This window comes from Moschus berezovskii, chromosome 16 (genome assembly GCF_049115385.1).
Source record: "Moschus berezovskii isolate FMDL1 chromosome 16, NW_MosBer_1.0, whole genome shotgun sequence".
In the NCBI taxonomy this organism is placed as follows: domain Eukaryota; kingdom Metazoa; phylum Chordata; class Mammalia; order Artiodactyla; family Moschidae; genus Moschus; species Moschus berezovskii.
Genome location: NC_142475.1, coordinates 82364944 through 82435656, shown reverse-complemented (window position 1 = coordinate 82435656; position 70713 = coordinate 82364944). Strand labels below are relative to the sequence as shown.

The 70713-nt window shown below is 50.8% G+C and overlaps 2 protein-coding genes across 6 annotated transcripts; both read right to left on the bottom strand.

Moving 5' to 3' along the window:
* Positions 1 to 18193: 18193 nt before the first annotated feature.
* Positions 18194 to 22529, bottom strand: LY6L (lymphocyte antigen 6 family member L). 2 transcript variants are annotated; one of them, XM_088844488.1, is made up of 4 exons: positions 20587 to 22529; positions 20143 to 20232; positions 19907 to 20023; positions 18194 to 18854 (listed from the first exon to the last, which is right to left on the bottom strand). In XM_088844488.1, exons 2-4 carry the CDS (start codon positions 20213 to 20215, stop codon positions 18628 to 18630), a joined length of 417 nt encoding a protein of 138 aa, XP_088700614.1. In that variant the 5' UTR covers positions 20216 to 20232; positions 20587 to 22529; the 3' UTR covers positions 18194 to 18627. The 2 variants fall into 2 exon arrangements, with proteins under 2 accessions (XP_088700614.1, XP_088700615.1); XM_088844489.1 differs by having other exon boundaries at positions 20786 to 22529.
* A 20639-nt stretch (positions 22530 to 43168) lies between these two features.
* LY6E (lymphocyte antigen 6 family member E) lies at positions 43169 to 47816 on the bottom strand. 4 transcript variants are annotated; one of them, XM_055432338.2, is made up of 4 exons: positions 46952 to 47107; positions 44531 to 44699; positions 44085 to 44204; positions 43169 to 44000 (listed from the first exon to the last, which is right to left on the bottom strand). In XM_055432338.2, the coding sequence occupies exons 2-4, from the start codon at positions 44580 to 44582 to the stop codon at positions 43780 to 43782; spliced, it is 393 nt and encodes a 130-aa protein (XP_055288313.1). In that variant the 5' UTR covers positions 44583 to 44699; positions 46952 to 47107; the 3' UTR covers positions 43169 to 43779. The 4 variants fall into 4 exon arrangements, with proteins under 4 accessions (XP_055288313.1, XP_088700613.1, XP_088700612.1 ...); XM_088844487.1 differs by lacking the exon at positions 46952 to 47107 and adding an exon at positions 45215 to 45380; XM_088844486.1 differs by lacking the exons at positions 43169 to 44000; positions 44085 to 44204; positions 44531 to 44699 and adding an exon at positions 45215 to 45380 and having other exon boundaries at positions 46952 to 47816.
* Positions 47817 to 70713: the final 22897 nt, after the last annotated feature.

Below are 70713 nucleotides of genomic sequence, written 5' to 3'. Positions count from 1 at the left end.
TCCTGCCTCCGATCTTTCCCAGCATCAGGGGCTTTTCCAGTGAGTCAGTTCTTCGCATGAGGTGGCCAGAGTATTGGAGTTTCAGCTTCAGCATCAGTTATTCCAATGACTTTAGCCTTTTGTTAGATTTTGGTTATTCCAAACAGCAATTCTCTTAGCTCCTTTGGTGACTGGTGGTTGGTGTTCATGAAAAGCACTTTGGGTACCAAGAGACCACCGTTTGTGCCCATTGAGATTTCCTTACAGTTGGTCCTCTTACTCAGACTCTGTGTCTGTGAATCTGCCTGCTCGCTAATGTCTGTTTGTAACGCAAATCAACAGCCACCATGCATCCTCAGATGTGTGAAGGTGTATGGAGAGCAGCAAAAGACTGGAATCACCAAAATGCCTGTCCCTAAGTCTGAAAAGAGGAGGCTCTGCTTTCTTGTTTCCTGGTCTGTCTGGTGGTAGGTTGTTTTGGGTTTTTTGTGCTTTTTGTCGGTGATCATGCTGTTTAAAGTGGTCCCCAGGGATGGAGCTGAAGCACTGTCTAGTGTCCTAAGCATAAGAAGGCAGGGATATGCCACACAGAGAAAACACGTGTGTTGTACACGCGTGAGCCCCAGTGCTGATGACCATGAGTTCAGGACTCATGAATCAACATTATATATTAAATATGGTGTCCTTAAACAGGAACACACATAAATCAAGGCTGTTTCCTTCCCAGTTTCACTGAGATATAATTGAGAGACAGATAGCATGAATTTACTGTGTGTAACACAAATATTTGATAGGTCTATACATTGTGAACTGGTGACCGTGGTATGTTTAGTTAATATCCATCACCTCACATAATTGCAAATTATTTTTTCCTAATGTCGAAAAATTTTAAGCTCTATTTTCTTAGCAACTTTCAAGTACATGATGCAGTGTTAACTCCAGTCACTGTGCTATGCCTTGTAACCCAGGACTTACTTATCTTACAACCGGAATCTTCTACCTTTGGGCTACCTTCACCCATTCCTCCACCTTCCATGACCTGCCTCTGGCAACCACCAGTCTGTTCCCTGTATCTATGAGTTGGGTGTTTTGGGTTCCACATGTAAGTGAGATCATACAGTATTTGTCTTTCTCTGCCTGACATTTCACTTTGCACAAAGCCCTCAGGGTCCATCCATGTTGTCATAGCTTTTCTATTTGTCTGTTTACAGATGCTAGGTTGCTTCCATGACTTGCCTATTGTAAATCTCACTGCTATGGATGTGGGATGCAGATATCCCTTTGACATAGAGATATTTGTTTCCTTTGGAATTTCTGTATCATACGGTAGTTCCATTTTTAATTTTTTGAGGAAACTTCATACTGTTTTACACAGTGGCTGCACCAAGTTATTTCCCACCAAGAGTGCACAAGCGTTCCATTTTCTCTGCATCTTGGTCAACACTTGTTATTTGCTCTTTTTGACGATGGCTGTTTTGCTTATTTAACTTATATGCAGAGTACATCATGAGGAACGCTGGGCTGGATGAAGCACGGGCTGGATGAAGCACAACCTGGAATCAAGATTGCCGGGAGAAATATCAATAACCTCAGATATGCAGATGAACCACCCTTACGGCAGAAAGCGAAGAACTGAAGAGCCTCTTGATGAAAGTGAAAGAGGAGAGTGAAAAAGTTGGCTTAAAGCTCAACATTCAGAAAACTAAGATCATGGCATCCAGTCCCATCACTTCAAGGCACATAGATGGGGAAACAGTGACAGACTTTATTTTCTTGGGCTCCAAAATCACTGCAGATGGTGACTGCAGTCATAAAATTAAAAGATGCTTACTCCTTGGAAGGAATGTTATGCCCAACCTAGACAGCATGTTAAGAAGCAGAGACATTACTTTGCCAACAAAGGTCTGAAGAGTCAAGGCTAGGGTTTTTCTAGTAGTTATGTATGGATGTGAGAGTTGGACTATAAAGAAAGCTGAGCGCCCAAGAATTGATGCTCTTGAACTGTGGTGTTGGAGAAGACTCTTGAGAGTCCCTTGGACAGCAAGGAGATCCAACCAGTCCATCCTAAAGGAGATTAGTCCTGAGTGTTCATTGGAAGGACTGATGTTGAAGCTGAAACTCCAATCCTTTGGCCACCTGCTGCGAAGAACTTGACTCATTGGAAAAGACCCTGATGCTGGGAAAGATTGAAGGTGGGAGGAGAAGGGGACAACAGAGGATGAGATGGTTGGATGGCATCACCAACTCAATGGAGATGAGTTTGAGTGAACTCCAGGAGTTGGTGATGGACAGGGAGGCCTGGAGTGCTGCAGTTCCTGGGGTCGCAAAGAGTCAGACACGACTGAGTGACTGAACTGAACTGAACTGATTCTGACAGGTGAGAGGAGATATCTCATTGTGGTTTTGATTTTCATTTCCCTGATGGTTAGTAATGCTGAGCATCTTTTTACGGATCTAGTAGTCATCTGTCCTCTGCCCATTTTAAAACTGGATTACTTGTTTTTTGTCTTTGAGCTTTATGAGTTCTGTATCTATTTTGGAAATTAACCGCTAATCAGATATGTAGTTTGTAGATATTTATGTATTGATACGCTGGTGGAAAGGTGGCCCTGTGTTTCCCTGGAAACGGTGGTTGTGTACTTGCCAACTCTGTGTTCTCACTGACTCCATAGAACAGAACCTCTGTGATTAATGAGAATCGCCATGCTTGGAGCCTAGGAGGGTCCCTTGAAATATTTGCTTCAAATGTTGAGTTTAAGAACTGGGGCGGAGGGTTCTGTTAGTCCTTGGGGCCTCCCCTGGGTTGGGGCATCGAGCAGCTGAATGATGGTTTCTTCCCGACTGCTTGGTTTTCTTGTTAGTTGCCAACTCTGAGACCCCATGGACTGTAGACCGCCAGGCTCCTCTGTCCATGGGATTTTTTCCAGGCAAGAATACTGAGCAGGTTGCCATTTCCTCCACCGGGGATCTTCCTGACCCAGGGATTGAACCTGTCACCTGTGTCTCCTGCATTGCAGGAGGATTCTTTAGTACAGAGCAGTGGGGAAGCCCTAAGAGTTGCCCAAAGATGATCAAGACGTCCAAACAGAAACAGTGTGTTTAGTGGAGAAGAGCCCCAGCTCCGCACTGACGCTGTGTGTGCACAGGGGCCCAGGTTCACAATGAGGCTGTGTGTGTGCACAGGGTCCCAGGTTCACACCGATGCTCTGTGCACAGGGTCCCAGCTCCACACTGATGCTCTGTGCACAGGGTCCCAGCTCCGCACTGATGCTGTGTGTGCACAGGGTCCCAGCTCCGCACTGGTGCTCTGTGCACAGGGTCCCAGCTCCGCACTGATGCTGTGTGTGCACAGGGTCCCAGCTCCGCACTGATGCTCTGTGCACAGGGTCCCAGCTCCATACTGGTGCTGTGTGTGCACAGGGTCCCAGCTCCGCACTGGTGCTCTGTGCACAGGGTCCCAGCTCCACACTGGTGCTGTGTGTGCACAGGGTCCCAGCTCCGCACTGATGCTCTGTGCACAGGGTCCCAGCTCCACACTGGTGCTGTGTGTGCACAGGGTCCCAGCTCCGCACTGGTGCTCTGTGCACAGGGTCCCAGCTCCACACTGGTGCTCAGTGTGTGCACAGGGTCCCAGCTCCGCACTGGTGCTCTGTGCACAGGGTCCAAGCTCCGCACTGATGCTGTGTGTGCACAGGGTCCCAGCTCCGCACTGATGCTCTGTGCACAGGGTCCCAGCTCCGCACTGATGCTCTGTGCACAGGGTCCCAGCTCCGCACTGATGCTGTGTGTGCACAGGGTCCCAGCTCCGCAGTGATGCTGTGTGTGCACAGGGTCCCAGCTCCGCACTGGTGCTCTGTGCACAGGGTCCCAGCTCCACACTGGTGCTCTGTGCACAGGGTCCCAGCTCCACACTGGTGCTCAGTGTGTGCACAGGGTCCCAGCTCCGCACTGATGCTCTGTGCACAGGGTCCCAGCTCCACACTGATGCTCTGTGCACAGGGTCCCAGCTCCGCAGTGATGCTGTGTGTGCACAGGGTCCCAGCTCCGCACTGATGCTCTGTGCACAGGGTCCCAGCTCCACACTGGTGCTGTGTGTGCACAGGGTCCCAGCTCCGCACTGGTGCTCTGTGCACAGGGTCCCAGCTCCACACTGGTGCTCAGTGTGTGCACAGGGTCCCAGCTCCGCACTGGTGCTCTGTGCACAGGGTCCCAGCTCCGCACTGATGCTGTGTGTGCACAGGGTCCCAGCTCCGCACTGATGCTCTGTGCACAGGGTCCCAGCTCTGCACTGATGCTGTGTGTGCACAGGGTCCCAGCTCCGCACTGATGCTCTGTGCACAGGGTCCCAGCTCCGCACTGATGCTCTGTGCACAGGGTCCCAGCTCCGCACTGATGCTGTGTGTGCACAGGGTCCCAGCTCCGCAGTGATGCTGTGTGTGCACAGGGTCCCAGCTCCGCACTGGTGCTCTGTGCACAGGGTCCCAGCTCCACACTGGTGCTCTGTGCACAGGGTCCCAGCTCCACACTGGTGCTCAGTGTGTGCACAGGGTCCCAGCTCCGCACTGATGCTCTGTGCACAGGGTCCCAGCTCCGCACTGATGCTCTGTGCACAGGGTCCCAGCTCCGCACTGATGCTCTGTGCACAGGGTCCCAGCTCCGCACTGACGCTGTGTGTGCACAGGGTCCCAGGTTCACACCGATGCTCTGTGCACAGGGTCCCAGGTTCACACCGATGCTCTGTGCACAGGGTCCCAGGTTCACACCGATGCTCTGTGCACAGGGTCCCAGGTTCACACCGATGCTCTGTGCACAGGGTCCCAGCTCCGCACCGATGCTCTGTGCACAGGGTCCCAGGTTCACACCGATGCTCTGTGCACAGGGTCCCAGGTTCACACCGATGCTCTGTGCACAGGGTCCCAGGTTCACACCGATGCTCTGTGCACAGGGTCCCAGCTCCGCACTGACGCTGTGTGCACAGGGTCCCAGCTCCGCACTGATGCTCTGTGCACAGGGTCCCAGCTCCGCACTGATGCTCTGTGTACACAGTGTCCTTCTAGCCTGGGCCCTGCACTGATTCCCCACGGCAGGCAGGAATGTTCAGCCCAGCTGGTTCAGCAATGGTAGTCGTGTAGGCTTTCCTTTATATATTCTTCTCAGGTCATCAGAGAATAACAGCACCCACACTGACCAGTGATGTCCAGTAAATACCCCTACCCAACCCTGCTTGGCCACTGACATTTTACATTTTTTAATTTATTTTTAATTGAAAGATAATTGCTTTAAAATATTGGTTTGATTTTTGCCATACATCAACATGAGTTAGCCATAGGTGTACATGTGTCCCCTTCATCTTGAGCCTCCCTCCCACCTGCCACCCTTTCCCACCCCTCTAAGTTGTTAAGGACCCCCAGTTCGGGTTCCCTGAGTCACACAGCAAGTCCCTATGGCTGTCTCTCTTGCACACGGTAGGGTCTATGCTTCCATTCTGCTCTCTGCATTCATCCCCTCCTCTCCTTCCTCCCCCCACCCTTGTCCAGAAGCCTGTTCTCCATGTCGGCATCTCCATTGCTGCTCGCCTTTGCCCCTAAAGGCACCAGGCGCCACAGTGATACAGTGATGGGGATGCATAGAGCCCTCCTGGGTGGGGGAAGGTGCCCCCGCCCCCCGGCTGTTGGGAGCGTGACCTCTTGATTGTTGGCAGCATGACCTCTTGACTAGCTCATTCCCTGGCCCTTACTGGTCTCCCAAGCCAGTTTCCAGCACAGGCCAGTCTCCTGGAAGGGCTCTCCCTCTGGTGTCCCTACTGTGGACAGCAGGTCCTTTTCTTCATGATGCTGAGCTTCCAGGAACATTACTTCTGCCTGACTCAGTAACCCAAGACCGAATCCTAACCGTCCCGAACTTCTGGCAGGGAGGGCCAGTCCCATCCAGGCTAGTGCACATGCTCCCATCGCTGAGTGTGGGAGTCCATGCAGTGTGCCCCTGAGGGTGGACTCCCAGGGCACTTTTTGCAGACTCCCGTGCAGCCTGGCTATGTCGGAGGCTGCAGTGGACCTCCCAGAGCACCTGAGGTGGTGCGGATGGGGCCTTGTCCAGGCTTCGAGTGCCCTCCCATCCACACTGGGCATGTCCAGGGGAGAAACCAAGCTCTGACTCTGCAGGGGGGCAGCCACTGCCCCCCACAGCAGGCAGGGGCTCAGCATTCCCGGCCCCCAGCGTCGCTGGCGCTATCTCCGCAGGTAACCAGGGGGAAAGCAGATGGCAGCCGCAGTCGTGGATGGTGCGCTGAACAGCTCCAGCTGGTCTAGGAGTCCAGGGACCAAGGCACGCTGCTTCCCTTTCACACTCAGATTGTCCAGGTGATGCTGTGAGGCAGAGCATGTAAGTCAGCAGGAATCTGAGTTGGATTCCTGTCCCAGTGACCCAATTGAGCACTGGGCTCCATGCCCTGAAGGGATCTGCAGACATGGCGCCGACCCCAAGGAGCACAGGTGTGCGGGAGCCCATTGAACCTCACGTGCCCTGCAGGAGGGGTGTCAGGGAGACAGATGCACCCAAAAGGAATGGGTCTCAGGAGGCCCCCAACAAGGGAAGGGGAGCCTAAGCCCCACAAGATAAAGAGTTCTGTCACCAACCTGATGAGGCCCCTGGGCATCGGAGAATAGCCCAGCTTGGCCCACACCTTGATTTCAGTCCCTGAGGACTGAGCGGAGCACCCAGTCCAATCCACCCAGCCTCTGATGCAGGAGACCCTGGGGCATGGACTGCGAGGTGACTGAGCGGTGGCTGCTGGCAAAGTAGTGAGGGATGATGGCAGGGCCCCCAGGCCCAGTGGAGGGCTCTCTGGGGGGTCCAGCTCAAGGGTTCTGCTGGGGGGAGGAATCTAGCTGGAGGGCTTTCCCGGGGGCTCCAGAGGAGTGTGTCAGGCAGCCTTGGAGTCCCAGTCCCAGTTTTGGTTTCAGCAAAGGCCGTGCCTCTTCCCCCTTAGACGCAGCCGCTCTAATATCGCCTGAGCGTGGTGTGGTCTGTTGAGAACACTGCTGGACCATGTCCCCTGAGAGTCCTGAGGTTTGGTTCTGCTCAGGGCCCATTTTACATTCAGATTTTTTCCCCAGCTGCTTTGTAACCAGAAATCACGGGATTCCTGGGTGAGGAAAGTGATTTTCCCACCAAATTCAAACACCTCAACGAGTCATCTGTTTAGTGGCTGGGCCGGTGCCAGTGGGGAGACAGAAATCACCCAGGTTATCTCAACAGGGGGAGTTTAATGTCAGGGAACTCTAACAAAGCAAGGTATTTGACCACTCAGAGGGTAGAAGTGGACCCAGAAGGCTCCAGAAGTGGCATAAAAAGGCAGCTGCTGCTTTGGGCTGAGGCGAGTGGATGGCAGGGAGCTGGGGACTGACAGAGCCCCTCCACCCTCCCGCTGTTAAAGTGGTAAGGGGTCTTCTTCTGCTGTCACTTCTCCCCAAAGCAGCCTGCTCTTACATAACACAGCTGTGGGACTCCATGTTTACCTGGCAAGGCCATCGACCACACCATGGGTTTTTGAGTAATCAGTTCTTAATTGAGTTACCAGAGAGTGGCATCTGTTTAATGGGTCACAAGAGAAAAGACTTTCTGTTGAGTAGAAAACTGGTCGGACCTCTTTCTCATTGGCCCAGCTACTCTAAAGCGCTAACTTTTACCTACTAACAGCAGCCAGAGAATAAACTCCTCTTCCTAAGGTCCCTCTGTCTGTCCCCTGGCAGCTCTGTGGGTCCAGGTCTGTCTCCCACTCTGGTAGGACCTGGTCCTCATGGCTACCTCAGGTCACCGCTTTTCTCTATCAAGGGTGTGTGTTCAGGCATCTTGTCTCCCAGGGCCTCAGTTTCCCACTCCCTTCTCTTGTCATCAAAGGGCTTCCCTGGTGGCTCAGCGGTAAAGAATCTGCCTGCAATGCAGGAGACACAGAAGATGCAGGTTCAATCCCTGGGTCACAAAGATCCCCTGGAGGAAGGCATGGCAACCCACTTCAGGATTCTTGCTTGGAGAATGCCATGGACAGAGGAGCCTGGCACCCTACATTCCATGGGATTGCAAAGAGTTGGACACGACTGAGCGACTAACACTTTTGCTTTTCATTTTCTTGTCATCATAACAAAAACGATCCTATCACAGCCCTGACTGGAGGCAGTTCAGGAGTTGGACTGTGGGAGGCAGGGTGGCGCGGGGACTGAGCGCCTCCCCCTGACGGCTCCCTCACTGGGGTCCAGGTTGAGGAGCGCTCAGCAATGTGCGAGGCCACCACCAACACTGGGTGTTTCCTCTGAAACAAACGTTGCCCTCAGATGCCTGTCATCTCAGGGGAGAATCTGATGCTTCCCAGGGCCAGACCCTTCAGATCCAGATGTATTTATTATAAGTCGACCAGGCCAAGGTAAGGACACCCTGTTGTCTGTTTGCTATGAGGGTCTGAGTAGCAAGTTCATGAGGATGTTTGCCTGGCGTTTCCGTTTTCTCCCTTCTAACTTTTTTCCTTTTCCAAGGCATCCCCAGGGGAGGGAGGAAGGTGGATCGGTTGTTAACCCTACCTTTCCGTGTGTGTGTGTGTGTGTGTGTGTGTGTGTGTTACGATCTTATCTGAGAATGTGCTCGTGCGTGTCACTGTATATTTGTGTCTGTGTGTGTGTGTTTCTGTGAACGTCGATATGTGTTGGTGTGTATAGGTGTGTGTATCTGTATGTATTCATGTGACTGTGAGTCTGTGTGTGTGTATTCCTATGCCACGTGTCTGGAGATGTCACGGTCAGAAAAGGTCCATGGTCACTGGCTAAAAGGACTGAACTCCAAGTATTTTCTGAGTTACTTCTAGTTTAGTCCAGATCAGGGGAGGGGGTGTCCCAGGACCCCACTGTTTCCCAGAGCCAGCCCCCAGCATAGCCAGGCACAGAGCAGTGGGCGTGGCTTCACCGAACTGACTCCAGTATGCTGTCTAGAGGCCCGGCCCACACCCCACCCCAGCTCCTCACCGGCCCACATGGAGTTCAGGGAGCCCGCCCCTCTCCTGTGAGGGATGCGGGTTGTGATTTGGCGTCTAGGGCACTAGCTCTGTGTTGGCTCCAGCACAAGGAAGTGCACCGGTCCTGTTCCCTGTGCTTGGGATTTCAACCGGTGCCGCCTCCCACCCTGCACCTTCCATGCCGCCCATGTCGCCCATCGAAGGTGGCGGCAGCTCAGTCTGAGCCACTGTGGAGCTGGGGCTGGGCAAGCAGGGTGCTCAAAGCCAGGCCTGGAGGAAGCCGGGCCCCTGGCTGAGCAGGAGCCCACCGCGCAGGGCAGAGGCCTGCAGTTGCCCAGGCTCACGGGGCAGCGGGTGGCACGGGCATGCTGACATTTCTTTGGGGGTCTACTCCTGCTCCGAGGGTCTCTTTTGGCCCAGGAGCCCACATGCCTCTGGGGATCACCGTCTCTTCTTCGGAGCCTGAGATGGAGAGCAGGGCTGCCCCCAGTCAGGCCTCTGGGCCACAGGGAAGGCAGGGCATTCCTGATCACACGTGGGTTCAGCAGGTCTCGGAGAGTGAGGCCTTGCGGCCCCACAGCCCCATTCTCCAGCATGCCATGGGGTGGGGTGCAGAATTTAGGGGAGCAGGGGATTGCCCAGCACTTGCAGGGGCCCTGGCGGGCTCAGCCCAGTTTTCACCAGTACCAGACAGGGATGTTTAGACATCTTTGCCGGGGTCTGCCTGCAGGGGTCACTCTGACAATCCGCAGATGGAGAGAAAATCACCAAACAGCCACCCCCGCTCCTACTGGGTGGGGTAGGAAAGACCCAACCTCAGAAAGAGGCTTTCCAGCTGGAGCAAAACTTGGAACACCCACAGGAGGCCCGCGGGCCCCTCTTCCAGAAATGGGGCAGGTGAGGGCAGGCCGCTGGGTCCTGAGGCTTGCAGCTCCTGGTGGCCTGCGCCCGCTCCGGGGCTCACTCCAGGGGTCTGTCACCCCCACCCACCCCCCAGGAGAGCAGAAGTGGAAGGACAGGTGAGAAATGAGGGGAAGGACAGAAGCAAGGACCAGATTCTCCAAGGTGCACGGGCTCCCTGGGGCCACTCCCTTCAGAGCAGAGGTGGGGAGAGGGCCCGAGGGGAGCGCTGACAGCCTCTGAGCCCAGTGAGATGGGGAGGTCTCTGTGGGGCTCTGAGGGCCTTTGGACCCCTGGCCAGACGCCCCCTCCAGAGGTTGCCCTCCCAAGGTCACTCAGGTCACTCCCTCCTTCACCCTAGGACGTTCCCGTGGCCTTTGCATGGAAGGAAGCAGCAGAGCATGGGGTCTCTGGAGGGGGAGACGCCCGACCCCACTCACAGGGTGCACCAGGGACCCCCAGGCCAGCAGCTGAGCTCCTCCCTGGACTCACCCACCCGGAGACCACCTTGGAGGAGAAACAACATGAGTGCTGGAGCTGGGTTTGGGGGCAGGCAGCTTGGAAGCAGTGGGGGAGGAGTCGGCCTTCTGGCTGTGCTCGCGCTGCAGGCCGGGGTCTGTGGGGAGGCTGGGTGGGGCATTGTCCACTCAGGTGCACCCAGGGACCGACCTCCACGCCACTACCTGCTGAAGACCCTTGGTGCCCACAGGCTCCCAGTGCCCCAGCTGGTCCCCAGCCCTGAGCACAAGTGCCTCCTGGGACCTGGGTCAGACACTCAGCACTCAACACCTGCAGGCTGGCATCACTACCGCCCTTCCATGTTCCTGCCCACACAGCCCTGAACCCACGCTGAAGAGGCCAGGCAGGCCCCATGCACTTCTGCTGGTCAGCTCTCTGTGCACACACCGGGGCCTGCCACAGGCTCAGGAGGACCCTGTGGTCAGCCAGACCTGCGAGGGGGGAGGCAGAGGAGCTGACCCCAGACCGCTGGCCTCAGGCCCCTCCTGTTCCTGCTCACCCTGCCCCCGTCTCCCTCAGCCCCGCCCCCAGCACGGCCTTGATGCCCAGGTACGTCTGTCCCCCTGGCTTCTCTGATCCTCTGTCCTGATGACGTGGGTTCTGGTCCCAGTCGCCCTCACCTGAACCCCAGACATGAGCCCCACCCTGATGCAAGTAAGAAGCAACTCTGTTCTCAGGAAGGCCTCCTGGGGGTCTTAAACATGCAGTCTCTGAGGCCCCATGGTGGGGGGAACTGACTCACAGCTGGGTGGGTGGGAGGGGCAGGCTGTCCCCACCTGCGGGTCCCACCCACCCAGGCCTGCAGCAGACTCCGCTGTCAGCTCTGACAGGACTGACCCGGTGGAGCAGGGAGGGAGCCCCACACCCTGGAGAGGTGGGGGAGAGGCTTGTGGGGGTCCACAGGGAACCCCAGGTGCCCAAGAGAGTGGGGGCCGAGGGACGCGCTGAGAAAGGACAGTTCATTGTATCAAATTCATGCTCCATAGAGCAGATGGCCCACGTCTCCCTCAGGCCCTCCTTCCATGGCAGTGATTAAACACCCTTGCCCCTGGCGCTCAGGTGCTGCAACCAAGGCTTGAACAAGACCTTCCAGTGCTTTGAATCTGTTCAAAGGGCTCAGATTTTATCATTTCTCAAAACTCTTTATGTCATACCTCGGGACTATTAGTCTCTGACTTAGATGCAATTAAGTGAGAAATCAACAACAAAAAAGAGAAGTACAATTCTTTTTTCACAAAGTAGCTTCTTTTTTTTTTTTAAGAAGAGGCCATCTGAAATACTTTTTCACAGTTTTAACATGCACTGGGCTTTAAAATGTACTTCTTTGCTTCTGGCTGCGCTGGTCTTTGTTGCGCTCAGGTTTTGTCTGAGGCGAGTGGGGTCTGCTCTCCACTCGTGGCGCAAGGTTCGTTTCTATGGCAGTGGCCTGTCTTGTGGCACACAGATTCCAGAGTGCACGGGCTTGGTCGCCCTACGGCATGCTGGCCTTCCCAGAGCAGGGGTCAAACCGGTGTCCGCTGCATTGGCAGGCAGATTCTTAACCACTGGATCACCAGAGAAGTCCTTAAATATTTTTTGAAAGACCCAGAATAGATGAGGAAAATACTACTTATCAAATGTTTTGGATAAAGTGAAGGGTGGTAGTTTGGGCAAAATCTATATCCTTCTCTAGTTATATGAAAGAGCAATACAAGACTAGGATTCTGTTAAGAGAGGCTCATAGCTTAAACGTTTCATTTGTAATATAATTTCAGACTTATAAAAAGTTGCAAACAAGTATAGAAGTATTCGATACAGCCCTTTACACAGATATTCCAAATTTTAACATTGCATATAACCACAGTACATTGATCGAAATGACAAAGTTAACACTGACACGCAACAATGATCCAGTTTACAGACCCCTCCTGAGTCTGCCCGAGCCCCGCTTGCCCTTCTCCCGCCCACCACATACCCAGCCTCAGGTCCCACCCGCTTGTCTGGCCTCCTGCGGTCCTTTTGATTTGGAACAGGCCTCAGTCTTGATTTCTTTCAGGGCCTCGACACTTTCGAAGAGAGACGGCCAACTGTTTTGTGGACAGTGTGTTCATTCGGGCTTGTTTATGTGGAGGAAAGGTGGTTGTGTTCATGGTGGCGTCGGCTTCGGCCCCTTGTGACCAAGGTGGTGCCTGCCAGACGCTTGCACTGTAGTTACACACATTCACACTGTCACAATCACACACGTGCTCTCTGACACATTAGTTCACTCTTTCACACAGAGAGCCCCCTCTGGTGCCTAAAACACACCCAGGATCCCCACAGCCATGCCCAGGCTGTGGGAAGGAAGGACCACCAGAGACCTTCCCTCAGGGTCGTGTCCACACTGTGGGCTCCTGACAGGAGCTCAGAGCTGGCCTGAGCGGAGTGAGTGAGCCCGCTAAGTGCTAAGTCACTTTGGTCGTGTCTGACTCTTTGCCACCCTATGGACTGTAGCCTGCTAGGCTCCTCTGTCCATGGAATTTTCCCAGCAAGAATACTGGAGTGGGTTGCCATTTGCTCCTCTAGGGGATCTTCCCAACCCAGAGATCGAACCCGCATCTCCTGCATTGGTAGGTGTGTTCTTTACCACTAGTGCCACCTGGGAAGCCCATCTTTTCGTAAACATGTTTACAGGATTTCTCTCCCAGGCTTCTCACTCCCTGCAGTCCCTCTGGCATTTTCTAGTTCCGTGCCGTTCCTCTTTTCCGTCATCTAGTCAGAAAGCTGGAGCTTAATTATTCCACAGTGCTGCTTACTTTCCACCGCTGCAGCCACACCTGGGGTCATGAGGTGGGAAGATCTAGAGAAAAATGTCAGTGGGTTTTACCCCACAGACTTAGGGTCACAGATCCTCTGACTGGAGAGGCCAGTTCCCTTCTCTCAGAACTTCAGATGTGTTGCGGGCTGCTGAAGTCACGATTTTCCCCATTCATTGAGTTAGACCGAGAGGGAGTCACGTCTATCCATGCTCACTTTCAGGATGAGGGCTGTCTTGGGAATTCCCTGGCGGTCTCATGGTTAGGTCTGTGCTTTCACTGCTGGCTCCGGGTTCAGTCCCTGGTCAGGGAACTAAGATTCTGCAAGCTGTGTGGAGTGCCACCTCGCAAATAAAAGGCTATGGGCCGTCTGTCATAGGTCAAGTCTAGAGAAAAGTCTTATTTCCCAATCTTTCTACTACCACTTTCTGTTCAGAATCCTCATGTGACTTCCCCACGTATTTCACTCTGGCTATATAGCTGCGTCCAGTGGGCGAGGAGAGTGTCTGTCCGTCCCCTCCGAGCCAGGGCTGGCTCTGACCCTGTAGCCCCATGCTCTGCACAACAGCCTCTGTGGCAGGAATGGCACTGTCTTCTCCGAACTTACTTCATGGCTGAAGGCAAGCATATTTTTAAAATATTTATGTGTTACTTCATATATCTTTGTTAATTTGTTTCATGTATCATTCATATTTGATTCAGCCCCCTTCCCTCACCCTAAATTTTTAAATTTGTTTATATCCTCTGGGGTTGTGGTGTGTATGTCATGAAAAATCTTTGTATTTGTATGTAAACAAATCAGTCCATGTTTGCTTGTGTTTGGATTTTGCATTATACATGGGAAGCCTGTTTCCACACCCAGGTCATGAAGATGCTCACACTTCGTTTCTCTGGGTATTTGTGTAATTTAGTTGTTCAATATTTATTCTCAGGTTTGGTGTGTGGATACATGGGTATGGATCCAATTTTGACTTTTTCTAAGCAGTCACTTATTTGTTCACAAACCAATTATTTTTTAAAGGTTCATCTTTGCTCCAGTGATTGGAGATTCCTCCTTTATCATACACTAAATTTCCGTGTGTGCTTGGGTACATTTGTGGTCTTTTTATTCTGCTTCATTTGATTGTCCATTCACAGGACAGTAACACACTGCTTACATTTTTTTCTTAGAAGTTGTATTTTAACCTCTGGTAGCACTAATTACGCCCACAACTTAATTCTTTTTCAGCTGATCTTGAATGTTTTTGTTTACCTGTCTTTCAACTTGTCCAATTGAAAAAGAGAACACTGTTATTTTTATGGTAATCACATTAATTAATAATCTTATAAATTAGAAAGAACTGACATTTTAATGATATTTAGAGTAAGGAGTGTTTTTATAATTGTTCAAAGCTACTGCTGCATCTTTGGGGAATTTGTTGAATTTTCCTCCTTTAGATTTTGCATAGTTTTAGTCACATTTATTTTTAAATATTGGGTCCCTCTTCTCCAATTGTAAATAAAAAATTCTCTCCCATTACAGCCTCTGGATGGCTATCGCCTATGTATAAAATGGCTACTGATTTTCACTTCAGTTTCATATTCTACTCACTTATTGAATGATTTTTATTGATTTTGCTAGTTTTACCTTTGATTTTTTAGGGTTTTTGAAACATACTATTTAGTTGCAGTAGAGATTGTAATTCCCAAATTCTCCTGCTTCTACTCGTTTTGCTTGTTTACTTTCATTTACTTGTGTCTCAAATACAACCTTAGGGAGTGCCGATCCTTCTGTCCAGCACCTTTGTATGACTGTATCCAGCACCTTCCTATGCAGTTAAGCTCCTGCCTCCAGGGCTGATACACACACAATCATGTTATTGTATCATATGCTGTTGAGTTTGGTTTGTTAATATTTTACTTTATTGAAGATTGTTGCACTGATCCACGAAATGCTCTAATTTCCTTTTTAGTATCATCATCAAGTTTAGCTATCAGTATTATGCTTGCTTTGTAAAAGGAACTTGGAAATTTTACTTTTTGGGTCAAATTTGATAATCTGTATTCTTCACTAGGAAATACATCATTGCATCTAAATATTCATACCTATTCCATGCAATGACTCTTTGGTGATAATTCAGGCAACTCTGCTAAAGTGATTTATATCCAAGAAAAAGCACCCCTTTGAAATGGACAATTTGTTGAGCTTGACAAATGTAAACAGCGACAGAACCACCTCACAGTCAGACAGGTTGTTAGTTCCTCAGTTTTGTGGATCTTCTCTATCTCATTTTGGTTTCCTATTTCACTAAATCACACTCTTGGCCTAATTTTTATTGTTTCTGATTTTCTTTTTCCAGGTTCTAGGTTTAAGCACATGGTTTCTTGATGCTTCAGCACCTCTTCTTTCATAACATAAGCCTGTAATCTATCCCTTTTCCTCGCATTGCCCATTTTCTTTTTAAAATAGAGGTTTGTCCTGATTTTATCACCGTTCAGTTCAAGTAATTAAAAAAAAATCATATTATAATTCCTTGTTCAACAGATGAACTAATCGAAATGTAATAATTCAGAAATAGCTGGAATTTAAAAGTTTATCTTCTTTGTTACAGAGTTTAATTTAAGTGGATATGGTCAGAGAACATGGCCTGTGGCATAATTTATTGTTAAATGATAAAAATCTGGACATTTGGAACAACGTGAGCGTACAAGACTGCTCTGTTCAAGGTTGAGCAGAAGACCTTGGTGGGGGTGGAGCGGGGGGACAGGTCGTGAAGGAAAGCAGAGGACTTTGGGCATTTACACGCGGCCTGACCCATGGCTGTACCACGGACGTGGTGGATCTCTTTTTAGGGCAGGGGGAGTGCAAGCAGCAGCGGGATGCCCCCACTGCCGGCTTTCCCTCCTAGGTCTTCACAGTCCCGCCCCCGCCTCCCCACACACACTGCCGTAGGGCTGTCCTGCAGTGCCTTCTTCGGGTCCCGACCTCTTGCGGGCCATCTGGGGGACACCCAGGTTCCGTCAGTGGGATCAGGCCCCACAACAAGACGAGGACAGGGAGAACTCTGTAGGCAGAACTGGTGAACAGAGGTCAGGGGATGGGGAGTCTATGAACGTTGGCTCACCAAAGCCATTTTGTAGTTAATGTTAAGGTAGTACAAGTTCAGATAATCAGAAACCCAATTATGAAGGACGTGGGGCAGAAGGGAAGGCAAGGCGTGGTCAGATGGAGACAGCATTGGGCACATCTGAGTGTCAGCACGAAGCTGGACGCCTGCTGGAATAGAGGCTGTAGCTGGCTTTGAGTTTCCCAGCAGAGACTGTGGAAAAAGACTCCAGTGGCCAAAGAATCTGCAGCAAAAATCCTGAAGCTGAGGACGGCTACGGTGGGGCCTGCACATCGGCGGTCCTGCTGTTGGTGCAGATCAGCTTTGGGTTGGGTGGCCACTTGCTGCTCAGGCCCCCAGGGAAAGCAGGAGGGTGTGGTGTCAGTAGGCTGTGACCCGGCGTTACCTCAGGTCAGAAGGACTGGGAGAGGCCGAGTGGTTGAGGATGGCTCCAGCTTCTTCTCAACCCACGTGCTCAGCCACTCACTGCTCAAGAACGCCTTTCTCATGCAGCTGTCAATCATCTTCATCCTTCCGTTACTCAGTCTTCACTCATCCATTTATCCAGGAAAGTTTGATCTCTATCTGAGAGTACGCCCAGAAGTCCTACAGTCCCGGGCCCACTGTCCAGAACAGAGGCCAGGATGCTCAGCCCTCAAGGTGCCCATCTTCATGGAGAGGGAAGCAGAGACTGGCTGGCACAGCGGGTCGTGGGGAGACGGGGCGTGGTGGCCTCTGACCCAGATCACACACAGATTCCTAGCTTGGAGGGAAGACCGCAGCTCTACCGGGTGACCATCTCCCTTCTGCACTGGCCTTGTGGACTGGCCTCAACTCAGGAAGTGAGGTTCCTTATGCCTCAATGGGCCAGGAGCCACACGTGGGGAGACGGGAGCAGTGGATGGTGACCAGTCTGCTTGGCCAGCCCAGGGGACCCGAGGGGGTTTAAATTCAGCATGAAAATCCACACCCGAAGTGAATGGAGAGAGACCCCACTTTAAGGTGGGCATTCTGGGACTCTCATCCCAGACCTCTGTGTCACCCCAGCAGTCTCCCTACCTGCACAGAGGGGAGCCATGCCCAGACCATGAACCATGAAAGCCCCAGAGAACCGAGGGCCAGCCAGCCCATCTTGGTCTATGGGAAGATGGCGAGGAATTGGAGATTGGGGTCAGGTGTGCAGTGGTGGGAGGCAGATGTAAGCACCCGGAGCTGGGCCAGTGTGCAGGCCCTGGGTACGGGGGAAGCGTGCAGACTCGCGGGCAGGGCAAGCCTGAGAAACCAGGAGTGGCAAGCCGTGTGGACCCAGTGTTCTTCCGGGTTCTAGAGCCTGCGGCCTGGTGATGCTGCCCCCGCCCACTGGTTCCTGTCCTCCACTGCCTGGTCCTCCAAGATGTGCCCCTGGATGTCCCATGGGGCCCAGGTGCAGCCTGGACAGCCATGAGCTTGTTATCAGTTCTGCTAGTCCCAACTTGCTCCCTCCTTGTGCCCTGTCCTGGGTGACCCTCCCCCAAGCCAAGCATGGACCATCCTGGGCACCTCCAGGCCTTCCATCAGCTCCTACACTGTCCAACCCAACTGAACACCAAAAATGGGTCCCATCTGCACCACCACTCAGACATCCCCTCCCAGCATCTCTCCATCCTACTGCCCTAGGTGGGCACCACTGAGCCCGGCCTGTGCCCCAGACACGGACCCTCCATCTCCACCACTGGCTGGCTGGCCCTCCTGAGGACCCGGACTTGAGCCTGTGATGCCTGCTTGCCCAGTGCTGGTCCTGTCCCCGATTCAGTGGGCTGTAGCCTAGATGGACGGTTTTGTGCACTACTCCCACACTGGATAGCGCCCAACCACGGACGTCTGCTGAGAGCTGGCTGAAGAGCTGGAGTCTGGGCACAGCGGGTAGAGATGAGGAGGCAGGAGGGGGTGTGGTCAAGCAGTGACTTTATTGTCTCTGGAAGGAGTGACCGTCACCGTCCCCTGCAGGACTCTGCCTGAGCCAGGGACAGAGGTGGCCAGGATGGTGGGCGTGGAGGGGCCGAGAGCGCAGAGTGGGTCAGAGCCAGAGCCAGAGCCACCCTCTGGCTCCCCCCCCCATCCCCCGGCTTTTCCCACAACACCGGGGCCTGGACCATCCATGCAGGGCAGGGGCTATTATCCCAAGCCAAGAAATGTGCATTCCCCATTCCCCTCCAGCACAGCGGGGGCTACAATCCCAGGCTGTGTGAGTGAAGGGCCCCTGCTGGGGACAGGAGAGGTGGCCAGGCCCATGGCGAGGCGATGGCACCTCCGACCACCTCAAGGGCATGTGCCACCCAGGTCTTGAAAGCGATGGGGGCAGGGTGCGTTTTGGGCCGAGGGAAGGTGCTCACAGCAGGACACAGAGGAGGCTGAGGCCCATCCAAAGCAGGTGCCCCCATGGGAGGGCCCTGGGGCCCTCCTGCTGGGCGGGGACCCCGTTGCAGAGAGATCTGGAGCAGCACTGCCTGAAGATCTTGCTGAGCACCCTGGAGTCTGACAGCCATTTGAGCTCCATGTTGGTGTTGGGGCACCTGGGGGCACAGCGCTTGCTGAGCAGGGTCTTCACCCATAGTCCTGCAGGGAAGAGAACAGTATCCAGGAAGAGAAAGAGCCCGGGGCGGGCAGCGAAGGTCAATCCCCAAGCGGGCACCGACACCCTCTCCCGACCCTTTCACAGGCCAGGCTCTGCGCAACGCTGGGAGCACAGCTGCCCAAGGTCACCTTCACAGTCACAGCAAAGGCAAGGTTCAGGGCTGCTGGCCCTGGTCTGGGCTCTTCCCTGAAACCACGCACAGCCTGGACACCCAGGCAGCCAGGGGCCTGGGAGTCCCAGGGAGATGGGGGAAGCTGAGCAGAGAGAAAAGGGAGGGCGACCAGAGGGCCAGTTGTTCCCAGCTGGGGCTCCTGTCCCCACTTCACTCAGAGACGTGCAGAGACCTTGGAAGGAAGCTCTGGAGGGAAGCAGGACGCTCAGAACAGCCCAGTTGCAGAAGAAAAGGCCGACTTGGAGGAGCCCTCCGCCTCAGGCTGCGCTGTTGTGCTGTGTGTGCGTGTGCTGTATCTGCTGCGTGAACGGTATTCACTGTGTTGAACCTTATGGTATTGTATATACGAAAATTGCACGGGGCCTCCCAGGTGGTGCTAGTGGTAAGGAACCCACCTGCCAATGCAGGAGATGCAAGAGACTCGGGTTCTATCCCTGAGTCAGAAAGATCCCCCTGGAGACGGAAATGCCAACCCGCTCCAGTGCTCCCGCCTGGAAAATTCAAGGCAGAGGAGCCTGGCGGGTTGCAGTCCATGGGGTCCCAAAGAGTTGGACGCAACTGAGCGACTGCGCCCGCACACATGGGACAACTGTGCGCATTGCCTTACATCATATCGGGCTGCCAAGTGGCACGTGGTTTCGTGGCGCCCCAGAGAAGGGCAGAGACTGGCCAGCCCCCTCCAGAAGCCCCCAGGATCAACTTTGAGCAGCTGGCCCCTCCCCTGTGCTCAGGATGGGGTCAGGCAAATGTGGGCGCAGGCCGGGGTCCCCTGAGGGGCGCCTCCATCAGTTCCCCACTGAGACCCCGAAGGATCCAGTGCCGAGTTCCCGGAGTGCCCCTCCGCGCCGGCCAAGTACTCACTCCGGGTGACGGTCAGCCTGTGGGAGACGCAGACCTGGTCAGTGGAGGAGCACGCCGCAGGCAAGCAAAACTCTGGGCTCCGGACTTTGAAGCACTGGTAGCAGCTCAGGTTCTTCCCTGTGGGGCAGCACCGGCCGCGGAGGAGCGCGCTGCCGCACCTACCCAGCTAAGAGCCGTCGCCGCGGGATGTGCGCGCCGCCCCCAGGAGCCCCTGCCGCCGAGAGGGCCGGTCTTACCTGGCTCTCTGGCTCCGCCAGCAGGGTCCAAAGACACCAGTAGAGCCCACAGGGCTAGAACCAGCGCCCCCATGACACCACCAGCTTAGCCTGTGGGGGAGTAGGGGAGGGAGGTGGGGCAGAGAAGGAGGCTTTGCCCAGAGCTCCCCAAGTCGCACCCGCCCATCCCCTGGGTCTCTCCACCCGGGACCCCCTCATCTGAGCTCAATCAGATCCTAGTTCTCATGGGACGCTCTCTCCCAGCCTGATCCCTCCTCCCGCCCCTTCCCTTCCCAACTGCAGGGAACTGCCCTTCCACTAAAGTCAGCCCAGGGAGGGGCTGGGTGCGGGGGCCTGTCAGCCCCTGCTCTGGGGAGGGTCTCCTGGGGTCTGCGAGGATGGCCGCTTCCTGCTGGAGCGAAAGGGGAGAAGGAGTGTAGGGAAGGCGTCTCCCCTGTGGCTCACCCTCTCGTCAGGCTCCACCCCGCGGGTACTTCCTTCTCTTCCTGTAACAAACCCTCCAACGTCACCTGGAGACCAGCGGCTCTGGGGTCCTGCCTGAGTCCAGGTGAGGCAGGAGATGCTGCCTTCTTCTCTGACCCCCAGGGACCCAGTCTCCTGAGGGTGCACCCTGAACACAGAGGCAAGGCCCAGAGGCTCTCACCTGGGTGTCTGGTAGTTAGGTGGGTTTTCACACCACTTCAGCCTGCATGTTCCCCCAGGCCCTTTCTTTTTTCCTTCTTGCCTTTATTTCCTTGATCATGCCCCGCTGAGCACCTTTGAGGAGCAGGCGGGCGGGGTGTGGGTCCCGGCTCTGGATTTGCAGCAGAGGATGCCTGCCCTCAGGGCTCCAGCAGAAGAGTGGGTAGGACAAAGGGGGCGACTGCTAGGCAAAGGGGAGTTGAGAGGGGCTGCCTCTGGCCCGCAAGGGACCGCTGCAACACCTCCACCAGCGACCACCGGGCCTCGGCACCCCCTTCAGGCCCAGTTTCCTGTCCCCGCAGGGAGAGGACGTGCTGGTTGTTGACGAGGGTGTGCAGCTGGTTGGGGCCATTTCCCCTCCCAGTGGTACAACCAGAAGGACTGTCCCCCGCCCCGTCTTGCCTGGCAGGTCCCAGCCTCCACCTCGGGGGTGGTAGAGCACCCAGAGCCTTGGTCAGCTTCAGCCCCTCTAGCTGTCGTGCCTTTGGCGGGGTGTGGGCCGGGCTTGGAGGTGGGCCCAGAAGGGGTGGAACTGGACCCACTTGGGGGGCGGATCTTGGTTTACATTGTGTGTTTATTCCTTTGTCATTTCATGCAGTAATCCAGTTGAATGTGAGTCTGAGACCTCAAATCGCATGGTGGTGTTGAATGTGGGTGTGATGAAGCAGGCTGGTTGGGCATGGGGTGGGCGGCCCGGACAGCTTTGCACGACTCCACGCCTCAGGGTACAGTCTAGAGTTAAAACCTTGGCCCCATTGGCAAAGGGTGAGTCACCACCTGTGAGCTCATGCTTCGGCAAGTTCCTTTCTTCTGGACCGGGGACGCGGGGACGCAGGTCCTGCGGTCAGAGCGGTCTCTGTCCCCCAGGGATGTTTCTGCTTTCCTTTGCTGTCCCCGCAGCCCGGTGGTAGGCTCCCTGGACGGCTCCCTGGTACTGCAGGCTGAGAGCAGTGGGAGACGTATCCTTTCTTCGGAAGCAGACAAGTGTGTGTGGGGATGACACCCTTGGCAGGCTTGGTGGCACATGGAAAGAAGGGAGGGAGACGGGGAAGTTCAGAGCGGCGGCAGCCAGAGAGATTCTGGAAGTTGGTGGACACCCACCCCTCCCACCACCCGAGCGCGGACGCAGGGGCGGCTGCACTTCACCGCGCAGCCGGAAGAGGGCGACCCCGCGCCCGCGGGCCGCGACCCAGCGCGCGAATCTGCGGGGAGAAGTCAAGATAAAGCCTTGCTCCTGGAAAATGTCCCGGACATCCACAACTAGGGAGCAGAATGAAACTCTCCTGCCCAAATTAAAACATTTGAAAGTGTGAAGGAGCACCTTGCATCAGAATAACAACAGGCAATAAAAAGAAGACGAGATGAAAAATGACGAACCTGAGGAACGACTGGAGGAAAATCTCCATTTATGGTCTCCGTAAGTAGACCAGCTTAGAAGTGAGTTCACACAAGTTCCAAGGGGGCGGGCACGTGAGACCCTAAGTTGGAAGCTGTAGCATGAGCGCGGGCAAACAAGAGGACAAAACGACTTAACTCCAAACTAAAAGCGCTCACCTGTTCTGTAAAAATGACCCAGAAAGGTGAGCGCTAAGACTACGCTAGTAAAATATGTAAAAGACACAGAAGCACCCTTTAGTGCAACCCCCCCCACAGCATATATGTAAAGAGAGAAAAAAAAAAAAAGGTAGATATCAGACTTCTCAAGATGCAGAAGTTATTAAAAAAAACTCAAGAAAATAAAATTTGAACCAAGTATTTTAAATATAGTCAAGACTATAATCAAGCATCAATACTATAAGAAAAGTTTTTAAAAACTTGAATTTGATTTTTTAGTAAAAGGGGAAAAAATGACAGTACATGAATTCAAATTCCCAATTCAAAAATACTGGAGAGGTGGGGTGGGGAGGAACCAAAGCCAACAGAAGAAAGTATTGAGAAGAAAATCACAAGGCTAGAAGCTGAAGTAAATGGTGCAGAGAACAAAACCCAGACATGATTAATAAAGCAAAAACTTGGTTCTCTGAAAAATTAAAAGAACTAGATAAGCAACTGACTAACCTAATCAATAAAAGAGGGGCAGTACGAATATACAAATAATAAATACTGAGTGAAGCAATTATTGAAAGACAAAATTTTAAATGATAACAGACTATTTCATATACCCTTAAACAAATATGGGACCTCAAATGAGGTGGATAACTACCTAGGAAAATACACTTAAACAAAATTTATCCCAGTTGAGATAAAAGCTTTAAGAGATCAATTTCAGTATAAAATAAACATAATAAGAAACTATCCCAGAACAAATGGCCCGGATCAGATTATTTCACAATCTGAAATAATTCTACAAAATTCACAAATTCTACAAAATCTTCAAAGACCAGATATTCCTAATGACACAGACTGAGAACATAAAAGAGACTTCCAAATTATTTTAACAAATCCAGTATAATACTGATAATTAAGCTAATAAAAATTGTAAAAAGAAAGACAATTACAAATCAACATCTTTTATCATTGCAAAAATCTTAAAGAAATGTTAACAAACAGAATCCAACAGCACATCAAGAAAATACATGAAGAAAAAGTAGGATATTTTCCTAGGATTCAGATAGTTAAATATCATGGCATTTGTTAATACAATTCATCCTTTTAATAGATGTGAAAATAAATGTCATATATAGACTTTGAAGTATCTTGGAATAGGTTAATTATCCTTCAATTAAAAATATTCAAGAAAAAATAATCTCTTAAAGTCATCGCCTTATAAGAAGAGCATTCCCATCACTATTTGAAATTCAGCCAGTATTCACTGATATAAAATAATAGAGGTTTTAGAATGGGTAAAGAAGTAAAATCAGGTCCATCTGTAGATGAGGTGGTAGTATACCTGGAAATCCTGGAGAATAAAGAATACAAATAACAAATTTCGAAAACAATCAGTAATGAGTCAGGATGCAAGGTAAACATACAAAACTCAGTAGCCATCAGAGGGCGTCCGGGATGTGTCAGGACGAAGGAGGCCGGCAGTGACGTTTTCCCGCGGGACCAAGAAGAAATTACCAGGCAGGTTGCAGCTGTCATGTTTAAATGTGCTGGGGAGCTGAGAGGACCAAGGACCAAGTGGATTGGCTTCCAGAAGTGGGGAACCGAGCCTCCGCGGCCCCCAGCCCCGTCTTGCGGGGGCATCGCCAGCCACCATCCCGAATGAGCCCAAACGCCCGGCGCAGTCGGCGCGCATGCGCGGTTCTGGGACAGCTACGCGGCGCGCGCGCAGGGTCCCGCATGCTGGCAGTGGGACCCGGGGCGGGCCGCGTGTAAGGGAGACGGGCACCTGCGGCAGTCCCACAGCTCCCAGGACCGAGTTCCCACCGGAGGAAAGAGGTCTGCCCCGAACACATAGCTGATCAGAGCAAGACTCGATCGAGTCTGAAGCAAGGCAGCAGGAGTTGGCAGTGGGAGGCTTAAGGGCACGAAGGTGCGGAAATGCATCTGCCACGCTTTCCGGGATGAGGAGAGGGCCTGCTGAGCCTCCGCTGGAAGCCTGGGAGGAGAGGGATGGGAGGTCAGATGCGCCTTCCTAACTCTGGGGTCCAGCCCAACCTAGCTCAACTCTGATGGAGCTGACCTGGAGAACACCTCGTGCACTTGATCTGGTAAGAGAGGAAACTAGAGACCTTCTAGTACTCGTGGCCTCTGGCTCTTATTTATACAACGCCCGAAGGTGTCAGTCACAATAGGCGGGAAAGACCCAGGGATGACCCAGATAATGGAGTCAGCAGGAAAGGATTTTATGTTAAGTGTGTTCAATAGTAGACTTGAAAAACTGAGAGTTTTAACAGAGAATAGGACTTCATAAAACAAATCGAATAAAGATACCGTGTATTGGCCAGGATTTCCCAGAGAAGCAGAACCAAAAGAATATGAATGTAAACAAAAAGTTTATTTTAAGGATGGGGCTCATGACCTTAGGGAGGCTGAACGTTCAAAAACTCCAGGGTGGGCTGTGTTGGGGAGGAAGAAATTTTCCTCTACCCTTTTGGCTAGCCTAAGAATTAAATTGACATGAGACAGATTAATAGGAGAAAATCAAACAGAAGTGTAATACCATGTCTACATGGGAGAGACCCAGGAAAGCTGAGTAACTCATTGAATTGGCTGAATCCCTCACCTTAAATACCATTCTCAGCCAAAGAAAAAAACAGGTTGTTGAAGTCAGGGAGAGTCAGTTAAGGGGGGTTCGATCAGTGATGCAGATTTAAGTCACTGAGTTCTCTACCAGGATGAGTTTCTAGATATTTGGTCATCCCAAATGGAGATTGCCTTTATACATGTAAATGTTTCTTACAAAAGGTCAACTCCTGCTTGGTTTTCAGAGCCCTTCCCATGTCTGCTGTTTCTCAGAAAATAACTAGCTTGAAACAACTAATAGGCCAAAGAGACATATTTTAGGGTGGCAAATTCTGCTCCCCTACAGCCAGAAGGCTAGAGACCCAGGAAGAGCTGATGCTACAGTTGAAGGCCAAAGACTGCTACAGAATTCCCTCTTGTTAGGAGGAAATCAGTCTTTTGGTCTATTCAGACCTTCAACTGATTAGATGAGACCCACCCACATTATGGAGAGCAGCCTGCTTCACTCCAATTTCACCAGTTTAAATGTCAGTCCTGGGACTTCCCTGGTGGTCCAGTGGTTAAGAATCCACCTTGCAATGTAGGGGATTTAGGCTCGATTCCTTGGAGGGGGAACTAAGATCCCACGTGCCACAGAGCAACTGAGCCACACCAGAGAGTCTGCACCGCCACAAAGATTCCCTAGTGCTGATGCAGCCCCAAATAAATACATAAATATTTTAAAAGTATCAGTCTCATCCAAAAATATCCTCACAGAAACATCCAGAATAGTATCTGACCACATATTGGAGTACTGTGGCTCAGTCAAGTTAATACACCCAGTTAGCCATCGTATTCAAAAAGTAAAAAATAAAATATCTGAAATTAAGAACTCATTTGGATGAATTCGGAGCAAAAGACACTATGAGCATAGGTAGAGACAGTACAGTATAAAATAGCCCAAGGGAAATTTAGAATAAAAACAATAGAAAAAAGTTAATCAGAGCATCAGGGCCTGTGAGATTCAGTCAAATGGTCTAACTTTACATGAGACTGGAGTGCCATAGGGAAGAAAGAGGGGGTAAATAAATATTCGAAGATGTAATATTTTTCAAAATTCATAAAAGATAACCCACAGATCCATGGATCGCAGAAAATCCTAACCAGGATAAGTGCAAAGAATATCATCCCAGCTGGTGATAATGCAATCCAAATGCTGAAAGCCAAAACGATGGTCTCAGTGAAACAGAGCAGGACAGTATGGTCCTTGCTCCCACCCCACCTCCCACTACCGTGTCCTCTCTCATGCATCAGCCTATCAGAGAGCTGTGCCCAAGCTGATCACAGACCCTGAGATCCCCCTCCCTCACCTGACTTTCAAAGTGCTTTGCTGTAGAGATCAGATTTGTGGTTGCCAAGGAGAGGGGGTTGGGAGAGGGAAGGACAGGGAGTTTGGGATTAGCACAGGCAAACTATTATATATAGAATAGATGAGTAGCACAGGGAACTATATTCAATATCAAATATGTGTGTGTTTATATCTCTGAATATTTGAATATATATATATATATATATATCTGAATCACCACATTGTAAATCAACTGTACTTCAACAAAATAAATTTTTAAAAATGCTTTGCTGAAACCCTTTAGAGAATTCAGATTTTTGAGGAGGATCCGCCTGTTTGCCTTTCTTGGCCCTGCTATAAAACTATTTTTTTCAAACTCTGATGTTTAGGTTTGCCTGGCCTCCAGGTGTGCTGGGTACGTGGGCTTGCCTTTGGTAACATTGGGGTAAATATGGAAGAATATTCAGTGTAAAACAACAGCAGCAGCATCTTGTGGGGTTTATAACATGTGTCTATAAATAAGTACTAAGATAACAGATGTACAGTGGGGAGTGTCGACCAAAAAAAAAAAAATGTGTGACCTAAAAGTTGAGAAAGGGAAAGAGGAGAGTGAAAAAGTTGGCTTAAAGCTCAACATTCAGAAAACTAAGATCATGGCATCTGGTCCCATCACTTCATGGCAAATAGATGGGGAAACAGTGGAAACAGTGGCTGACTTTATTTTATTGACCTCCAAAATCACTGCAGATGGTGACTGCAGCCATGAAATTAAAAGACGTTTCCTCCTTGGCAGGAAAGTTATGATCAACCTAGACAGCATATTAAAAAAACAGAGACATTACTTTGCTAACAAAGGCTCGTCTAGTCAAGACTATGGTTTTTCCAGTGGTCATGTATGGATGTGAGAGTTGGACTGTGAAGAAAGCTGAGCGCCCAAGAATTGATGCTTTTGAACTGTGGTGTTGGAGAAGACTCTTGAGAGTCCCTTGGACTGCAAGGAAATACAGCCAGTTCATCCTAAAGGAGATCAGTCCTGGGTGTTCACTGGATGGACTGATGTTGAAGCTGAAACTCCAATACTTTTGGTCACCTGATGCAAAGAGCTGACTCATTGGAAAAGACCCTGATGCTGGGAAAGTGTGAGGGCGGGAGGAGAAGGGGATGACAGAGGATGAGATGGTTGGATGGCATCACTGACTCAATGGACATGAGTTTGGGTAAACTCCAGGAGTTGATGATGGACAGGGAGGCCTGGCGTGCTGCAGTTCCTGGGGTCGCAAAGAGTCGGACACGACTGAGTGACTAAACTGAAATGAACTGAACTGAAAAGTTGAGAATGATGTTTTAGGAGCCAGGATATATAGGAGTTTTTTGTGACAAAGATAAGGTAGTCAGAACTTGAAAAGATTATTGTTAATTGAAGAGGACCAGTTATCTCAAGGAATTTGGTGCTTTTCTCTGTACGGGAAGATGCAAGTCTGGGCTCACTGCAATCATTTCTTTCATAGGCATCTCGTCTTCCAGGGCCAGTATCCTGTTCTTTTCTGTCGCAAGTCCCCTCAGGGTGCACCACTGGGGCAGTTGCAGTATGTAAGGGCTTGGCATTGAGTTTGTCTCTGTCCTGAGTTCCCTCCGGGCTCACCTTCTGGGTTGGTGGTAGTGGCTGAGGGCTATAAAGTCCTTTGTTTACTGATACAGCAGCCACAATTTTCATTCACAGGAGGAAGGAAATGAAGTTATGCTCTGCAGGGTTCTTGAGCTGTTAAGGATGTGGTGAAAGTAGTAATTTAAGGTAGACTGTAACAAGTGCATATTGTGATAACCACGTAAGAAATCTATCTATAAAGGAGAAAAGGAAATATGAAAAATGTTCCATAATTCCGAAAGAATGCAGAAAGAGAAAAAACAGTTGGGAGAAATAAAAGCAAAGGGAAAAGTGGTAGCCGTGGCCTGTTAGGTTTTGGCCAGCCTATCAACACCCAGTGTTGTGGCCAGACCAGCCCTATGGTTCCTATTAGGATGGCAGTATCCAGCAGCAGTGTGCGCTGTGCCTGACTGCCCAGTCGTGTCTGACTCTCTGCAATCCCATGGACTGTAGCCTGCCAGGCTTCTCTGTTCATGGGGATTCTCCAGGCCAGAATAGTGGAGTGGGTTGCCATGCCCTCCTCCAGGGGATCTTCCCAACCCAGGAATTGAAGCCAGGTCTCCTGCACTGCAGGCAGATTCTTTACCAGCTGAGCCCCAGGAAAGCCCAGCAGCAGCGATGACCTGCAGGGAGCTTTGAAAGGACCAGTTGTACTATTCACAAATCCTGGGCTTACCAGGAGCCCCTGAAGGCACATGTGGGGTCCTGAGGGGAGAGAGTGAGCACTGGCCTGGGGTTCTGCTTTTATGGGGTCAAGGGTGAGGACCTAGGGTCCCCTAGGGTTTGGTGGGATGCTTTTTACTTGTGACTTTGGCTTCCCTGGTAGCTCAGTTGGTAAAGAATCCACCTGCAATGCAGGAGACCTGGGTTTCATTCCAGGGTCAAGAAGATCCGCTGGAGAAGAGATAGGCTACCCACTCCAGTATTCTTGGGCTTCCCTGGTGGCTCAGCTGGTAAAGAATCCACATGCAATGTGGGAAACCTGGGTGAATAGCTACACTGAGTTTCTTTGGCAAGCTGATTATGTGGGGTGGAGAAATTAAGGGCAGAATACTCACTGGGGAGGTGAGGGCTTGGGGTCACATTTCCCTGATTTCTTCCCAGCTCCACCTTCCCAAGATGGGGATCCTTATTTAGCCTTGACCGGAAGGGTCATGCTTTCATGCCTGATGGGTACATCTTATCTGCGAGGCTGATCTTATTGAGAATATAAAGAGCAAAACGTTTTCCAGGACTCTGGAGAGTCCACCCTCTTCCCATCTTTCTTCATCTGCTTTGTTCTCTTGTAAAACATGCACGGTTTCCTGCCACGTGGCCCTGTGCCCCACTTCCTCACATTTAGCTAACTGCCTATTCTGACACCACGACTCACTACTCACTTCGTATGTGTAGACCTGGATTGTGTGAACTGCCAGAAATACACCATTCGGCAGTGTGTAACCCTTTGTCTCAGAAACATATAACCCTGCCTTGACCTTTAACAGGTGGAAGAGTCCTCAGAGCTTTCTGAAAGACTGTCTCCCCAATTGTAATCCTGAGGTTGGCTCCACTAAACTTCTCTTGTCTTAGAAAGACTGTTGATTGATTTTCCGTGGACAAGAGGACCCTGGGAGGTAGGGCTGGGGGCTCATCCTCACAGCTTGGCCCAGGTCATCCCTGTCCTCCCCTGATCTGTCTCCCCTCCTGTGGACCCAAGGGTTCCTCCTACAGGGACTACAGCTCTTAACAAGCTCCGGGGAGGAAGACCGGTTCAGTTGAGGACAAGCGGACCACAGAGGAGCCCGAGTCACAGACCTGAGACCCCGCTGGAGAGAGAGTGGGGCCGCTTCTCAGGGTAACTCAGGCACCAGCCCGTGAGGCAAGCTGAGAGGCTGCTCCCAGTCAGGGGGCTTTGCAAGGAGAGCTTGGGTGCAGGATACGGTGGTGGTGCCAGGACTCGCCCGGAGTGGGGAGCCCCTGCACCCCTTCTCTTCTAGGCGCCTGGGACACTCTCGGGGGCGGGGGTGTGGGACCCTGCCCACTCCTCTGGGGAGAAGCAGCCAAGGATGCCGATGAGCTGCCAAGAGCTGCCTCCTTCCTCCTACCCCACTCCAGGGACTAGCGAGAGGAGGGGGCCAGTAGGATGAGAGCCGCCGGAACCCACCCTACTGATAGGGACAAAATAGGTGATTAAATCATTAATCCCACTAGGGGACTGTAAGTAGAAAAATGTGGTGGTGGTTTAGTTGCTAAGTCGTGTCCAACTCTTGCGACCCCATGGACTGTAGCCCACAAGGCTCCTCTGTCCATGGGATTCTCCAGGCAAGAAGACTAGAGTGGGTTGCTATTTCCTTCTCCAGAGGATCTTCCTGACCCAGGAATCGAACTGGGGTCCCCTGCATTGCAGGCAGATTCTTTACCAACTGAGCTATGAGGGAAGCCCAGAAAAATATGGCAGACCCCTATAAGTTAATGATCATTCGAGAAAGTAGGTTTGCTTAACCACAAAACCAAGCAGGCTTGCTTAACAACAAAACCATGCAACAGAAGGATGAGACCTGTCCCCATACAACAAAACAATGGCCGCATGAGACCCACACACTGCCCAGTGAGCTCAGTACGTTAATGATCCCTAGGACATGGTCTCTGAACACATAAAAAAAAAAGAATTCATGGACCTAGCTTGACCACACAGGGGCAAGAAAACTTCCCTGCTCAACCTGGAGGAGCTGATGATGGAAGCATGAAGTCTACTCAAGAGAAAGCAGGTCTTCTCCCCACCCCACTTTTCCTTTGGTTATAAAGCTGTAGCCCACTAAGTTCTTGGAAGGTGGCATTTCTTGCCCGCCTCTTTGTGAGCCTCACAAGTGTCCTATTCTAATAAATCACATATCTACCACTTTGTCTCGCTGAATCTCTTTACAGAGACACAAGAGACTGTGGTACTGGAGCTCCTCAGAGTCCCCCTGAAATGACACTGTTGTGGAATCTGGAGTCACAAAACACACTTCAGAGGACATGCAAGACAGTGGAGTACAGTTTATTACGCACGCGGGTCCACCGGGAACAGTTCCCAACAAGGACCCTGATGTTTCTGAGAGGCCCCGTTTCATACCCCCACTACGTGACTGGTTACACGTTAGCAGCCTCTTTGCTGCATGTGATTGAGTTTTACAAGTAGGTGCTAGGAGAACAAACAATTAAGGTTAAAGGGGGAACAGTGACTCTGCACCAAGGGGTGACGCCTCCACGATTAACCCAACAGGCAGCCTGGCCTCAGCTGCAGCCTCCGCTCGTCACCTGTAGGGAGGGAACCTGGTTTTCACTAGCAACGGTTTCCTCACTCTTGGGCAGGGTTCAGGCCCAGGTCACATCCTGTCTTTAAGATGGATGACCGGCTTCAAGATGGAGTCTCTCCTGCTTTCCTCACACGGGCCCCCAACACCACCATATATAGGTTTCACTTCCAGCCTCTGAGCCCCTCTCCTGCCCATCCCCAGCCCAGGCCTGGGGGGCTATCTGTGTTCCGAGTCCTGACCCTGGGACCTAGTGTGTGTGTGTGTGTTAGGGGGTGAGGGGGAGGGGGCCCCAGATAAAAACCGGGCCTGGGGGTGGGCAGAGCTCAGGGCCATTTTCCCAGTGAGAGCTGATCCCAGGCTCTCGATCACAGGTGGCCTGCTCCTCTGGCCACCTGTGTCCCCAGTGGCTTCTTCGGCTCCCTATGCAGGCCCGAGGTGGGGGGCTGTCAGCAGAGGACCTGGGGGTTGAGGGACAGGCAAAGGGGGTGGTCCTGGGGGGACGACCCCTCCAGCCCTCAGAAGGAAGCCAGCTGTTAGAAGTGTTACCAGGTCCAAGCTCCCTCTGCTGGCCACACGACAGGCCAATGAATCCGAGGTGTTGAGGCAAGGAAAATGTCTTTACTCGGAAAGCTAGCTGACCAAAAAAATGGCAGGCTAGCACTTCAAGATAACCATCTTATTGGGGTCTGGATGCCAGGTTCTTTTATAGACCAGAGAGAAAGATGCAATACGTCAAAAGGCAGAATAGAGAGGGTGAGGCAGTGGGGAAGTCAAGGGTCTGCAGGCTCGTGAAACATCTCAAGGGAAGGGGTGCCTTTGGAAGGGGTGCCGTGTTAGTCTCTGCTATTCACAGAGGAGCAGAGTCAGATTCTTTCTCCTAGAGCAGAACAAAGGCACTTCAGTTTACAGTTGGGCAGGGGGGCAGGGTCCTCCAGGCAAGCCATTAAGTATCATTATAATAACAAAAGCAACAAAAAGGAAGTCAAAGGAACAGTTTCCAACATGGTCAGAATTGGCTTCCTCCTAGCAACAGAATCTAGATTGCCAGGAGAAATAGCAATAACCTCAGATGTGCAGATGACACCACCTTTAAGGCAGAAAGTGAAGGGGAACTAAAGAGCCTCTTGATGAAAGTGAAAGAGAAGAGTAAAAAAGCTGGCTTAAAACCCAACATTCAAAAAACGAAGATCAAGGCATCTGGTCCCATCACTTCATGGCAAATAGATGGGGAAACAATGAAAATAGTGACAGACATTATTTTCTCGGGCTCCAAAATCACTGCAGATGGTGACTGCAGCCATGAAATTAGAAGATGCTTGCTCCTTGGAAGAAAAGCTATGACCAACCTAGACAGCATATTAAAAAGCAGAGACATTACTTCGACGGACCTTCAGGCTAACCCACGTCCCAGCAGCTCCCATACCTAGAGCACCCCTCACTCGCACTTGGCACCCAGACCTTAAATGCTTTCCTTCCCAGGACTTCTTTGTGTCACAGGTTTCTCCAGGGGACTGTCCTCCCACAGTGCACCCTCTGCTGAGGCTTCTTGTTGTTCAGTCCCTCAGTTGTGTGAGACTCTTTGTGACCCCATGGACTGCAGCACCCCAGACTTCCCTGTCCATCACCAACACCCGGAGCCTGCTCAAACTCATGTGCACTGAGTTGCTGATGCCATCCAATCATCTCATCCTCTGTCGTCTCCTTCTCCTCCTGCCTTCAGTCCTTCCAAGCATCAGGGTCTTTTCTGCTGAGGTTCAGTTCAGTTCAGTCACTCAGTCGTGTCCAACTCTTTGTGACCCCATGAATCACAGCACGCCAGGCCTCCCGGTCCATCACCAACCCTTTTATTCAGGGGTCCTAGAAAGTGCCCGTGGTCGGGGCTCAGAGAGGGGAGTCTTACTATGCTGTGGCTCGGTCACCAGCCCAGGGGACGGTCTGGTGTGTCCCAGCCTGCCTGCCCCAGACCGAGGGGAGCCAGGCAGGCACAAGGAACTCTGAAAGATAGGGCAGAGCAGAGTCAGGTCCGTCCATAGCTGCTGGGCATCCAGGGTCATGAGATAGCCCTCGAGTAAGAGGCCCTAGCCAACAGGTTGGACCCTTGGAAGTCACAGGTGAGCAGCAGCAAGGCAATGCAGGTAATGCTAAGACTGGGGAGGAGGGGGCCCCGAGTCCTCCCTGGCCTGGGCCGTGGGCACCAAACAGACATCATGGGAGGAGTTCGGACGCTGGGCAGGACCATCCGCCTCCCTGTGGCCAGCGGGTTCAGGGCTCCCTGGGAGGGGCAAGTGAGGGGGCGGGGCCGGACCGGAGGGAGCTGAGTTTGGCTGCAGGGAAACGCAGGCATCACACGGGTTCCTGGGCGCTGAGACTCGGGAGTCTGAACACCCGACCAGAGTGTGTCTGGACTGGACAGCGCTGCGCCTGGGCAGATGCGGGGAGGGGGGATTCCTGAGCAGAGACCGAGAGATGCCCCCCCTCCCCTTCCGGTCCTGGGGCTCCCCCGCTCCTCCCCTCCCTACCTGCCCTCTCTCGGCTGTGGGAAATGGAAACTCAGAGCCCTGGGCTCCTCCTCCCGCCCCTCCCCCGCCCAGCCCCACGCAGCCTCCCTCCGCTCCTACAGAGTCTGGGCCTCCTAGCCGCCCCAACACGGGGGAGGGGCAGCAGGAGCCGAAAGGACCACCAGCCGCCCCCAGGAGGTGTCTAAGGGTCACAGTCACCAGCAGGCTTCGAGGCTCTGAGCCCTGCGCTTCATCTCGCGGTGTAGTTGTGGGTAGAGTAATAACAGACTATTATCACCTGCAAGATAGTCAGTGTGAAGAAGGAATGCATAGGGCCTGGACTCCATCTTAGGCCTGTTCATGCTGATCATGCTCGGCCACCTTTCCAGTGGACGCTGAACTCTGCGTTTAGTGCCTATGAAAACGACAACAGAAGGATAAGACCCCTCCAGGCAGAGGAACCTTGAAGATCGTATCCAGGTTACTCATCGCTTAAGAGAAAGCATACACTAATCACCCCTTCCTCCAGACAGGCCGTAAATTTTCTGTATCTATCGGAGTGTAACCTCGGGCTTATTGATTATTGGCTGACTGTTTGAGTGAGCACATGAGCACATAGCACGGACTGAAAGAGCATCAGAAGTAGCCCGGGGCCTGCTCAGGGAGATAGTTCCCAGATTTGGACTTCCTACCAGCATTGGTTCAGACAATGGCCCAGCTTTTGTAGCTGATTTAGTACAACAAGAAGCAACACTTTAAACATCAAATGGAAACCACACACTGCATATAGGTAGGCCCAGAGTTCTGAGACGGTGGAATGAACCAACCGGACATTAAAGAGACTCTCCAAGTGGATCATAGAGACTGACCGCTCCTGGCGGGACTTGCTTCCGTCGGCTCTGCTCAGACGCAGGATGACCCCACAGTCCCAAGGCTGTTCTCCATACAAAATTGTGTATGGGAGGCCCCCTCCCAAAATAAAACAGGTGTCAACAAATTTGCCTCAGGTAAAGGGGGATAAGATTTCACAGCAGATGGAACTGGGTAAGGTAATAAATCGGGTAACTAAGTTTGTACAAGAAAGGGTGCCGTTCCCCTTCGGGAACAGATTCATGAGTTTACGCTTGGTGACCAAGTATGGGTCAAAGATTGGAAACATGATTTGCTAGCCCCTTGGTGAAAGGGCCCTTATGTTATTCTAACTACCCCTACTGCAGTTAAAGTTGCAGGTATTGTCCCTTGGATCCATCATACAAGGGTGAAGAGAACATAACATGCAGACCCAAAAAACGCTGAGTGGACTGCACAGAGGGACCCCGCTGATCCTCGAGAGACTAAGAACATCCTTAAGAAGGAAAAGAAGATCCTGGAAGAGCCCCTTCAGGATGAAGCCGCACAATCAACTCCTGCTGCTTGGCCTCATCAACATGATTTTGAATTTAACTTCCGTTTCAACTCAGGACAATGTTTTCATCTCATGGGGCACATTCCTACGCAGACTTCCACAACACTTCCAACTGCTGGGAATGTAGGGCTATGCCTCTGTCAGTGATGGATGGACTTCCCTGGTGGGTGTCACCACTCTGCCAAGATTTTAAACCACTCTGCTTTTTTCTGGGATGACAAAAAGAGACTTTCCTCTCTCTTGTCAATCATAACCTCTCCTTGCCCTCTTGGTGTAAGACCTACAGTCAATAGACTTGGGTCATGGGTTTACATGTGAGATAAATACCAGTGTAACAAAAGCCTAACCTACAACAAGCCCCGGTAAATCTACCTTATTTACTTGCTAGGTGGACAAGCTCTGTGTTTCAAAGGTATGAGTATATTGCTGCCTTATTCGTACCCTCTATAGGGACAACAGATATCATGATTAAAGTAGAGGCCTTGACTAATTTCACAAAACAGGCCTCTGAGATAGAACAAAAACCATCCAAGCCTTAAATGAAGAGTAAATCCAAATGAGAAAAGTGGTAATTCATAATAGAATGGCTTTGGACATACCACAGCTGCTCAAGGAGGGTCCTGTGCTGTAATTAAGGTTGACTGTTGTGTATACATTCCTGACTTATCTGGGAATGTATCAACTGCTTTAGATGACATAAACCAGGTAAAGCAATGTCAAATGAAAACATTCCTTTCTGGACTTCGGTCCTATCTTGGGTGAAGGGCGATTGGTGGAAAACTATATTTACCGCTGTTATAGGTGCCTTGATAGTTCTGCTTTGTGGACCCTGAATTTTACAATGTATTATGAACTTTGTAACCCGAAGGTTGATGTCATTACTCCCAAATTGGCGGTAGGAGAGCCAGGGTGCAATATATCCCTGTAAATGATGCTCATAATATGAGTTAAGAGCATCAAGAGGGGGAATGAAGAAGGAATTCATGGGGCCTGGACTCCATCTTAGGCCTGTTCATGCTGATCATGCTCGGCCACCTTTCCAGTGGACTCTGAACTCTGCGTTTAGTGCCTATGAAAACACTAATCACCCCTTCCTCCAGACAGGCCGTAAATTTTTCTATATCTATCTGAGTGTAACCTCGGGCCTGTTGATTATTGGCTAACTGTTTGACTGAGCACATGAGCACATAGCACGTGAATGATGGGGTTACCGGGATTGTATTTTCCTTGGTTTGTGTAAGTCTCAAAGAATTTGGAATGGTGAGTTCAGACACGTACGCATGGGGTATAAGATTTTCACAAATGTTGGTCGGGGTCCTTGGCTAAGAGGAGACTCTGCCTTGGTCCCGCAAGTGTAATACACTGCACTCCACTATCTGCATTGTCCTTCTGAGTGAGTTTGTTTCCCGGAATGCGTTGCTACAAGTATACAGAGATGGAAGCTGACGTTAGCGTGCACGGGAACAGAGCATTGGTTACACAGCTGTCCTTCCACTGCTGTCTGCCCCTGGACTCCCGGTGTCCCCTGACTGTGATGATCACGCCCAGCTGGGCATCTTCCTCTGGGCTGGCCTGTGTTTCAGGACTCAGTCGAGTGTGGGGTCTTCAGTGCAGAAAGAATCCAGAGGGAGGCAGAGGGACGGGAAGGGCAAAGGCTTGTTAGTAGGACACTGTGAGGGGTACTAGTGGACAGGCAAGGGGGCCTTGCCATCACAGCTGGGTGGGCTACATTTTTTATAATGTAGAAGAAGTTGGGAAGGGAAAAAAGACCATCTTCTTACTCATTCTTGAGTAGATATGTCCAACTTTCCTCATCAGCTCCTCCTCCACGTCTGGCAGGGAAGTCTTCTGGCTTCTACATTGTTGAACTGGGATTGTCCTGGTGCTATGGAAATGTGCAAAAAGGCCAAAAAGGCAGTCACTGTCAGCTACCAGTTGGCACTTGCTGTCTCCAAGGATTAAAGCATGTACTTCTGCGGCTGCTGACCTCCAACACTCCCTGAAGGAGTTTACGTTGGAGATCAAGAATGAAGCATTCTGTACCCTCGGGAAACTGGCTCATCTTCAGTAAGATGTTTTCAGAAGCTGATATTATCAACCCAATTCTTGCATCTCCTCATATCTGGAAAAGCACTAAATTCCCTTATGGTGACATCTGCTTCACATGACGAGCAAAACCTGCAAAAACATGTGCTTGATTGCAGGAACTCCCTTTCACCAAAATATCATATATATTATTCTTTCCCCACCTGCCTCTTTGGAGCAGTTTCTCAGAGCTATCTGAGGTGCTGTCTCCTGGGCTGCAGTCCTCATTTTGCTCCAAATAAAACTTCCCTTGAAACTCTCACGTGGTGCATTTTTTTTAAGTCGATTTAACAGGATGTGAGTCTCATTCCACCATTGTTCGGGGACACGCCTTGTGCTTCTGTTGTGTGGTCTGTTGTTAAGCAAGCCCGCTTTCTTGAGTGATCATTAACTTACAGAGCCCCCCCATACTTTTTCTTTACTTATGGCCCCTTAGTGGGCGTAACTATTTAATCACCTGCTTCATTTCTTCACTCTGTCCCTGACACCACTGCCCAGCCCTGCCAGCCTCAGAACAGGAGGGAAGTGGGCAGGGCACAAGCTTTAAAAGGATGACAGAGCTCAAAGTGAAGGTGTTAGTCGCTCAGTCATGTCTGACTCTTTGTGACCCATGGAGCCTGCCAGGCTCCTCTGCCCATGGGATTCTCCAGGCAAGAGTGCAGGAGTGGGTTGCCATACGCTTCTTCAGGGGATCTTCCCAACCCAGGGACAGAACCTGAGTCTCTTACATCTCCTGCATTGGCAAGTGGGAAACCCTACAGAACTCAAAGACATATTATCATGTATTTCCCTTCAGGAGGAACTAGGCCCCAGCTTTACATTATCACTGCACTCTTGTTTGCCTGCTTTTCCTCTGTCCCAGCATTCCTTTGGCCCCTGAAGATCACTGATTACTGACCATATTCAAGGGCAAGCGCTGTGGCCAGGCTTAGATCACAAAATGGCTTTTCTTAGGTCAAGAAAGCCATTCCTGAATCTTTCTCCAGGGACTCCCTAACCTATCTGCTTACACAGTTTCAGTCTTTTTCCGGGACTTTACTGAGGACTCTAGCCTGGGAGATGGCCTCTCAGCAGCTCTGAGGAAATGCTCTGAAAAGGTAGGGGAGGAGCTAGGATCTACATGAATTTTTTTGATTGGGAAATACAGGTAGTCAAGTGCTGTTGTTGTTCAGCCACTCAGTCGAGTCTGACTCTTTGCGACCCATGGACTGTAGCCCGCCAGGCTCCTCTGTCCATCGGATTCTCCAGGCAAGCACACTGGAGTGGGCTGCCATTTCCTTTTACATATACCTACTCAGTTCAGTTCAGTTCAGTCACTCAGTCATGTCTGACTCTCCACGACCCCATGAATCACAGCATGCCAGGCCTCCCTGTCCATCACCAACTCCCGGAGTTCACTCAGACTCACGTCCACAGAGTTGGTGATGCCATCCAGCCATCTCATTCTCTGTCGTCCCCTTCTCCTCCCGCCCCCAACCTTTCCTAGCATGAGTCTTTTCCAGTGAGTCAACTCGTCGCATGAGGTGGCCGAAGTATTGGAGTTTCAGCTTTAGCATCAGTCCTTCCAATGAACATCCAGGATTGATCTCCTTTAGGATAGACTGGTTGGATCTCCTTGCAGTCCAAGGGACTCTCAAGAGTCTTCTCCAACACCACAGTTCAAAAGCATCAATTCTTCGGCGATCAGCTTTCTTCACAGTCCAACTCTCACATCCATACATGACCATGGGAAAAACCATAGCCTTGACTAGACGGACCTTGGTTGGCAAAGTAATGTCTCTGCTTTTTAATATACTATCAAGGTTGGTCATAACTTTCCTTCCAAGGAGTAAGCGTCTTTTAATTTCATGGCTGCAATCAGCATCTGCAGTGATTTTGGAGCCCAAAAAAATAAAGTCTGACACTGTTTCCACTGTTTCCCCATCTATTTCCCATGAAGTGATGGGACCAGATGCCATGATCTTTGTTTTCTGAATGTTGAGCTTCAAGCCAACTTTTTCACTCTCCTCTTTCACTTTCATCAAGAGGCTTTTGAGTTCCTCTTCACTTTCTGCCATAAGGGTAGTGTCATCTGCATATCTGAGATTATTGATACTTCTCTCAGCAATCTTGATTCCAGCTTGTGCTTCTTCCAGCCCAGCGTTCCTCATGATGTACTCTGCATATAAGTTAAATAAGCAGGGTGACAATATACAGCCTTGACGTACTCCTTTTCCTGTTTGGAACCAGTCTGTTGTTCCATACACAGTTCTGACTGTTGCTTCCTGACCTGTATACAGGTTTCTCAAGAGGCAGGTCAGGTGGCCTGGTATTCCCATCTCCTTCAGAATGTTCCACAGTTTATTGTGATCCACACAGTCAAAGGCTTTGGCATAGTCAATGAAGCAGAAATAGATGTTTTTCTGGAACTCTCTTGCTTTCTCCATGATCCAGTGGATGTTGGCAATTTGATCTCTGGTGCCTCTGCCTTTTCTAAAATCTGCTTGAACATCTGGGAGTTCACGGTTCACATATTGCTGAAGACTGGCTTGGAGAATTTTGAGCATGAGCATGACTTAGCAGGCTGCTAATTAGAGAAAGGAAATGTCTCAAAACTCAGAGAGTGACACCGGGCCCCTCACCCACAACAAGCACTGAGATAACATTGCCACCAGGTGAGTCATCCCGGGCCATTAAACAATTGATACGAATCTTGAAGAAAGGCAGATTTCCATACAAATATATAGTTTCATTAACATAGATTAGGAGAACATTTGTGTTCAAGCAGGTTTTAGAAAAGGCAGAGGCACCAGAGATCAAATTGCCAACATCCGCTGGATCATGGAGAAAGCAAGAGAGTTCCAGAAAAACATCTATTTCTGCTTCATTGACTATGCCAAAGCCTTTGACTGTGTGGATCACAATAAACTGTGGAAAATTCTGAAAGAGATGGGAATACCAGACCACCTGACCTGCCTCTTGAGAAACCTGTATGCAGGTCAGGAAGCAACAGTCAGAACTGTACATGGAACAACAGACTGGTTCCAAATAGGAAAAGGAGTACGTCAAGGCTGTATATTGTCACCCTGCTTATTTAACTTATATGCAGAGTACATCATGAGGAACGCTGGGCTGGAAGAACCACAAGCTGGAATCAAGATTGCTGGGAGAAATATCAATAACCTCAGATATGCAGATGACACCACCCTTATGGCAGAAAGTGAAGAGGAACTCAAAAGCCTCTTGATGAAAGTGATGAGAGTGAAAAAGTTGGCTTAAAGCTCAACATTCAGAAAACAAAGATCATGGCATCTGGTCCCATCACTTCATGGGAAATAGATGGGGAAACAGTGTAAACAGTGTCAGACTTTATTTTTTTGGGCTCCAAAATCACTGCAGATGCTGACTGCAGCTATGAAGTTAGAAGACGCTTACTCCTTGGAAGGAAAGTCATGACCAACCTAGATAGCATAATAAAAAGCAGAGATGACTTTGCCAACCAAGGTCCGTCTAGTCAAGGCTATGGTTTTTCCTGTGGTCATGTATGGATGTGAGAGTTGGACTGTGAAGAAAGCTGATCGTCGAAGAATTGATGCTTTTGAACTGTGGTGCTGGAGAAGACTCTTGAGAGTCCCTTGGACTGCAAGGAGATCCAACCAGTCCATTCTAAAGGAGATCAATCCTGGGTGTTCATTGGAAGGACTGATGCTCAAGCTGAAACTGCAATACTTCGGCCACCTCATGCGACGAGTTGACTCACTGGAAAAGACTCTGATGCTGGGAGGGATTGGGGGCGGGAGGAGAAGGGGATGACAGAGAATGAGATGGCTGGATGGCATCACCGACTCGATGGACATGAGTCTGAGTGAACTCTGGGAGTTGGTGATGAACAGGGAGGCCTGGCGTGCTGTGATTCATGGGTTTGAAAAGAGTCGGACACGACTGAGTGACTGAACTTAACTGAACTGTATGAGTAAAACATACTGGTTTGTTGAGTCATTATTGGTTCTGAGTCTTAGGTGGAACTGACTTGAACAGAGTCTAGGGTAAATACATAGTTCATTAACATAGCTTAAGGAAAACATTTCCATAAGAAAAATGTGTTGGTTATTTCAAGGTTTGAGAAAAGTTAAGTTCAGGTGGAACCAGGTATCATCATGGCAACACAGAATTTAAAAATAAACCTTTTAATTTTGTATAGGGAAGGGAAAAAATCTGACACTTGCAGTTTATTTCCTCCTGCTGCTTAAGAAAGAAACAATGTCTGACACTTGCGGCCTATTTCCTCCAGGCCCCTGGACTTCCTGCCTGTGACCCTCACACCTGTCCTTCACTATCTCGCGGAGCTTGTCCAATGAGTCGGTGATGCCATCCAACCATCTCATCCTGTCATCCCCTTCTCCTGCCCTCAATCTTTCCCAGCATCAGGGGCTTTCCCAACGAGTTGGCTCTTCGCACCAGGTGGATTACAGTTCACCACAAGACAGACATCTCATGTTAATGATTTTAGTGTTTTCTATGTATGGGAAGATGCGAGAATTGGGGGTCATTGAAATTTTTCCTTAGACCCACATCTTAGCTATCTAGGGGCACACATCCCAAACACAGAGGCTTCCTCCTGTTCTCCCCACTGGATGGCTGCAATGGGCTGCAATTTAATCCTTGTGGAACTGGACTGGTGGGGAGCGGAATTCTGGTTTTGCTTTTTTTTTTGCTGCACCGCGTAGCATGTGAAATCTTGGTTCCCCAGCCAAGGATCAAACCCGTGCCCCTTGCAGTGGATGTGCAGTCTCAACACTGGACCACCAGGGAAGTCCTTGAGCTTTCTGCTTTTAGGACTCAGGACTCCAGGGGTAACCAGCATTCCTGGGGGACATTCTGATTTCTTCTCCTTTGTTTCTTGTTTGGTTTTTAATGCTGGTCTGACCTCCAAATGAATCTCAACATTTTTACCACCCCAGTCTCAACCAGAATGCTGTAATGTGCTTCTAGATCCTTCCACAATATGTAGTCTGGGCTTGGATCTCCTTCCCCTCCCATCCTGCTGGACCACCCAGATTTTCCCGGGCAGAGGTCTCCTCCTGCCCCTCCCTGGAGCTCTATCATCGCCTTGGTGGCAATGAGGACACTGCACCCGTGGGTGTCACAGGGCCCATCTGCACTGAGCTGCTCACCTGGCCCTGTGACCAGGGCCCAGGACATGGGCCAGAACCCGAGCCCCGCCGTGACCACTGCCCTGCCCTGCTGCACAGTGACCCTTGGACTTTGGACCCAAGCACATAGGGGCTTCTGGCTGGCCTGGGGCGAGCTCTGCTGCGTTCACTCTCGCCACCCTGCAGTACTGGATCTGCTGCTCCTGGGCCACCAGCCTAGTCAAAGAATGCCCTTGGCTTAGAACTCAGGCCCCACTGCAGACCCCGGGGGTCCATGGCTAGCTGAAGACTACAGTGGGGCTTGCCGGGGAGTAGGCATGAGCAGGGAGGGCTGCCGCTCAGGAAGCAGCACCTCAGCCCTTCTCCAGGGGAGTCCCTCCCACACACCTTTGGGACAGGGGCCTTGCTCCCCTTTACTCAGCTCCTGTGCACTTCCGCCCCCACCCCCGATCCATGCTGTGTGTCCTTTGCAGCCCGACTGGCCCAGGTAGCCCTACCCAAGTCCCAGAACGTGCGGGGTGGTCTCCTCCCTTCCAACCCCATCCCTCCCTCTGTAGGGTCCTGCCTCCCACCTAGAACTGGGCTGACCATCTCCCTTGCCCCACCCGTCTCCCTGTCCACTCATCCTGTCCTGAGGATCAAATGATCCCACCCAGCTGAGGGCAGCTAGCTGTGAACTTGGGTGACCCCTCTCCCCCAGGGCCTCCAAGTAGGCTTCAGGGTGGGGCCCCATCACAGGGAACCGTCAGACCCCTCTACACCTGAGGCTCTGGAGCTCTGCTGCCCCCCTCACTAGGACCCCAATGGGAGGGGTGGTCTCAGGCTGAGGGCCACACCAGAGCCAGAAAGGGGGGAAACGTGTTTATTTGAGGCAATGAAGCTGCAGGAGTGTGGGGTGGAAGGAGGGGGTGGGCGGCTGTGGGATCTGTGGGAGCAGATTCCTGGGTCAATAGCCTAGACCTGGGAACAGGGGAAGCCCTGTCTCCCCAAAGGCCACCCTCTAAGTGAGTGAAGTGACAAGGACATGTGCAGAGACACCAGGAACCGGGGCTCTGTGCTGGCGCTTGGGGCTCCAGACAGGCTTCTGACCCCCACCCCTCCCCCAAATACACTCACACATGCCCAGCTGGGCGCACGGACCACACACCTGTCCACACAGCACATCTGCACTTGGGGGCAGGGAGGGCCTGGGATTAGGAGCCCCTCCCAGCATGTCCCTGGGACTTGGTTCTGACCCCTGGACCCTCAGGCTCCTTTCCCAGGTTCCCCCGGCAAGGCTGACCTGGAGGTGAGGGGAGCTGGTAGGTGTGGGTACAGGCAGCCAGGCCTGCCTGTGGGGACCCAGGGCTGAGAAGCTGGGACTAGCAGGGTGAGGAGTCAGAGGCGGCGGTTTTGAGATCCGCTTGGGTCTGGGCTTTCCTTCCTTCCTGAGCTTTGGGAGCCTGGGCCGGGCAGTCAGGGTCCAAACTGCAGCAGAGCCGCCAGCAGGCTGAGCAGGAGCCCCAGGCCCAGCACGGGAGCGCTGGCCCGTGGCCCGCCGCCCGCCGTGCTGATGTTGCACAGGAAGCTCTGGCAGCAGGACGTGTCCATGGACGCCATGCCGACGTTGATGCTCGAGGAGCCGCAGATCGGGGAGCAGAACTTGTACAGGGAGTAGCCCAAGTTCACCACGTTCTCTGCGCCACCGGAAACGAGGCTGTGAGTGGAGGAGGGGTGGGGGTGGGGGTGGGGGAGCCTGGCCGCCCAGCACCTGCACTCACTGATGCCGGCGGATGCAGAGACTGTCACACAGTAACTGTCTGTGTTGGAGCAGACGGTCGGCTTCAGGCAGTACCAGTTGCTTTTCTTATTCTGGCAGGTGAAGCACACCAGGCAGTGCGCTGCAGGGGAGGGACACAGTCTCATGCTGGGGAGTATTCCGGTGCCCCCTCCCAGCCCCGACCCAGAGGCTCGAGGGCAGCCCCTCTTGCGCAGGCACTGATGGGGCCCCTATGGCACGTGGGGCCCAGGCTGGAGACCTGGAAGGACAAGGACACCAGACCCTGGCCCTGGAGGGGCTCCAGTGATGTTCAAGTGTCCCGGCAGGCCTGAGGCCTCCAGGGCAGGCGGGGGCAGGAGGGACGCCTCATGGGCGGGGGGAGGCAGTGAGTGGCATCAGTGACATGGCCACGGCCAGCTTGGAGGCCTGGGGCCCGGGGTGCCTCACCTCGCTCCACGCCCAGGAGGGCAGCCAGCAGCAACGGCAGGAAGACCTTCATTCTGGAGGGACAGGCGTCTGGCTGGGCTCTCAGGAAGCTGAAGTCAGCCTTGCTCCAAAGAGATGGAGTGCTGGGGGGCGGGCCTTGCTTCTCCCAATGGGGTCAGAGTTGTTGGCCCTGGGGGACAGTTGGCGACCCCACTTTGTAGATGGGGGGCGGGAGGTGCCAGAGGCAAGGCCAGAGTGCAGACGGTCTTTCTGCTCCATTCCAAACCCACCCCTCACTCAGCGCAGACTCCTGGCTGAGACCCTTCCCCAAGGAAGAGACACTTGCTGCTGGTGGAGGGGGGCTAGAGGTCAGATAAGGGAAATCATCAGAGTTTTCAGAATCTCCCAGAAAGGGAGGCCAAGGGAGTGGACCCTGCCTGTGGTCCTGGCAGCGTGGCTGAGACAGGCTAGGACCTGGGATCCTCTACCAGAGTGCTTGCACCTGGAAAAACGTCCCAGTGAGCAACACAATACAAAGAAACTATAAGTGACTAAAAATAACAATGCCTAGGCACACCTTGGGCAAAAGGATACAAGAAGTCACAAACAAACTACATGTTTGAGTTGCTGGGAGCACAAGCAGGGTGGTGTTCAGGATCCCCCCACAGCACCGCCTAACTATGCCTCCCACCTCCCCCCACAGACCTGCCCCTGTTGTCACTCCGTTTCAGGACGGAAGTAGCTCCTCTCGGGGAGCGGGTGAGGGCACCTGCTTCTTGCTTTTGCTTCCTTGTGCTGCAGTTCCAGCATCTATAAAGGCTTGTTTGGAATTTTCGTCTGGCCTCTTATCAGTTTCTCGAGTTCAAGGGTCCTGGAGGGATGGTGGCTGGTAATATTAGCTGACCTGCATCCAGAACTTTCCATGGGACCAGCGCCATGCCTGTCATGGAGTCCCAGAGCTGGGCTGTGGGCATAGGGCTTATCTAGCTGAGCATCTGTCCGGGAAGCTTCTGTGCTGGGGGAGCCGGTACAGGGCTCTCCCATTTGTCCAGGGGGAGCACTGAAGACAAGGATCCCAGAAGCATTTGCGACTCTTGGTGGCTGGGGGGAGGGCTCAGGGGGACCTGCGGTGTGCCATCAGTTACCCCAGTGGGAACAGGCCCAGGCTCAGGCGGATGGGGGTGAGCCCCTGGGGGCTGGCCAGGAAGCTCCTTTGGGCAAAGATCCTTAGCAGGGGGTGGAGAAGGCTCTCAGAATGCAACCAGCTGGGGTTCTGGACTTCTGTTTCAGGCATGGTGTGGGAGGAGCAGTCTGGTGCTTTCTGCAGGCAAGAGCTGTGGGTGGGGGAGGGCACTAGTTCCTAGGCACTGGGAGGAAGGAGAATGCCAAGCGGAGGACAGATTTTGGGAGGGGCTGGCGGAGACCCCGAGAATGGGCTTCGGTCTCTCCTGCCCAGCTCTGGGCAAGGGTTGATGTCCTGGGGCACAGAGAAGGAGCAGCAGATGTCCAAGAACAGTGCCAAGCCCCCCTGGGGCCTGTGCCCGGATCCAGGCAGTTCAGGGAGGAAGGAGTCTCTCTCTCCTCCTCCATAAAGTGAGTATCCCGCGGGAGGAGCTCCGGGCGGTCCTGAAGGAAGCTCTGGTGCCCACAGCCGCCGGGCCGGCTGGCACGGCCAGCATCACCACTGACTGCTGCCAGGTTCCCCCCACCCCAAGCGGGCTGAGTCCAGACACTGGACACTAAAGTATCCACGCTAGTGGGGTCACGCAGAAGGGAGCTCTGAGAGGAGCCAGTGGGGTTCGACTAATCGCGGACTGCGCACCGCTCTGCCAGGCGCACGGACCGGGCTGACCTCTGGCGAAGCCTGGCACTCAGTGACTCTGAGCCGGCAAGAGAGGTAGGAGCTGGTCCGGGGCCCCAGGGAAGGAAGGGCGGCCCAGCGCAGGCAGCGGGCTCCTAGGCATCTCCAGTGCTTGCATAATTTATGCCAAACTAGGTGCTTTCACCTCTTTCCCGTCCCCGTGGTCACCCTCCAGGGCAGTGAACTCTCCTTCCTGCCAGCCGCCAAGATCCCAGCCCTCTCAAGTCTGGAAGGCTGCCTCTCTCCAGTTCCCATGTGAGGGGTTGTGGGGGAACCTAGAGATGGGCGATGGGCCCCCGGCGCCTGCGCAACCCTGGACTACCCTGCCCCGCAGGGCGCCCGCTGCAGTCTCCGTGCGCTCCAGCCCTCGTCCGTCGGAAATATTGGGGAGGGCCGGGGAGCGGGGGTCCAGGCGGGCAGGCAAGCCCTGGGGCCGGGCGGCTCGCAACGCCGACCCCCAGCCTCCCTCCCGCAGGCTCCTCCCGCCTGCCCAGCGCCCCGCTCGCCCGCTCCCCCTCCGCGCCGGGGAGGGCCCCATACCCGCGCGCCCGCCCGCCGGGGCCGGCCGGGCCCTGACTTACCGCCAGCGGACGCAGGCCCCCGGCCTGGCGGCGCAGCCCAACCTGCCCCCGAGCCGGAGCCCGCCGCAGCCCGCAGTCCCAGCCCGAGAGGCGGCGCTGGAGCGCGAGGGGCGCGGCTTGGCGCCCAGGCCCCGCCCGCCGGCCCCTCTCCAGGGCGCAGCGCCGGCCGCCGCGGTTCAGTCCGGTCCCCCGGGAGGGGCGGGGGCGTCGCGCGCACCCCCGGCAGCCCGGGCAGGGGCGCGGGAGGCCCACAGGTGGCCCGACGCTTTTCCGGTGGCGCACAGGGTAGGGGAGAGGCCGAGGAGGCCGAGGCGGCGGTGCCCAGAACCCCTTTTTCAGAGTGGGGTGCGGGCGGCCAGGAGGCTGGGGGGAGGCCTTCCCCGCGCCGGCCGATGGTGGGGGAGGTGACAGGGTGCGGATCCAGGGGTGGAGGAGGGGCTTTCGGGCTGTAGTTGCGGACCACAGTGCGGGCCGGCTGGAGATCCCGGCCCCACCGGCCTCTAAACCCTCCGCCCTGGAGGACTCCTGAGCCTCCTGGGTGCTCCGCTGCAGCCGGCTGGGGTGGGCTGGGTCCCAAAGCCAGCCGGACCTGACCCTCCCAGTGGAGCCCAGAGGCCCCCGGCCATCCTTAGTGAAGCGGGCTCTCCTGGGTTTGGCGTCAGTGCCTTTCTGGTGTTCTGTCTCAGGTGCCATTAACTGCCTTTCTTTCAACAACCGTTCACAGAGCATCCACGGTGTGAGGCTCTGGCCTGGCCCAACGCCTCCCGGGCCTGTGAGCCAGGCCAGCTTTTGCAGTTGCCCCGGCCCTGCTCCTGCTTGTCCCGTGTGGGGATGGAGACCCGCACCGCCTCCCCGCCTGCACTGGTGGGGCTGCCAGGTGGAGCCCCGCAAGGAGTCACACTTCTTACTTTCACAGCACATTTCCTGTTGGAGCTGGTTTTTTTTTTTTTTGGCACCTGACCTTTTCTTGCACCTTTTCTGGGTAACATTTGTGGTGACGGGGTTGGAGGGTGTGAGTAGGGCACAGGAGAAGTTGCTTCTTAACCATACACCTGCGGAGAGAGGTGGCAAGAGGGCGGGGGGCTGAGACAGGATGGCAAGGTGGTCAGGATGGGGCGGGGTGGGAAGAGGGACCCTGTAAGAGAGGCCCAGTCCTGTGGGCAGGATGGGGGTAGCCTGGGCACCATGTGGTAATGCGTGGATGTGAGTGTGTGTCATTGTCTGGTGAGTGGGCTGTGTGTGCAGAGTTCTGCCAGGGCTCCGCTTCTTCTTTCTGTGATGTTCAGGTGACAGGAGAGTGGTACAGATCAACCTGGAGAGGCTTCTGGGGCTTTTTCCTTCAAAAGTGAGCCTGAAAGTGAGGCTCTGTGTCCTGAGATGTCGCAGTTCAGGTGATGACATCCTTGGGAACTACATAGCTCTGGGGCCCAGGGACATGCCATAGGCCATGGCCCTTGGTTAGTCTCCTTCTGGGTCTCAGGTCTGGGGAGCAGGGTCTGCACCAGCCCTGGCCACACCCAACATAACCTGAAAACTGAGGCCAAGAGGTCAGCTGGTTCCCTCGAGCTTGACGCTTGGTTTCAGCCCACACTCCAGTCAAACTTATCTGATGGGGGGTGGGGTGGGGTGGCCTAACTAGCCTGCTGCTCTCAGAAGGCCACACCCTTGACCCCATGGCAGTTCTGTGTCTATATCCAGGCCCGGTATCCATAGGCTTGGTAGAGCCAGGCTCATCAACCTCATCAAGTTCTGCCAGGGGGCTCTCCTACAGGCTCACCCAGCTCTAGGGGGGTACGACTCAGGCTCCCTCTTTCAACCTCTTGCTCTGGGGACTTGCTGCTTGCCCACCGGACACCTCCTGGCCAGGTGTGTGTCTCCCACTTCTGCGTCTAGTCATTCTGAGGTTACATCTACCTCTCTCTCTGCTTCCTTCCCCTCTCCCCTCCCTCCTGTGGGCTTAAAGGATATTCACAACCTGAAAATTGAGAATTCTGTTTTATTTGGCAGGAAACCTGGGGGTCTGCATCTCAAGTAACCCTGAGAGAACTCCACTAAGGTGGCGAGGGGTGTAAGTGCCATGTTATATAGAAATTTGCAACAAAGGGCATGTAGTCTGAACTTCAAAAGATTATTTTTAATTAAAGAAAAGCAGATATTCCAAGTTAAGGAATTTAGCTCTTTTCTATGTATGCAGTTGTTATTGTTCAGTTGCTAGGTGTGTCTGACTCTGCGACCCTATGGACTGCAGTATGCCAGACTTTCCTGTCCTTCACTGTCTCCCAGAGTTTGCTCAGACTCACGTCCATTGAGTCGGTGATGCCATCCATACATCTCATCCTTTGTCATCCCCTTCTCCTCCTGCCTTGAATCTTTCCCAGCATCAGGGTCTTTTCCAGTGAGTTGGCTCTTGGCATCAGGTGGTCAAAGTACTGGAGTTTCAGCTGTAGTATCAGTCCTTCGAATGAATATTCAGGGTTGATTTCCTGTAGAACTGACTGGTTTGATCTCCTTTCAGTCCAAGGAACTCTCAAGAGTCTTCTTTAGCACCACAGTTTGAAACCATCAGTTCTAGGCACTCAGCCCTCTTTATGGTCCAGCTCTCACATCCATACATGACTACTGGGAAAACCATAGCCTTGACTAGACAGACCTTTGTTGGCAAAGTGGATGTCTCTGCTTTTTAATATGCTGTCTGTTTGTCATAGTTTTCCTTGCAAGGAACAAGCGTCTTTTAATTTCATGGCTGCAGTCACTGTCCACGTTGATTTTGGAGTCCAAGAAAATAAAATCTGCCAGTGTTTGCATTTTCGTCCCTTCTATTTGCCAGATGGTGACTGCAGCCATGAAATTAAAAGATACTTGCTCCTTAGAAAAAAGCTATGACCAACCTAGACAGCATATTAAAAAGCAGAGACATTGTTTGCTGACAAAGGTCCGTCTAGTCAAAGCTATGGTTTTTCTAGTAGTCATGTATGGATGTGAGAGTTGGACCATAAAGAAGTCTGAGCACTGAAGAATTGATGCTTTTGAACTGTGGTGTTGGAGAAGACTCTTGAGAGTCCTTTGGACAGCAAGGAGATCAAACCAGTCAATTCTAAAAGAAATCAATCCTGAATTTTCATTGGAAGGACTGATGCTGAAGCTGAAGCTCCAATACTTGGGCTACCTGGTTCGAAGAGCTGGCTCGTTAGGAAAGATCCTGATGCTGGGAAAGATTGAAGGCAGGAGGAGAAACGGATGACAGAGGATGAGATGGTTGGATGGCATCACAGACTCAGTGGACATGAGTTTGAGCAAGCCCTGGGAGATGGTGAAGGTGAAGGAAGCCTGACATGCTGCAGTCCATGGGGTTGCAAGGAGTCAAACACGACTGAGTGACTGAACAACAAAATTTACCATGAAATGATGGGACTGGATGCCATGATCTTAGTTTTCCAATGTTGAGTCTTAAGCCAGCTTTTTCATTCTCCTCTTTCACCCTCCTCAAGAGGTACTTTAGTTCCTCTTCACTTTCTACCCTTAGGGTGGTGTTATCTGCATATCTGAGGTTGTTGATATTTCTCCTGGAAGTCTTGATTCCAGCTTGTGATTTATCCAGCCCAGCATTTTGCATGATATACTCTGCATAGGAATTAAATAAGCAGGGTGACAATATATGGGCATGATGTACTCTTTTCCCAATTTTGAGCCAGTCCATTGTTCCATGTTTGGTTCTGATTGTTGCTTCTTGACCTGCATTCACGTTTCTTAGGAGGTAGGTTAGGTGGTCTACTGTTCCCATCTCTTTAAGAATTTTCCACAGTTTGTTGTCATCCACACAGTCACAGGCTTTAGCACAGTCAATGAAACAGAAGTAAATATTTTTCTGGAATTCTCTTGCTTTCTCTGTGATCTACTGGATGCTGGCAATTTGATCTCTGGTTCTTTTGCCTTTTCTAAATCCAGCTTGTACATCTGGAATTTTTCAGTTCAGATACTGCTGAAGCCTAGCTTGAAGGATTTTGAGTATTATCTCGCTAGCGTGTGAAATGAATGCAATTGTTCGGTAGTTTGAACGTTCTTTGGCATTACCCTTCTTTGGGATTGGAATGAAAACTGACCTTTTCCAGTCCTGTGGCCTCTGTTGAGTTTTCCAAATTTGCTGGCATATTGAGTGCAGCACTTTCACAGCATCATCTTTTAGGCTTTTAAATAGCTCAGCTGGAATTCCATTACTTCTACTAGCTTTGTTTGTAGTAATGCTTCCTAAGGCCCACTTGACTTCCCATTCCAATATGTCTGACTCTAATGAGTGACCACATCATCATGGTTATCTGGGTCATTAAGACCTTTTTTGCCCACCAGAAACTCTTGGAGGGCACAAACAAAAGCTCTCATGGAATATTTTTACTTTTATCCAACAAATTCTATTAAGGCAGATGAATTGAGGAAAAGCGTCAGATCAGGCCCTTACCCTGATCAGCATAGCCTGTTCAGCCTCCTACAATGGAGCAAACTTGGTTTCTTTCAACAGAGCCTTTTGTATTCGTTGGTAAACTCAACAGAGCGGGGCAGGTAATTGCTGTAGCCCACCAAACAAAACTCAGGATCATCAATCAGTACGGGCGGTCTGAGAACCAGGAGAGACTCTATCCATCTGTCTGGACCCTGAGGAGACCGATGGGCACAAGGGGCCTCTGCTGACCCCAAGGCTCCGGCTCCTCTTGGAGTTCAGGGGGAGGAGAGGAGTCTGCTCTGGGTCCCTTTGTTGTCACCAAAACCGTTGACTAAAAAATAGTCACAGCATGAAAGTAGAGAGTTATGTTATTTGGTGGGATGTTAGGACTTCCAAGTCCAGGGAGCAGTTTCTTAGGGCTACAGTAAAGGGGTGGTGGCTCAGAGGTTAAAGCGTCTGCCTCCAATGCGGGAGACCCGGGTTCGATCCCTGGGTCGGGAAGATCCCCTGGAGAAGGAAATGGTAACCCACTCCAGTATTCTTGCCTGGAGAATCCCATGGATGGAGAAGCCTGGTAGGCTACAGTCCACAGGGTTGCAAAGAGTCGAACATGACTGAGCGATGGAACGGAACGGAACGGAAAGGGGTAAGTAGATGATTACATAGTTAATTCTGCTGCTGCTGCTGCTAAGTCGCATCAGTCATGTCCGACTGTGCGAGCCCATAGACGGCAGCCCACCAGGCTCCCCCGTTCCTGGGATTCTCCAGGTAAGAACACTGGAGTGGGTTGCCATTTCCTTCTCCAAGTTAATCCTACTAGGGGATTGTAAATAGATTTTTCTCTATGGGAGACCCCTGTAAGTAATGACTACTCAAGAAAGCAGGTTTGCTTAACCACAAAACCAAGCAGCCTTGCTTAATGACAAAACCATGCAACAGAAGCACAAAACATGCCCCCCAAACAAGAAAATAATGGTGGCATGAGTCTCACATCCTGCCCTATGAGGTCAGCACATTAATGACCCCTAGGCCATGCTCTCTGCACACATAAAAAACAGTGATTTGTGGACCTAGCTTGACCATGTAGGGATGAGAAAACTGTCCTGCCTAACCTGGAGGAGGAGCTGATGATGGATACATGACTGCTGAAGAGAAAGAGGGTCTTCCCATTCCGCTTCCCCCACTGCCACCCCACACCCCATCTGTATTTTTCTTTTGATTATAGAACTGTAGCTCAGGAAGTTCTCAGGTACTGCTTTTCTCGTCCGCCCCCGTATAAACCTCACAAGTGTCCTTTTCTAATATATCACTGTTTATCTATTACTTGGCCTCTTGTTGAGTTGTTTTCTGTGCTGAGACATGAAGGACTATGGTGCTGGAGTGCTTCAGAGCCCTCTAGAATGACACCAGTTGGTTTTATTATGACCAACACATATAAATTCTTGCTGTGTGGCAAGTACTTGATATTTTTGATTCTATCCATTTCTGCTTTAGGGCCAAAGCCCCAGTTCATTTATTTTTCAGATGGTTTATTATTAATAGAACTCTCTATAGGAAAGAGAGTTATTTAGGTAATAAAAGCATTGAGATGCAAAAAGGAATGGCATGTCAAGTGGAAATGAACTTGATTTGATTAGATGGGAGCTTGACCCCTCCTTTGAGCGGCACTGAGGAGTAGGACAAGCGCAGAGGAAGGCAGAGAGTCCTTGCTCTCTGCTCCTAAGGGGCACACACTGAAACAGCAAAAACGTGTTCTTCCTGGAGCAAGAAAGGAAGGAACTTTCTTGTCTCATTTCTTGGAACAATCACTTTAGAAAACTGGTCATGGTGAATTCTCTCTTGAGAACTGAGCTAACTTGGGATGACGTTGAATCCTTTACAAGGTGAATTTGGGGTGCTCTGGTGTCAGCCCTGTAGGTCAAGAGGGGGGCCATTACCATGGATCTGGAGAACCCATGTGAGCAGAGGACCTGTCTAGTTTTGCTGTCTCTCAGCTTAGCAGACGGCCTGTGGTGTACACTGCACTCTGGTGAATGCTGATTCAACAACATGATCCACACACGGAGGTGTTCTGAGTTTGCAGGAGACTGCATTTAATTCTACTTCCCAACTCATCTGTTATCGCCAGCAGGGTTAGGGCACCAACTTCAGTTCCTGGGGGTCCTGGCCTTCAAGTTTGCCCCACCTCTACACTGCCCAGTTCCCTCCCCAACAACCCTGTCCTGGCTGATCTTGGCAGCCCCTTTCTGGGGGAGGCTGGCCGCAAAGCCTCACTGCACAGTCACAGTGGAGTCCCTGGTTCCCCTCCCTTCACCGGAGATCGAGGGATCCTGGGTGAGTGCTGCCTGGCTTCCAGTGGGTTTTCACATCTGCCACCACCCTCCAAGGGAGGGAGGCTGTGGAGGGGCCAGCAGAGACCAGGTCCTGTGACCCTGAGGGCGGCCCTAGGAATTGGCTCACACAGCTGTCCCTGCACAGCACAGGTGTTGCCTCCACCTCCGTCGGAGGACGCCCCTGCCCCCGCCTGCAGGAGTGGCTAGGAAGGTGGGTGGGGAATCTTGCCCAGATCTTCCAGATTTGGGTGGACAGGGGTAGCTCCTCCCCCACGGGGTCCCCAGCCCCAAGCTAGCTTCCTAGGGGCCACAGGAACTGCCCACACCTCTTGGTGCCCCTCGCCTCTCCTCTCTTGCCCAGGCTGGGCCAGGCATGGCGGGCGCAACATTCTGGGGAAAAGGAGGCTGGAGGGCTGCCCTGGCCATACCTCACACATGCCTGGTGCTGTAGCTCCACTGAGCACACGGCACTCACACATGAGGCCAGCAACCCTGTGCACGGGACAGCAACGCCAAGCACAGAGCACACGCGTCCACACAGCACACACAGCACACAGTACACACAATACTCACAGCACACACGCACACAGCACACACAGTACACATAAGACAGCACACACAGCACACAGTACACACAATACTCACAGCACACACAACACACGCACACAGCACACCCAGCACACACAGTACACAGCGCACAGCACACACAGTACACACAACACTCACAGCACACACAGCACACGCACACAGCACACACAGCGCACAGCACACACAGTACACACAACACTCACAGCACACACAGTACACACAAGACAGCACACACAGCGCACAGCACACACAGTACACATAAGACAGCACACACAGCACATACAGTACACACAGTACACACAACACTCACAGCACACACAAGACAGCACACACAGCACACACAAGACAGCACACACAAGACAGCACACACAGCACACATAAGACAGCACACAGCATACACAGTACACACAACACAGCGAACAGCACACACAGTACACACAAGGCAGCACACACAGCGCACAGCACACAGTACACACAACACTCACAGCACACAGTACACATAACACTCAGCACACACAGCACACAGCGCACATAGCACACACAGCACACAGGCACACACAACACACAGGCACACAGCATACAGTACACACAACACACACAGCACAGAGTGCACACAGTACACACAACACACACACAGCACACAACACACAGTACACTAACACTCACAGCACACACGGCACATACAACACACACAAAACAGCACACAGTGCACACAGCGCACACAGCACACACAGGCACACAGCACACACAGTACACACAACACTCACAGCACACACAACACACATCACACAGCACACACAGCACACACAGCACACAGCGCACAGCACACACAGTACACACAACACACACACAGCACACAACACACAGTACACTAACACTCGCAGCACACACAACACACACAGCACACACGGCACACACGGCACATACAACACACATAAAACAGCACACAGTGCACACAGTGCGCACAGCACACACAGGCACACACAGCACACAGCACACCCAACACACACAGCACACACAGCGCACAGCACACACAGTACACACAACACAGCACACACAACACACACAGCACACCCAACACACACAGCACACACAGCGCACAGCACACACAGTACACACACAGCACACAACACACAGTACACTAACACTCGCAGCACACACAACACACACACACAGCACACACGGCACATACAACACACACAAAACAGCACACAGTGCACACAGCGCGCACAGCACACACAGCATGCACAGCACACACAGTACACACAACACTCACAGCACACACAACACACAGCACACAGTACACTAACACTCGCAGCACACACAACACACACACACAGCACACACGGCACATACAACACACATGAAACAGCACACAGTGCACACAGCGCGCACAGCACACACAGTACACACAACACTCACAGCACACACAACACACACACAGCACACACAGTACACCCAACACACACAGCACACACAGGCACACACAGCACACAGTGCACAGCACACACAGTATATACAACACTCACAGCACACCCAACACACACAGCACACACAGGCACACACAGCACATACAACACACACAGCACACACAACACACACACAGCATACATGTTACACACAACACTCACAGCACACACAACACACACAGCACAAACAACACACAGCTCACACAGCACACAACATATACAGCACACAGCACACACGGCACATACAGCACAGCACACACAACACAGCACACACAGCGCACACAACACACACAGCACACACAACACAGGTACACAACAGAACACACAACACACACAATACACACGACACACACAGCACACACGACACACAACACACAGCACACATGGCACACACAGTACACACAACACACACAGCACACAGAACACACACAGCACACAGGCACAGAGACACACACAGCACATAGGAACACAGGCACACAGCACAGACAGCACACAGGCACAGAGGCACACACAACACAGCACACACGGCACACATGGCACACACGTCACACGGCACACACAACACACACAGCACACGGCACACACAACACACAGGCACAGAGGCACACACAACACACACAGCACATGGCACACAAAACACACACGCACACAGTCACAGAGGCACACACAACACACATGGCACACAGGCACACATGATACAGGGCACACACAGGCACACACAGCACACATGGCACACATGGCACACAGGCACAGAGGCACACACAACACACACGGCACACACCGCACACACTGCACACACGGTGCACAGGGCACATGGCACACACAACACACACAGCACACAGGCACAGAGGCACACACAACACACACAGCACACAGCGCACACACGTTGCACATGGCACACACGGCACACAGCACACACAGGCGCACAGACACACACAGCACACACGGCACGCAGCACACATGGCACACACGGAACACACGGTGCACACGGTACACACGGCACACGGCGCACACAGGCACACAAACACATACAGCACACACAGGCACACAGCACACACGGCACACATGGAACACATGGTGCACACGGCACACATGGCACACAGGCACACACGGCACACACGGTACACAGAGCACACACGGTACACACGGAACACACGGTGCACACAGTACACATGGCACACACGGCATACACGGCACACACGGCACACATGGCACACAGGCACACACGGCACACACGGTACACAGAGCACACACGGTACACATGGCACACACGGTACACACGGAACACACGGCATACACGGCACACACGGCACACATGGCACACATCACACACAGGCACACAGCACACAGTCTCACAGACACACACAGCGCACACACAGGCACACAGACACACACAGCACACACAGGCACACAGCATACACAGGCACACTCAGGCACACACAGGCACACGCAGCACATGCACACAGCTCCTTATAGTGCCCTGTATGTTGGGAGGTTCTCTCCATGGGTGACCAGAATCCAGGCCATGGAGAGATGTGAGGAAGTCACCCCCAGACAGAAGAGCGGGAGGAGAGGGCTGTGGGCTCTTGTTCCTGGTTGGTAGCGGGTCCAGCAGGATAGACAGACTCGAGTCAGCCAGCTGCCCCAAGGTGGCCACTGTGCAGGCCTGAGTCTCAAGGCCTAGCAGAGTCGGATATTCCCAGGGTGTGCTAACCGGTGGAGGGTGAAGGGGTAGGACCTGGAACCTCATTGTGGGTGGTACCTGGAGGGCAAACAGGGACGGTTATGATTATCTGAGGGTCTCAGCACAAGGTGGAGAGAAAGCTCCAGAGTGTAAGCCATGGGCATTGGGAGGCTGGGAGTAGCTGGAACCTCTGGGATGGCGGTGGGCTGGGGGGAGCGTGTCTCAGGTGAGAAGACCAGGGGACAGGATGGGGGTGCTGTGCAAGACCCAAGGGAAGGACTGAGGGACAGTAGGAGATTCCAGCCGGGCCTGAGGGTCTGGCACTGGTGCAGAGTTCCTGTTTTGGTCGTGATGCTGTGATTATATTAACAGAAGAAGCTAACATTTGCAGAAGATGAGGGAAGTGATTCTAGAAACTATTATTTTTGAAATGTCATTGTCAATACAAACTGATTTAAAGGTGAAAAGTTAAAAACATTTTACATAGCTGAAACAGCCCCAGCTGCCATCTGTAGTCCGGGCAGTGTGCTGTCACGAGGTGTCTAGGAAGGAGGGGTAGTCCTGTACTCAGAAAGCAAAGATTATAAACATCCCAGGAGACCAATGCCAGCAGGGGTCAGTGATTGCACGTTGGTGCACCTTGTGTGGTGTGTCTCTGTGTGTAGGTGAATGTGTGACTCTCTGAGTATGTGTATGTGTATATGTGCATGTGTTTGTATATGGGCATCTGGACAGATGTGTGTGTGCTGTGTGTGTGCTTGTGTGTTACTGAACTCAGGTCCAGCTGCTTGATGCTCCAGAATCAATGCCCAACAAGCAGTTGTTAGTGGGAAGGAAAGTTGCTTGTGCTCAGAATGCTGGCAAGTTGGATGATGGTGGACTCCACGTTCCCCACAAACCACCTCCAAAGATACTGCTCTGCCATGAGGTTTTTAAAGTGAAGAAGGGAGGCAATCTAAGTGAACCTTGAGATGGGGGTCAGAGTTGCGGCTGTCCCCACTGCTGTAGACCTGTCAACTGCTTGTCATCTCTCTTTAGATGTCGTCTTGTTCAGTTTGTCCCAGAGATTACTGATGGGAAGCCAGGGAACAGATCTGGTCATCAGTTACTTACTCTTCATTTTACTGATACTTCTTTGATTACAGAAAGAACCAGTAGTTTAGGCAAGGTACTGTGTGATCAATAAATCTGAAAGATATTCTCATACCAGAGATGAGTAGAGGGGGTTTAAGGTTAATGACAAGACCAAAAGGACTTCCTTCAGAGAACACTTTCCTGTCAAAAGCTGTTTACAGGTGTGTGCGTGTGTGTCTGTGTGTGTGTGTATAGGGGAAGAAGTGCTTGAAAGCCCGTTTCCAGGGCAGGGCTCAGAGGAAGGTTCAATCCCTTCTGCTCTGGTGGACAGAGCTTGGCACTGGGGACCTGGGTCCTCAGGTGTTGGGTGCCTCTACCTCCCTGGGTGGCCAACAGCTGGTGCCTGGACTCCTCCCAGCCTGCTGTTAAGTATTCAATGTCCAGAGAGGAGGCGACTTCCAGAGGCTTCCTGAGGAGGGGTCTTAGGACCTCCGTCTGTTTATGATTTACTCAGTCATGCCCAATTCTGCCCCTTTGGACCAGCCCAGGGTGCACCAGGAGCAGGGAGGTGAAACTTGGTGCCTGAGCTTGTCACACCCTGAAAAACAACAGGTAGGTATGTTGGGGGGTTCCTGGGGGGCACCCAGCACTGCCTGTCCTCTGTGTGCCTGAGACCTATCAGACTAGTGGCCTACCTCATATCGATGGTCCTAGAAACACACACCATAGGAGCCTAATCTGGAAAAACGAGATGCCACATCTGTCATGGTGATCTACGAAGGACACGTCTGTATGTAGCTTGCCCAACCATCATGCATGGGGGATAGTGCTCTGATCTGGGAAGCACGCGGCTGGTTTCTACTGGTGTATCTAATTCCGTGTAGAAGAGCAATTTTGTATCTGGTGGTTGATCAGACAGAACCCAGGTCCTCCGAGAAAGATAACTGACAACACAGAAATATAACAGAGAAAACCACTCCGTGTGGTACAGGGTCTGTGATGGACATGCTTAGTCTTGAAATTAAAGACCTCCAGAAAATGCTAGGTGGTGTTTCAGGAGGCTCTGAGAGCTCCAGTTCTTTAAGTCTCAGTGCCCAAAGAATCCAGTGAGAGGCAAAGTGACAGAGCAGTGAGTTATTAGAATAGGATGCTTGTCACGCTTGCAAGCAGGCGGCGAGCACTGCACTGCCCTGAATACTTATGGGTTGTGTAAGGGAGAGGGGAGGGGGAGACCACCTCAAGTCTTCCGCCATCCACTCCTCCCACGTGTCAGGCAGGGGTTTGACTCAAACTGTGCATCCGGAACTGTCCAGTCACGCCGGAAAAATTATTTCCGGTCTCAGTACATTGAGGGTCTTTCATTTTGAACTGTCACCTTTCCCTAAACTACTGTTTTCGTGGGCACAAAAATCGTGTGCTAGGGGCCATTAGCCCATTGCCATCACTGGGCAGGACGCAGGCCTTACTTTCCCACTGCTGTTAACGTCCTTGAGGCTTGTGCCTCCACTGCAGGCTTTTGTTGCTGAGCACGTAGGTGGATTTGTTGTCAGCAAGCCTGTTTGATTGGATGGTAAGGGCCTTGCTCTGCTTTATGAGTCAAGCAAGCCCTCATTATTTCAGGATTTTCCCATTACCTTTTTCTTTTTTAAAATTACTCGTGTATTTGGCCGCATCACGTCTTAGTGCTACACTTGGGATCTTCAGTCTTCATTGTGGCATATGGGATCTTAGTTGCACTTTGTGAACTCACAGTTGCAGCGTGTGGGATCTAGTTCCCTGAACAAGGATCACACCCAGATCCCCTGCATTGGAAACATGGAGTCTCAGCTACTGGACCACCAGGGAAATCCCTCCCACTCTGTCTTGAGTGATCATTAACTTACTGTTGTCTCCAAAAGCCCATAAGTTTCCTTCTCTATTTATGATCCCCTGGTGGGATTTCCGAGCTAATGATTTGATTATCTGACTCTACCTATCACTACACTCTTTTGACTCATTGAAAAAAAATCTCTTGAAAATTTGAAAAAACTGCTCACCCCTTTTGAAAACTGATTTAAGAAGTCACCTTTGGGGTGGGAAGCATTTGTCAGTCTGCTTTCTGTCCTAAATCAAAGGCAAATGGCCAATTCAGGCTTTAATTCCCACAAATGGTATCAAAGCTCTTTACCAATGTTTTCATTAAGTATGGCGAAAGTGCTGACCAAGATTTCCTCTGCAGCAGCAATTTTCAAAGAATCACAAATATGGGGCACTGTATTCCCATAAAGCAAAGTGCCCGGCCAACAGGGTGCCTATGACCGGAAGGACCCTGGACCTCACCCTGAGTGTATGCAGATGCTTCTGGTGCCTTAGATATGACTGACTTGGGGGCTGGCATTCTCAGAGGCCCCGCGTCCTCATGAGGTGCAGCTCTGGAGGGGGATGGGGTGAGGCCCTCTGAGGCCCAGCTGTCTCTCAGGTGTGTCTCTCAGCAAGGGTCGCTGCTGGGGCTCTGGGGACCCACCACTTGGCCTGTGGGAGATTTTTGGAAATATCTTTCTTAAAAGTGTCAGGGGCTGACTGGAAGCTCCCTGTGGAGAAGGCGTTTCCTGCCTGGGATGTCCTCCAGTCTTGGCTGCCTCTGCTCAGCGCTCGCAGGGGCCCAGCGTGGTCTCCACAGCCCGGGCACTTCCTCCACAGGTGGGACTGTCCACGTTGTCACACCTCTCTCTGAAGCCCCTCCTCCAACACCCTTACACTGGAGGGCCCTGGGAACCCCAGCGCTGGGACGTCCGGGGAGGCCAGAGGGGACCGCACGGTGAGGTCAGGGGAGGGAGACTGGCCCACCAGGCTGGGCGCTGGGGCAGGCTTGCGGAGGCCAGCACGTATGGGGACCCCACGTCGAGAGAAGCAGTTCCTACTCCACCATCCCACCCCAGACTCCCCCTATCCTGCTGCCCTGTGTGCTGTCCCGGCCCCTCAAACTTGGGGTCCAGCTGGGGCTGGGAAGACGCTGGAAGGCTGGGTGCTGAGGGAGAAGCTTCCGGACTTCCAGGCCTCTGAGACCCTGCCCTTCCCCGCCCCCGGGCCCCTCCCCGTGTGGGAAGGCTTCCTCTTCTGCCCCACAGGTTTGTGAGAGCCGCTTGTGTTCACAGGTTGTGGTTGAGTCTCCCTCCTCAGCTGAGGGAATGAAGAAGGCAGAGAAGTTTGGTCTGCTCCCACTCTGCTGCGGAAGAGGAAATGCTTCAGGTGGAAGAGTGGGTACGCCCGACTGCTGTGAGAGGTGACCCCTGCAGGACGGACACCCCTGGTATACCCATGGCCCTGGGAGCTCAACCTGCCCAGGATTGAAAAAGATCCTCCCTTCAAGCGGGTGACAGGGACCCCCACCGCTTCTGGACTGGACTGAACAGATGCAAAGGACAGGATGATGTGGAAGGCGTTTATTTTTGCTGAGGTGGACCACGGGCTGCCTGAGGCTGTGCTGGCCAGTTGAGTGGGCAGCAGGCAGTCACAGGACCGGGCCCTGTGGTGGGGACACGTCCCAGGACAGCCTTTGAGTGCATGTGTGTGTGTGGGTGTGTGCTGGGTTGGCGCCGTGCTGGTGAATGGCACCCCTTCCCTTCTGAGTCTGGCCCCTCACAGGGCCAGAGGAGGGTGGGGCCCAGACCGAGAAGGAGCCCTTTGGTCAAGGCACAGGGGCTGAGCCTCACTCGGATCACCCGTTACAAAGGTCTTTTCCACAGCAGGTCATGTTCCACACTTCAGATTTAGCGTTAGATGTGACTAGCAAGCTCTTATGGAGAAGGCAATGGCACCCCACTCCAGTACTCTTGCCTGGAAAATCCCATGGGTGGAGGAGCCAGGTAGGCTGCAGTCCACGGGGTCGCTAAGAGTCGGACACGACTGAGCGACTTCACTTTCACTTTTCACTTTCATGCACTGGAGAAGGAAATGGCAACCCACTCCAGTGTTCTTGCCTGGAGAATCCCAGGGAGGGGGGAGCCTGGTGGGCTGTCATCTATAGGGTTGCACAGAGTCGGACACGACTGAAGTGACTTAGCAGCAGCAGCAGCAGCAGCAGCAGCAATCTCTTAATGAGCTCCGTAGGTGACTGGCAGGAAGAGGCACAGTCCCTGAAATCTAATTCAATCGTGTCTGTGGGCATAAAATGAGGCGTCTCCGGTAGCACCCCCTCTGACCCTCCTGGGGTTGACCGTCCTAACTCTCTCCCCTGATGCACTGGGCCCCCTGTTTCACTGCTGAAATCCCCATCCTGTCCCACCAAGCATCACCACCCCCTGACCCAGGTGTCCGCTCGGAGCTAGCCCGTCTCTGTACTGATGGGAACACGGAGGAAGGCCAGTGCAGGGCAGGGCTCTGCCCCAGGTGACACTGCCATTGGTTCCTTGCTTCTCTGAGAAACCCCCTCCATCAATCCTCCCACTCTGGATGCCAGGGACTCACCTCTTCCCACGGTCGTGGTCAGGTTGCCCGTGGAGCAGACAGTGGAATTTGAGTTGCATTTGCTTGTTGGGCAATGGTTGAGATCGCCAAATTTGCCAAGGATCCCACAGGAGTAGCAGTGCAGGCTCTGAGCTGGGGTCAGGCAGGGACACGGGCCCAAACTCAGAGGGCCAAGGCCGGCTGCAGACTCCCACACAACAGGACAGAGCTGTGTGGGAGCGCCCCTCTGGGTGACTGCCTCTGCGCCCTCTGTAGGAACTGTGGCCCCTTCCCACCCTCTCGGCTCCCAGAGGGCAGACCCCTCCCCTGGTCATAACCACAGCCTCTTACAGGGCATTGCCACCCATGCCCTGTGGGCCAGGTCCCTCAGCTGCCCTGGCAGTCACTGAGCTCTGTGCACAGCGCGAGGGCCAGAAGGCCGAGAAGGGGGTCTTTCAGTCCAGGGGCTGACCTGGTCATCCAGTTTCAGTTGGTTTTGAGTGTGAGTTCAGATTAGGACAGGAAGATGCTAGTTGAGTGCTGGAGCAAGAACTCAAAATGGAGGATGCTTTCCCTTTCAGCTCTGTTGTGACAATACTGGACACACTGGATAAGTTTGAGTTGTGCAGTATGATTTAACTTACATGCATCGTGCAGTGATGCACAAGACATTTAGTGACATTCAGTCACACAGGTAACAAATTAAGATAGAGAAATTTTTTTTTCTTGTGATGAGAAAGACTTTGCTGTCTTAACTCTCATAGATAACATGCAGCGGTGGTAATTATGTTAATTGTGTTGTACATTACACTCCTAGTACTTCTTTATCTTTCAACTGGAAGTTTGTACCATTTGATAACCTTCATCCAGTCTCCCCTCCTCACATGTCTAGTAGCCACAAACCTGTTCTCTTTTTCCGAGAGTTTGTTTGCTTGTGAAGTGTAATTTACTTTCAATACTAGGTCAGTTCCCATTGTATGACGCAGTGATTTGATATCGCCGTACATTTCAAAATGACCAGCATAGCACCTCCAGTCGGCATCTGTCACCACGCAGAGAAGCTGCATAGTTACTGACTCCATTCCCCACAGTGTGCGTGCCATCCACGTGACTGATTGTATGACTGGCAGTTTGTCCACCTTAATCTCCCTTATCTATTTCTTTCCTCCCCGAGTCCTTTCCTCTTACTCCCTGACAATCACCTGTGTATATTTGTTCATTTATTTTGTTTTAGATTCCACATATAAGTGACGCATACAGTATTTGTCTCTGAGTGACATTTCACTTAGCAGAATACCGTCTAGGTCCATTCATTTTGCTACAAACGGCAAGATTTCATTCTTTTTTATGACTAACACTCCATGGTGTATGCACCACATCTGCCTTATCCACTCATCTATTGATGAGTGATTAAGGTTGCTTCCATAACTTGTGATTAATGCTGCAACGAACACTGGAGGTACATGTTACCATTTCTAATCAGTGTTTTCCTTTTCTTTGGATAGATATCCAGGAGTGTAATTCCTGGATCATTTGGCAGTTCTAGTTTTAGTATTTTGATGAATCTTCATACTGTTTTCCGTACTCGTTACACCAATTAACATTCTCATGAATAGCGCATGAGGATTCCCCTTTTTCTACAGCCTCACCAACACTTGTTATTTGTTGTCTTTTTGATGATAGCCTTTGTGATAGGTGTGAGGTGTTATCTCATTGTGGTTTTGATTTGCATTTCCCTGATGAATGGTGATGAGCATCTTTTCACGTGTCTGTTGGCCATCTGTATGTATCCTTTGAAAAAATGTCTATTAAGGTCCTCTGTCCATTTTTAATCTTGTTTATTTTTTGATGTTTATTTGTATGAGTTCTTTGCATATTTTGAATATTAACCCCTTGTTAGATATATCTTTGCAAATATCTTCTATTATTCAGTAAGTGGCCTTTTCATTTTGTTGATGGTTTCCTCTGCTATGTGAAAGCCTTTATTTTTTTTTTTTTAGACCTCTTTTATTTATTATTTTTTTTTTGTGGGGGTGGAAATACTTTATTATTATTATTTTTTAAAAAGAATTTTATTAAAAAAGCACAAATGCAAAGAAATGAACAGAGGAAAATTTATGCGTCGAACCTGGACTGGTCACTTATGATAATATACATGCTACAATTCCATTCTCTCCAATCATTCCACCTTCACCCTCTCCCACAGAGTCCCAAAGACTGTTCTAAATGCCTATGTCTCTTTTGCAGTCTCTTATACAGGGTTCAGGTTACCATTTTTCTAAATTCCATATATATGCGTTAATATACGGTATTGATGTTCTTCTTTCTGGCTTACTTCACTCTGTATAATTGGCTCCAATTTCATCCACCTCATTAAAACTGATTCAAATGCATTCTTTTTGATGGCTGAGAAATACTCCATTGTGTATATGTACCAAAGCTTTCTTATCCATTCATCTGCAGATGGACATCTAGGTTGCTTCCATGTCCTGGCTATTATAAACAGTGCTGCAATGAACATTGGAGTACATGTGTCTCTTTCAATTCTGGTTTCCTCGGTGTGTATGCCCAGGAGTGCGATCGCTGGATCATATGGCAGTTCTATTTCCAGTTTTCTGAGGAATCTCCACACTGTTCTCCATAGTGGCTGTACTAGTTTGCATTCCCACCAACAGTGTAAGAGGGTTCCCTTCTCTCCACACTCTCTCCAGCACTTATTGCATGTAGACTTTTGGATAGCAGCCATTCTGACTGGTGTGAAATGGTATCTCATTGTGGTTTTGATTTGCATTTCTCTGATGATGAGGGATGTTGAGCATTTTTTCATGTGTTTATTAGCCATCTTTATGTCTTCTTTGGAGAAATGTCTGTTTAGTTCTTTGGCCCATTTTTTGATTGGGTCACTTAGTTTTCTGGAATTAAGCTGCAGGAGCTGCTTGTATAATTTGGAGATTAATCCTTTATCAGTTGCTTCATTTGCTATTATTGTCTCCCATTCTGAAGGTTGTCTTCTCACCTTGCTTAGAGTTTCCTTTGCTGTGCAGAAGCTTTTGATTTTAATTAGGTCCCATTTGTTTATTTTTGCTTTTATTTCCAATATTCTGGGAGGTGGGTCTTGGAGGATCCTGCTGTGATTTATGTCGGAGAGTGTTTTGCCTACGTTCTCCTCTAGGAGTTTTATAGTTTCTGGTCTTACATTTAGATCTTTAATCCATTTTGAGTTTATTTTGGTGTATGGTGTTAGGAAGTGTTCTAGTTTCATTCTTTTACAAGTGGCTGACCAGTTTTCCCAGCACCACTTGTTAAAGAGACTGTCTTTTCTCCATTTTATATTCTTGCCTCCTTTGTCGAAGATAAGGTGTCCATAGGAGCGTGGGTTTATCTCTGGGCTTTCTATTTTGTTCCATTGATCTATATTTCTGTCTTTATGCCAGTACCATACTGTCTTGATGACTGTGGCTTTGTAATAGAGCCTGAAGTCCGGCAGGTTAATTCCCCCAGTTCCATTCTTCTTCCTCAAGATTGCTTTGGCTATTCGAGGTTTTTTGTATTTCCATACAAATTGTGAGATTATTTGTTCTAGTTCTGTGAAAAATATTGTTGGTAGCTTGATAGGGATTGCATTGAATGTATAAATTACTTTGGGTAGTATACTCATTTTTACAATATTTATTCTTCCAATCCACGAACACGGTATATTTCTCCATCTATTCATGTCCTCTTTGATTACTTTCACTAGTGTTTTATAGTTTTCTATGTACAAGTCTTTTGTTTCCTTAGGTAGATATATTCCTAAGTATTTAATTGTTTTCATTGCAACAGTGAATGGAATAGTTTCCTTAATTTCTCTTTCTATTTTCTCATTATTAGTGTATAGGAATGCAAGGGATTTCTGTGTGTTGATTTTATATCCTGCAACTTTGCTGTAATCATTGATTAGCTCTAGTAGTTTTCTGGTAGAGTCTTTAGGGTTTTCTGTGTAGAGGATCATGTCATCAGCGAACAGTGAAAGCTTTACTTCTTCTTTTCCAATTTGTATTCCTTTTATGTCTTTTTCTGCTCTGATTGCTGTGGCCAAAACTTCCAGAACTATGTTGAATAGTAGTGGTGAGAGTGGGCACCCTTGTCTTGTTCCTGACTTTAGGGGAAATGCTTTCAGTTTTTCACCATTGAGGATAATGTTTGCTGTGGGTTTGTCATATATAGCTTTTATTATGTTGAGGTATGTCCCTTCAATTCCCACTTTCTGGAGAGTTTTTATCAAAAATGGATGTTGAATTTTGTCGAAGGCTTTCTCTGCATCTATTGAGATAATCATATGATTTTTATTTTTCAGTTTGTTAATGTGGTGTATTACGTTGATTGATTTGCGTATATTGAAGAATCCTTGCATTCCTGGGATAAAGCCCACTTGGTCATGATGTATGATCTTCTTAATGTGTTGTTGGATTCTGATTGCTAGAATTTTGTTAAGGATTTTTGCATCTATGTTCATCAGTGATATTGGCCTATAGTTTTCTTTTTTTGTGGGGTCTTTACCAGGTTTTGGGATTAGGGTGATGGTGGCCTCATAGAATGAGTTTGGAAGTTTCCCTTCCTCAGCTATTTTCTGGAAGAGTTTGAGTAGAATAGGTGTTAGCTCTTCTCTAAATTTTTGGTAGAATTCAGCTGTGAAGCCGTCTGGACCTGGGCTTTTGTTTGCTGGAAGATTTTTGATTACAGTTTCAATTTCCGTGCTTGTGATGGGTTTGTTCAGATTTTCTATTTCTTCCTGGTTCAGTTTTGGAAAGTTGTACTTTTCTAGGAATTTGTCCATTTCTTCCAGGTTATTCATTTTATTGCCATATAATTGCTGATAGTATTCTCTAATAATCCTTTGTATTTCTGTGTTGTCAGTTGTGATCTCTCCATTTTCATTTCTAATTTTATTGATTTGGTTCTTCTCCCTTTGTTTCTTGATGAGTCTGGCTAGTGGTTTGTCAATTTTATTCACCTTCTCAAAGAACCAGCTTTTGGCTTTGTTGATTTTTGCTATGGTCTCTTTTGTTTCTTTTGCATTTATCTCTGCCCTAATTTTTACGATTTCTTTCCTTCTACTGACCCTGGGGTTCTTCATTTCTTCCTTTTCTAGTTGCTTTAGATGTAGAGTTAGGTTATTTAGTTGACTTTTTTCTTGTTTCTTGAGGTATGCCTGTATTGTTATGAACTTCCCCCTTAGCACTGCTTTTACAGTGTCCCAGAGGTTTTGGGTTGTTGTGTTTTCATTTTCATTCATTTCTATGCATATTTTGATGTCTCTTTTGATTTCTTCTATGATTAGTTCATTATTCAGCAGCGTGTTGTTCAGTCTCCATATGTTGGCACTTTTAACAGTTATTCTCCTGTAATTGAGATCTAATCTTACTGCATTGTGGTCAGAAAAGATGCTTGGAATGATTTCAATTTTTTTGAATTTACCAAGGCTAGATTTATGTCCCAGGATGTGATCTATCCTGGAAAAGGTTCTGTGTGCGCTTGAGAAAAAGGTGAAATTCATTGTTTTGGGGTGAAATGTCCTATAGATATCTATTAGGTCTAACTCTTCTATTATATCATTTAAAGATTGTGTTTCCTTGTTAATTTTCTGTTTAGTTGATCTATCCATAGATGTAAGTGGGGTGTTAAAATCTCCCACTATTATTGTGTTATTGTTAATTTCCCCTTTCATACTTGTTAGTAATTGTCTTACATATTGCGGTGCTCCTATGTTAGGTGCATAAATATTTATAATTGTTATATCTTCTTCTTGGATTGATCCTTTGATCATTATGTAGTTTCCTTCTTTGTCTCGTTTCACAGCCTTTGTTTTAAAGTCTATTTTATCTGATATGAGTATTGCTACTCCTGCTTTCTTTTGGTCTCTATTTGCATGGACTATCTTTTTCCAGCCCTTCACTTTCAGTCTGTATGCGTCCCTCGTTTTGAGGTGGGTCTCTTGTAGACAACATATATGGGGTTTTGGTTTTTGTATCCATTCAGCCAGCCTTTGTCTTTTGGTTGGGGCATTCAACCCATTTACATTTAAGGTAATTATTGAAAAGTAGGATCCCGTAGCCATTTTCTTTATTGCTTTGGGTTCAAGTTTATACACTCTTTCTGTGATTCCTGTCTATAGAAGATCCTTTAGCATTTGTTGGAGAGCTGGTTTGGTGATGCTGAATTCCCTCAGCTTTTGCTTGTCTGTAAATCTTTTGATTTCTCCTTCATATTTGAATGAGATCCTTGCTGGGTATAGTAATCTGGGCTGTAGGTTATTTTCTTTCATCACTTTAAGTATATCTTGCCACTCCCTTCTGGCCTGAAGAGTCTCTGTTGAAAGATCAGCTGTTATCCTTATGGGAATCCCCTTGAGTGTTATTTGCTGCTTTTCCCTTGCTGCTTTTAATATTTGTTCTTTGTGTTTGATCTTTGTTAATTTGATTAATATGTGTCTTGGAGTATTTCGCCTTGGGTTTATCCTGTTGGGGACTCTCTGGATTTCTTGGACTTGGGTGATTATTTCTTTCCCTATTTTAGGGAAGTTTTCAACTATTATCTCCTCAAGTATTCTCTCATGGTCTTTCTTTTTGTCTTCTTCTTCTGGGACTCCTATGATTCGAATGTTGGAGCGTTTAACATTGTCCCAGAGGTCTCTAATATTGTCCTTATTTCTTTTAATTCGTTTTTCTTTTTTCCTCTCTGTTTCATTTATTTCTACAATTCTATCTTCTAGCTCGCTTATCCTGTCTTCTGCCTCTGTTATTCTACTGTTTGTTCCCTCCAGAGTGTTTCTGATCTCATCTATTGCATTATTCATTGTATATTGACTTTTTTTTATTTCCTCTAAGTCCTTATTAAATCTTTGTTCCATCTTCTCAATCCTTTTCTCCAGGTTATTTATGTGTAACTCCATTTTACTTTCAAGATTTTGAAACATTTTCACCATCAAAATTCGAAATTCTTTATCAGGTAGATTCCCTATATCTTCTTCTTTTGTTTGTGTTGGTGGGCAATTATCTTGTTCCTTTACTTGCTGGGTATTTCTCTGCCTCTTCATCTTGCTTATATTGCTTTGCTTGGGGTGTCCTTTCCCTCTTCTTGCAGTTTGTGGAGTTCTCTTTATTATGTAGTTTCTTCGCTGTGTGTGGGGTTGGACAGGTGACTTGTCCGGGTTCCCTGGTTAGGGAAGCATGTGTCAGTGTTCTGGTGGGTGGAGCTGGATTTCTTCTCTTTCCTTTAGAAGACAATGGGCTACTTTTCTGGGAGCCTGATGTCCTCTGCCAGTATTCAGAAGTTGTTTTGTGGACTTTACTCCACGTTCAAATGCTCTTCTGATGAATTTGTGGGGAAGAAAGTGGTCTCGCCGTCTTGTTCCTTCCTCCCCAGAACACTGGATTCTTATATTCCACTTGGTCGTGGAGTATCTCTTCCCAGCTGCTCCAGCAAGGTGCAGCCGCTGCAGCTTACCTTGGACGAGGGGTATCTCCTCAAGGCCGCCCCTCCTGCTTTGAATGTGGATCAGCTCCTCCCGGCCCTCCGGTGCCCAAGCAGCCACCGCCTCCTGGACGTGGTACAGCTCCTCTCGGCCACAGCCCTAACTCTGGGCGCGGGGCAGCTCCTCTCAGCCACGATTCTGCACGTGGTCGGTTGCGCCGGGAGCCGGGCGTCTCTCGCGTCTGCGCCGCCGGGAGCCGGGCGTCTCTCGCGTCTGCGCCGCCGGGAGCCGGGCGTCTCTC

Coding starts and splice junctions, on each gene's coding strand:
- LY6L (XM_088844488.1), bottom strand. CDS start 20,215: ATGGGGGCGCTGGTTCTAGCCCTGTGGGCTCTACTGGTGTCTTTGGAC. Junction 20,024..20,142: donor TGGCGGAGCCAGAGAGCCAG/GTAAGACCGGCC, acceptor GCTGCCCCACAG/GGAAGAACCTGAGCTGCTAC. Junction 18,855..19,906: donor CAGGCTGACCGTCACCCGGA/GTGAGTACTTGG, acceptor TCTTCCCTGCAG/GACTATGGGTGAAGACCCTG.
- LY6E (XM_088844485.1), bottom strand. CDS start 47,680: ATGCTCTGTGAACGGTTGTTGAAAGAAAGGCAGTTAATGGCACCTGAG. Junction 45,844..46,951: donor GGGGCCTGCGTCCGCTGGCG/GTAAGTCAGGGC, acceptor CCCCACCCACAG/CTCTTGCCTGCAGAAAGCAC.